At 40.8% G+C, this 60,948-nt stretch overlaps 3 protein-coding genes across 4 annotated transcripts in view; 2 read left to right on the forward strand and 1 right to left on the reverse strand.

Moving 5' to 3' along the window:
- pcgf6 (polycomb group ring finger 6) overlaps positions 1-6,308 on the forward strand; it is a 7,799-nt gene extending 1,491 nt beyond the window's left edge. The window contains exons 3-10 of the mRNA XM_042434449.1: positions 520-616; positions 741-796; positions 899-958; positions 1,472-1,589; positions 2,332-2,359; positions 2,667-2,765; positions 4,989-5,075; positions 5,183-6,308. Coding sequence (XP_042290383.1) covers positions 520-616; positions 741-796; positions 899-958; positions 1,472-1,589; positions 2,332-2,359; positions 2,667-2,765; positions 4,989-5,075; positions 5,183-5,233 — 596 coding nt within the window. The 3' untranslated portion in view covers positions 5,234-6,308. The remainder of the gene's footprint in view (positions 1-519; positions 617-740; positions 797-898; positions 959-1,471; positions 1,590-2,331; positions 2,360-2,666; positions 2,766-4,988; positions 5,076-5,182) is intronic.
- A 1,555-nt stretch (positions 6,309-7,863) lies between these two features.
- On the reverse strand, positions 7,864-13,562 carry inaa (internexin neuronal intermediate filament protein, alpha a). The gene is made up of 5 exons (XM_042432585.1): positions 13,084-13,562; positions 11,800-12,030; positions 10,340-10,867; positions 8,595-8,719; positions 7,864-8,479 (listed from the first exon to the last, which is right to left on the reverse strand). Exons 1-5 carry the CDS (start codon positions 13,372-13,374, stop codon positions 8,293-8,295), a joined length of 1,362 nt encoding a protein of 453 aa, XP_042288519.1. The 5' UTR covers positions 13,375-13,562; the 3' UTR covers positions 7,864-8,292.
- A 5,730-nt stretch (positions 13,563-19,292) lies between these two features.
- sertad2b (SERTA domain containing 2b) lies at positions 19,293-60,355 on the forward strand. Of its 2 annotated transcripts, none has more exons than XM_042434035.1 (2): positions 19,293-19,509; positions 55,945-60,355. In XM_042434035.1, exon 2 carries the CDS (start codon positions 55,949-55,951, stop codon positions 57,248-57,250), a length of 1,302 nt encoding a protein of 433 aa, XP_042289969.1. In that variant the 5' UTR covers positions 19,293-19,509; positions 55,945-55,948; the 3' UTR covers positions 57,251-60,355. The 2 variants fall into 2 exon arrangements, with proteins under 2 accessions (XP_042289969.1, XP_042289970.1); XM_042434036.1 differs by lacking the exon at positions 19,293-19,509 and adding an exon at positions 45,547-45,681.
- Positions 60,356-60,948: the final 593 nt, after the last annotated feature.

Raw genomic sequence — 60,948 nt, forward strand, 5'->3', positions numbered from 1 at the left:
AACTTTTTAGACAGCAGGGAAACATGGTGAATAACGTGCCACACAAGTGTGAACCGGTGATGTTGAGTTTACACGCTATTCCTCCTAGCTCACTAGACTGTCAATACACTAATATTGACATTTCACCCCTAGCATGATGTCCCCGTACCATGTTTCACAGTTAAACAAGACCACATACTTGAGCCTGGCTAGGCCAATTTATCAGCCCATACTACCCTATGGCAGGTACTGTATATAGGTATAAACATATAGAGAGATGCGTAACAAGAAACGTCAAAGATATGTTATGTGAAATGAAACTGGGATCATTGACAAGTTCATTTATCAACTTCAGAACCTGTTGCTTACTGTATGTCTTGGTCACAGTTTAACAATCAAATGTAAGGGGTCCTTATCAAAAATATGTTTGTAAAAAATAAATATTTGCTGCTTTATACAGTAGGTATAAGATCATTGAAACTCTCAAACATTAATATCCATATCCAATATGTCTTACATTGTGATTGTGTCTCTTCCCAGTTTGCAAAAGCTGCATCGTGAAACATTTTTTCTACAGCAACAGGTGTCCCACATGCAGCATCGTAGTCCACCAAACACAACCCCTTTACAACATCAGGTAGGCCTGTTCATTCCTGTAGTATCTGCTCACATGTTGACATGATGATGTCTAAAACTTTTGTGTGGAAATTCCAGGATTTTAGGATTAATTCATTCAGAAATGTCCCTCTGTCTTCCTGCAGGCCTGACAGACAACTGCAGGATATTGTTTATAAAATGGTTCCATTCCTGGAGGAGTGTAAGTATACTGTATATACAGTCAGATTGATTTAATTCATCTACTGTACACGATGTCATTTTCAGTTTAAATTCTAATGTGAACTCTTTTTCTGTGCTCTAGTTGAAAGAGAACAAATGTGTAGCTTCTACAAAGAGAGAGGGCTGGACCTGCCAAAACCAGGTAAAATAGCTTCACTTAACAGGTTTGGGGAGCCGTTAGCTGTGATTGTACATATGTGGATGTGTGTAACACAGTATTTTACTTTGTTTCTGTGTTAATGTGTTATTGAAGTTTAGTTAAATTAATTGCATCATTAATGCAAGTTGGACAAAACTCCAATTGACATTTATGTAAAAGTGGACAGGAAGGATATCCACTCACTGAAGATAAGATCATCACAACCTGCTGGTCAAAGACCTTCATCAGACCTGAATGATGGAGATGTTGCTGTTGTGTCCTCTTCGGCTAATGAGTGTATTTTGGAAAACGAAACAACTGAAGTTTTATCAAACTGTGGTGTCCTATTTGTTTGAAACTTTTTATTTTATTTTGGATTTAAATCTACAACTTCATGAACTGGAACTCCAAAGATGTTGAATTTCAGGACAATAGAAGCAAAAGCGTGAGAGTTCATCAGTAAAGCTCTTTCCTTCTCATCTGTATCTCCTGTTTTTCTTCTTTCCTGCCTTGCAGTGTCCGTCTCCCCACCAGGTCCTGCAGTGGGGAAAAGGCAGAAGAAGGATAACATAACCCAGTCTGTGTTCACCATCCCTCCTGAGCTGGATGTGTCACTGCTACTGGAGTTTGTAGGGTGAGGATCTCACTGGACAGGCCTCTATGCATTAATTACACCTGTATTGTCTATGAAAGGTATTCAGCCCCTGCACATTTAAAGTCCTCCCCATGACCTGTAAACACACTTTGGTGTGTGATATTGCCCTTTCTTCTCTTTAAGTTCCCCTATAATTACTTGAGCTTTAATGTTCTCACTGGCGAAACACTTCATGGTATTTTCTTTCTTCACTGTGTTAAACTAACCTGACGCGCTAGATGGTTTGTTACACAGAACCAACTGAGAAGTCCATTTTTGTTATCTGTTTCCTAGCAACAGTGTTCATACAAGTAGGAAAATCACAGGTGTAACTAATGACATTAATGAGACCCTTGAACTGGCACTCCTGAATGAAATGAAGCTCTAATTAATGTTTTTAATCACACCTCTATATTTGCTGCTATGACATGTTCAAATGTCTGTCATGTAAAAGACCGTCTGCTAAACATATTGTCTACTTAAAAAAAACCAAACAACAACTCACAAGTTCTATATGAATGCAGTTGTTTTTACTGTCAGTGTTAATTGGGTGTAAATCGCTCCATAATTAGCAAGGTCTTCTGGCTTACAACAACCATGTCTTCTGCTTTGAGGAAAAACGTTTTTAGCAATGAATGAAATCACCATGAAGTTACATAGAAATGCCACCAGATGGTCCCATAGTCTCACAATGACAAATTAGTTTAAAACGTACTTACGTTGACTCCTGCTGTGTTTTCAGGGCTGAAGAGGGGATTAGCAACTACAAGGTAATTACTTAAAATCTTAAATCTTTATAAAACAGCTGTTCTTATTAGAGTATATGGACTATAATAGAACAGGTTACATGATCAATGTTGTACTGTAAGCTGGATCCAGACCTGCTGATACATTAAGATAAAAATATTGTGTAAAGACCAATGATGATGTGTAGCTAATATGGGAGTTTTCTTTTTCAAAGTTTCACGGTTTGAAACGACACGGCTCCAGTTGTATTATTTGTACCGTACAGTTTTTGATGAACGACATTCTTCTGAAAGACTTTGATTTGGTCTCTTCCACTTTTTCCTTCATTAGCCACTAGAGAGGCGGTATGTCCGTGTTTCAGGCGAGGCCACCGTTCGCCACGTGGAGCTGTTCATCAGGAGGAAGATGGAGCTCAGCCCAACCTGCCAGGTGAGTCTGCCAGGCTTACAGCTAATCAGTCCACAAAGTGTCATGACCACTGTCTTGATCCTGATTGTTGCCTTAGACAGACTTGGAAGCGTGACAGCAAAGGAAGTCGGCATTACAGTGTAGCGTAGGCGTGCACACTGACCAGGGACACACCGGTGTGTGTAAGTGAGTGGGCACATTTATTAAGAAGACAGAGCACGGACAAAGTGGTTGTGACATTAGAAGATCCCTTCATTATGCACTTACAATGTAAGTTGGGGACAAAGTCCACAGTCCTCCTTCTGTGCAACAATGATTTAAAAGTTTATCTGAAGTTAATATGAAGCTTCAGCATCCAAATGAGTCAAATCAAGTAGATATCTTTCAACATTACAGTCTTTTTAGTGCCAAAGTCCCTCTTTTCGTTACTATACTTCCACCACAGCTCAACAGGGAAACACTGTCCAAAGAAACAAAGAGGGAATTTTATGCTAAATAGAAAATAACTTTGGAAGATATCCCCTTAATTTCACTAACTTGGACTCCTGACACATCATAGCTTCAGATAAACTTTTAAATACATTTTTGAACAAATCGAGGACTTCTCCCCAATTACTTACACCGCAAGCACATTTGAAAGGGATCTTTTAATGGTCAGTATGAACAGGAAAAATTACAGTTTCATTGTTCATATGAGAACCTGACTGTTGTTTTAAGACAGACTTGGAAAATTAGGAACCTCCTTTCCTTTAGATTGGGCCCAGATTGCTTGGCGTTACTTACGCCGAGCTGCAACAAGCCATGAACACTCACATTTCCAATGTGTCCTCACAGCAGGGGATAGCTGCACTTAGCCACACTGCTGCGGTCCTCCTTGGCTTTAGGGCCAATTGCAGCTGACCTGTAACAGTTATTAGGAAGCAGCTAAAGGAGATGCAGTGTATTAATCAATTAGCTAGTTAGCTGAGCTTCATTAGCTGTGTTATTCTTCAATGAATCAGGTCTACACACCAAGACATGGACATACTCTGCACTATTTTGTCAATCAGTTTTAAACACTGCAGAGAAGATTAATACATGCAGAAATAATATGTTTAGTTACATTTATTATTTACATTTTATAACAACACAGTTTGGATTTATTCAAAGAAACTCACAGTGTCGGCATTATTATATGTGGCGGCAGATTGAATTGAAGATTTGAAGACGTTTCCTCACTCATCCAAGAGGTTTCATCAGTTTTACTGATAGGAGCTTCCTAACATTTCACCTCTGTGGGAGATTTATAAGTAGCCACTTATCCAAGTTTAAAGTTGTCCACCAAAATCTAACCATAGCAACAGTATATACGCATTGCAGCACAGTGAGGAAAGCATATATGTGATGAAACTACTGCTGAATACATACAGAGTCCAGCATGGTGGGCTCACCTGCTCAGGTCAAAACTCAGCAGGCTACCAAAATCTAACGGACAACAGACTCTCTTAACAACGAAATTAATCAAACTATTGTCTGTCTCAGCTCAGTCTTCAGGTTCAAGATTACAAGTATTAGTCTAACACTCAGATCTGTGGTCCTTTCATTACAACACTGATGAACAGAAAGGTTCATGAGTTCAGTTTGAGGGAGACAGCGTTCAGGTGTTGGTGTATTTTGTGTTTAGTAATCCTCAGTAATGGATGAGGATTAGCAGCTTATGCTGATTACCTGGCCTCAGTGCTGCACTGCCCTGCTCTGTCTGGACAAACCTGGAGAGGATGGAGAAAGACTGACCTGGAGTCACTGTTCACTGCAGCAGAAGTCACAACACTTATATAACTTCAACTCAGTTCAAAAATACATTGTTACAACCCTTCTTGAAAATGTTGATCTGACTTCTTTTCCTTTTTAGTCTTCCTCATCTGGATCATCTCCATCCAGTTTATTAAATATCCAAGGCATATACAGCGTACAGTATTCAGTGTTCTGGTCAATAACTACATTTATAATGTGGCACTGGGTACAGTTGATGTTTGAATTTGGTCAAAATCAATCCATTGCTGTTGTTGTCGAGCCTTTATGTGTTGTTGCGCCAGAATTTGTTTGCAGAGGACCCAAGTTTTGTTTGTCACAATGGTAAATGATGGCAAAATCATCAGAAACACACATACGGTTCTGTGTAGACGTTACAAGACCTCCGGACAGATCAGCTCTGTGTGACTCAGTGTCTGATGCAGGGGTCTAAAGTGTCTGTGTGTCCTACAGGTGGATGTGGTTTGCGGAGATCATCTCCTAGATCACTATCAGTCACTCAAAGACATACAGAGCTCTGTGGGAACAGAGGCACTGCAGGTGAGCACCACAAACACACACTCAGTGGGAACAATATTCATGATATTGAAGGCCTGTAACTCCAGTCATGTTAAAAAAAAAAGTTTATTTTTTCTATTTTGCTCCAGGACGGTTTGTTGGTGCTGCACTTCGGTTTGGTCCTGCCCTCCCAGTCTTGAGTCGCAAAGATGGATGCAGAAATACCTGAGGGGACTTTTTTTTTTGCATCCTGTCATAGTGTGGAGTGAAGTTTTCACATTGGCATTATAACTAGTCCAAAGCTGTCTTGGCACTGTGTGCGAATATAAAGTTTAATTTAAATTTCTAACTTAAATATTACAACAAAGTAAATGTAGCAAGTGGCCGGCAAAACATTAAATGTGAAAGAGAGATTCTCAGAGCAATATAGTTGGATTTCTTTACTGAGAAGTATGAAAATGTGTAAACTCTTAATGTTCACACTATAGCATCTAATTTTCAACCCCCAAGATGATCACTTGTATTCAGGACGGCCGTGTGTCTGCTGCAGATTTGCTGGACACAGGAAGTATATATTTAATTTAGTGAAGTGACGTTGTGTTGCAATGAACTTTTCTGTCACGTTGTGGTATGTACCTGAAGTGACAATTTCCTACAGAACTGTGATATCTTTTTTTTTTTAGGTATTGTTTTGTGTGCTGACACTCAAGGATGTGACCGATACTGTAGCTAAAACTGGACCGAACCACTGTCAATGGATCTTAAACTCCTCACATCTCCAACAGATATAAAAGCAATAGTGTCTGTTCTGAAAAGCTGCATCAGTCCCATCTTTTGGGAAACCAGGGATCTCTCTTAATACTTTTCTATTTATGGGTTTGAGAATCGAGTTTACTGTCTGGGTTTCATTTCAAATCGAAGATTGTGATCTTAAGGGCTTGACACAAAAGGATTACCACTGCCAAAGGTTTGTGTGTGTATTTTATAGAGCTTAGATCTACACTGTATCTTTAGAGTGACTCGCTTCTTGTTGATTTAATCGTTTAATTTAACTTTTGTATTGATTACTTATTCATGCTCATGTTGTCTGACTTAAGCTGTTGATGTAAACTGATGTCATTGTTTTGATAAAAAATCTGCTTTCAGTACAAATCACTAAAAAAAGCTGTTATTTAAAGGGAGCCTGTATAAAGAAATCTTTGGTAGGGTTTGATATAAAATACCTTTACTACTTGGTTTATAAGTTTGAATAAATATTTGATGACACAACTGAAATGTTTCCCACTTCATCATTGCCTCCTGTGGTTTAAGGTTGATATCAGCATCCATCTGCTACACACATCAGGTAACAGAAAAAATGCTGGTTTAAAACTTAAACATAAAAAAGCATTTTACTGATTACATTTTCATTGTACTTTTTCACCACTGATGCACCCATTCATATTGTACAGATGACACTGTGGTTATAAAGTAGTGCAAGCCAACCAGACATTTGATTGAAGTTTGGGTTTCTCCCTAACCACAGCTAGAGAATACAAGACTGAAATGACATTCTACCCTCTTCATGATCTTAACTCTTCATTTGAAGAAGCCTGATATTTCTGTTATTTGCAGGGCAACAAAGTGAGGAATTATTAAAATATAACTGAACTGAGTTGTAATTGAGTTTGAGGCTCTGTTCCAATATGGGAGAGTCATTTTTAAGTGGATCTTAAAATGAACTACCCCATACGTTCTAGCAGAACATACTCTCACTGACTCGCATATGAAAGCAGAGAAAACAACTTGCCAGTCATTTAATTTGTTGCATCAGACAGTGCAAATGAAACAACAGTGAGTACAGGAACAACACTGATACCTCAGCCAAGTAAAATGTACACAAACATTTTGATTGCTTGGTATACATGTACAATTTAATACTTTTTACTGTTAAGCCGTTGAGTAGATGGTACTGATAAGTCATGATGGCCATTCTTTCTGCCACTACTAACAAAAGGATGCCTAACCCAAAGGACTTGTACTTGCGGAACTGATTGCAGTAGCGATGGGGACCATTTGTAATGCCAAAACCAAAATGGTCCACAATCTCCCTTAAAATGTTACATAAATATTACTTTTGAGGATGCAAGAACAATATAACTCACTGACCAGCAAATGCAAACAAAACAGTTTCCACAGACTGATTTAGCCTTGACTAACAGAGAAGAGGCACTACACTAGTATTTGTAGTCCATCTATAAGAATACACACACACAGAGGTTTCATTGCAATCTGACACTGCAGCAAAATGGAAATTCATCCAGGAAAACTTCAGTGTTTGGTCACAGATTTATTACAATGATAAAATATTTGCAACATGCAGTATATGTGGTCCAGGTTTTCAGGTCAGGGTTCTTTAACCTTTTAACATCCAACGGGTCACCGGCGACCCACTTAAGCCAGTTGTAAGCGGTAGCATCACGCGGTAATGAGTCAAAGCAATTGCCACAATTTGGCCAATTGGAGATGATTGGAGAGGTTCGGGGACACCAGTGACACCACAAACTAAAAACTCCCTTGCTACCACAAGGTTAGGCCTAGAGGTCTGGTGGTGTTCTGCATAGTTCTGGCATATTGCATGTCCTAATCATTGTTATTCAAATATGACTCATTATAGACAAGGACCAAAAACACTTTTTTGAGCCTTATTTGAACTGATGTAGTTTTGTGTTTTAGCCACATGCTAAACAAACACATTTCCAGAAACTAGAAGATGTCACTTGTCAAATGAAGCCTAATACATGCATCATGGCCTTACAGTTCTTCTGTTATGAGCTTTTCCATTTGGGCACGCCAAATAGGCGAAAATTATATAAAAAGGGTGGATGTAAAGGGGTTCATTTATGTTGATGGTTCATATTTTAGTAAAATTGTTCCTTTCTTTGCAAATACAGTAAATGAGTCTGAGCGTTTTAGAGTCCAAACATTGTTTTAATGCTGTTTCAGACTTTTGCAACAGGGAAAATACTAAATAACATTATTTTACATGTATTTTGAGACGAAAATAGTCAAATACAATAAATATATATATTATGACTATAAAATATTTCAGCATCATCCCCAAAACAATTTTATTAATGATGCCCTTCAAAAATACATAACAGTGAAAATCTACCATCATGTTGATGCTGTGGATCTTATTCTGTACAGATGCAGTATGTAACTATGAACTCCCTACACATATACAACACATCTCTTCTCCCTGTTTGTGTCTCTGTCTTCAGTTGTTGGAGTTGATGTCTGCTTCATCCTTCTCCTCTTCCTTGAAGCTTTCCTTCGTGGCTCCACCTTTCTCCCGCTGGCTGCTCCTGGAGGAGCCGCCTGAGGCTCGTGGCTGGTAGCTGTAGCTGGCCGCACTGAACGACATGTCTGAGTTAAAGTGAGTCTCCTCCCCCTCCAACAGTTTCCTTGTAGGACCAAAGGAAACACATGTCAGTGCTTATACAAGCCACAATGCTTAAAAACGTTTGGATAAGTCTTCTAGTCTTTTTTGTTCAGTCTGTCTTTTCATGCATTCAGCACCTGTAAGCAGCTATCTCTATGTCCAGGGCCATCTTGACATTGAGCAGGTCCTGGTACTCTCTCAGGTGCTGCGCCATCTCACTCTTCAGGTTCCTCAGCTCAGTATCCAGGTGGCCAATAGTGTCCTGTTACATTGGAAAGAAAAGAAGAGTTAGAGGTGCAGGCATAATTAGTGAGCATGGGATTTCCTTTTTTCTTTTCTTTAAATGAATACACTAACCTCTCAGGCTTACTTAGCCTTACCTTCCCTAAAAAGCCAGTGAGAGCAGATGGCTTTCCTGTATCCGATTTAGCTGCGGTCAGAGGTTAATCTAATAGTCATGCAGGGTGAATTCACTAAGAGCTGTTTCGGTCAGTCTCATGGTCACAGACTTCAGACCTTGAACCTGAATTACGGTAGACTTTTTGTGTTACAGATGCTAAACTGTCAAACAGTGAGAAGCAGGACTGTATTTGAGACAGGTTATTATATGAGACAGACCTTTATTTTTATTTTCCCCTGTTGTATAAGTATGTGTTACTGCAAACTGAACACCTTTCCACCTTTTTTTTTTTTTTGAAATGCTTTCAGTGTATCAGAAGTCAGAGTACCTTCCCTTTCATGGAAAGCTTTTATTGTTTCTGCAGGAAATGTTGAGTGGCAGAATTAATCGCAACTGAGTAATCAGTGAGTGACAGTAACAGTATTTCTGCTATTAAAAATAGAAACTCAGACCATCAAGGTGGTGAGTATGGCATAACTACAGTGTTGTATAGATGGAAATAATGGTGTAGATATGAACACTATGCTGAATTTACCATTTGTCATTACAGTTCAGGTACCAGTAATTTCATTTTTGTTCTTCTGGCTCATATTTGAGACCAAATGGTTATTTGAATACTGGCTTTTATTTGAGAATTTACTGCTAGGCGGCAAAATTGACGTCTGTAGAAAAATATTTTTTAAATATATATACTCCTTAGAAATGAGACTGCACATATGGATGATTGTTTTGATTATCAGATTGAAAGTATGCTGGATTCCTTGCTTCCTCTCTGGTCCTCGACATATCAGAGTTGAGGCCACCCTGCTGTGTGCAGTTAGCTAACAGCTCTACTGGAGCTGTGAAATAATTGATGAGGAGCTTGATCCTGAGATTTGCTCACTTCCAATCCTATTATTCTGTAGAGTTGTAGACAGTAGACTGTGCTGCATATACAGAGCAACTGGGCAATCAGAATAATTAATAGTGGTACTTCTAACTTTTACCATTTTCAGTTCTTTGCTGAGAAAATGTAGTATTGTTTTGGATATTGGCAATATCCTACATAATAACTCAATTTCCAAGGATTGTATCACACTTTTACAGTAGTTTTAAACTTTTGCTGTTTTTAGTGCCTGCTCAAAAAGCTACATGGCACTATGTATGTCCTATATCTCCATCATTAAATCAAGTTTTTGTGGACAGTTTTATTCTTTTCATATTATTGTGTGTTTACATGGCACAATAATGCCACAGCAACTTTGTATGCTGTGAAATGTTTGTGTAATTGTACATTATATCTGTATTTTTTACATATTAAAGGGTTGGTTCACCCAAATGAGAAAAAAGCACATGTCAGTACTGTGTCAGTACACAGTGACATCAGTGTTGTGGGTGTGGTTGTGATCACACTGACAAACTTTACATTTCAGCCACAGAGGGCAGTGAAACACAGCTCTTCAGCTGTTATAATGTTTTTATTTAATGACTGTCATTACTTGCCTGCATTGCTGTGGCCTCAGTGTTGTGTGCATCCTCCATCTCTGTGATCTGCCTCTCCAGAGACTCGTTGGCGCCCCTCAGGGTCTCTATCTCGATGGTCTTGGACTGCAGCTGCCTCCTGAACTCATTGATCTCCTCTCTGCTGGCCCGCATGGCCTCGTTGCTTCTGGTGGCCTGCTCGCTGAGGCTGGCAAACTTGTTCTTGTACCACTCCTCGGCCGACTGCAGATTCTTGGAAGCGATGGACTCGTATTGGTTGCGGATCTCCTTCAGGGCTGAGGTGAGGTCGGGTTTGGCGAGCTCAAGCTCCACACAGACCTGCTGCTCCTCCATCATGCCTCTCATCTCCTGGATTTCCTCGTCATGGACTTTCTTCAGGAAGGAGATTTCGTCCATCAGCGAATCAACACGGCGCTCCAGGTCCAGGCGGACAGCTGCGGCATCGTCCACGTCCTTCCTGAAGGACCTCAAGGTCTGCTCTGCTTCCTCACGCGCCCTCACCTCCTCATCATACTTTACACTGAGTTTCTGAAATTTATGAATGAGAGGGGAGTGTAGAGATGAGATTTTAGCAATGAGATCAGAAGATAGAAAGTAAAGATGATAAGATAAAGATAAAAGATATGAAAGATGGCAGGAACATCGGGATGATTGGGACATGAGATGTTAGATGGCACAAAGAGAAAGGTGAATGGGAAGATGAAATAATTAGAGATGGGAAAAACTGGGTATTGAGAGGGGTTAGGGTTTTTTTTAGATGCATAGACTGAAAATAATACAGAAAATAATAAGATTCTACAACCATGCTAGCAGCTCTGTGAAGCTATACTAAGGCAAAGCAGTGCTTTAAGCTTACTGCTAATGTCAGCATGCTAACATGTTTACAATGACAATGCTAACATGATGTTTTGCAGCAATTATGTTTACTATGTTCACCGTCTTAGTTTAGTGTATTAGCATGCTAGCATTTGCTAATTAGCACAAAACCAAATGTCATTGAATTGTATTGAACAAATTAAAAATTTGACCTGCTGGTAGCGCTAGATGAAACGTTAATGGATCACTGAAGTTACTTAAATTCATACTCTGATTACCATGAATGTCTGAACCTAATTTCATTGTAAATCCAACCAATCCTTGCTGAGGCATTTCACCAAAAAACACAAATGTCAACATCATGGAGTTGCTAGAGGAAGAAGTCAGGGGTTCACCAAAGTTCGTAGGATTCATCCTCTGAGGAACATGAATGTCTGAAACAAATTTCATGCCAATCCACCACATAATATTTGAGATTTTTCTGTCTGGACCAGAGTGATAGAACAACTTGCAAACCAACGTTGCCATCCATGTAGCCATGCTGCTAATAAAAAAATTCTATAGAACAAAAAAATTACTTACATTTTAAATATGCACATATTCGCTTAGTCCTACTCCTTTTCAAAATCATTCAGTGGTTTTACCTGCAGTTCATCCTCCATGTTGTTCCTCTCGATCAGGATGCGGTTCTTGTCCCTGCTCAGGTCCTCCAGCTGTGACCGCAGCTCCCTCATCTCCTGCTGGTAGATGTGAGCGAGGCGGGATGGCTCGTTCTGCTTCTGCCGCAGTGTCACCAGCTCCGTCTCCAGCACTTTATTCTGCTGCTCCAGGTGCCGGACTTTATCGATGAACATGGCAAAGCGATCATTCAGACCCTGAACAGGAGAAACACATTTATGATCACAATAAATGTCATACAGTGACTCAAAGTGATCAAGTCACTTATCCCTAAACTTGCTATGAAATCTCCTGCAGCTACAGCTACCCAGACTTCTTACTACAAGGTGTTAAATAAAGCTGTACCATAAGTTTAAAGCAACATTTATTGATTTTTTTGGCCACTTTGGGCCAGCATTGACATATTATGGCCTTGTAAGCAAACAGTTGCCTACTTACACATTTTTTTGGAATCTTGTTTCTGGTTACTTAATAAATGGAAGTCCAGTATTCATTCTCCTTTTAGCTCTGTTTTGGTCTCCACCAATTCCTGAGAGAAATATCTTGCTCTATAGCTACTAATTGCTCCTGTTCATCAGCTATTTGCTAACTTTGTCTCTCTGATGTTTGGTACTGGGCAGGTAGTGTACAGTGGGTTTATCAGAGTTTTTTCAGTGAAAACCGCTGTCTGTTGCAACTGGAAACGACACTCATGAGAGCGGGTTCATCACTATGAATGACTCTTTTCACAGTACACAGTCATTTGATCCATTATTAATATAAAAATAGTGATTAGTGCAGCTTTAATTCACAAAATGGAGCTGAACTTGAGAAAAGCATCCCTTCCTACCTAAATGAGACCCTGATGATGTATTTTATTTCCCTGCTGACACTGTTGTGATACATGGACTGTTAGTTGTTGGTTAGTTTAATCTAGGGATGAAACAGTTGATCAATTGAATTGATTGATTTTCATACGGGCTGATTTAGTCCTGGTCTGACAGGTAAAAGCCACCACTGTGGAGCTGAGACATGTGAAGCAGTTAAATTAAAATAGTGGTTTTAGGGGTAAAGTGTTCTTATAATCCCTGGAACAAGCCGAACCCGGGGTTTACTTCATTCACTAACTTCACTTTATGCTTTTATTGGACTTAAATTATGATTATGAAGAACAGTTTCAAATTATCTGCATTTCTTGTGGAGTAACCCAACATTCAAAAGTGAATCATTTTGTCTCATTCTGCCCTACATGTCATTGTAATCACACCTACCTGCAGTTGCTCTTTCTCGTTGGTTCTAATGACTTTTAATTCATTGTTGACCACAGACGTCTGGGTCAGATCGAGGGAATCAGTCGACATCGAAGAGAAGGTGGAGGTGCGACCGACCCGTCGGTACAGGCCCACGGACGTCGCGCTGTTGCGGGACATAGCCATGGACCTGTAGCCTGAGGAGCCACGAGACGAGGCGCTGCCCATGCGAGAGGAGGAGACGGGAAACCTGGGAGAATCCCCGAAAATCTTCCGGTAGGAGGACGAGGTGTAGCGGTCTCCGTAGCTCATCTTTACCGTGAGTCAGAGATAAAACTGAGGGACTTAAAGAGCTTTGCAGACGCTTATAGACCACAGGGCTGCGGCTGGAACGAACCATTTTACGCACGGATGTACACGGTTTAATAACATTTGTGCAGTGGACTGAATATGTTGAATAAAGTTTTGTTAATTGAAGTGATCAAAACCAACACTGATGTACATTTTTTTCCAGATTTCATCCATCCCTCGAGAGTCATTTTGCGTGCGTAAAATGATGGAACTGTCCTGAGGATCATGACCTCTCTCTCTACGTGCGTCACGTATTTCACTTTTCATGCAGGCAGTGGAGCCCTGTAGCTGCGTTTCATCAGCTGTACTATTAAACTGGTTCTGTCAAGTGTGTAGTTTGTGGCAATTCGTTTTCAAAAATGTTTTGTATTAAGCTGAAGTCTCAAACGTCCAAGGGAAGTGAGAACGTAACATTTGGTCTAGGGGTTATGGTTTGGAGGAGCACATTTGTTTTTCTCCATCCTCTCCTCTGCTGTGTTTGGAGATATATACAGTGTGTGGTAGTGTGGTTCCCAGCCTCGCGGTCAGGACTCATCGTTGTACGATGACTAATAACCCAGAGAGCTCATAACCCAAAAGCACGAACTCAGAGGCAGTAGCAGAGTCCAATATATTTTCATCAAGTCCAAAGAAACAAGCAGGGATCACAAACCAGGCAGGCAGACAGAAGTGAGGGAAGCAGGCAAAATCTTCAAACCGGTGATCAGACAGGGTAACAGGCAGGCCGAACAACAACAGGTAAGGGAATGCTGGATAGCGAGGCATGAACTCTAGACAATCTGGCAAGGTGTAAGTGAACCTAGGCCAGCATATGAGGTGTGACTAGGGGGATAATGGGATCCAGGTGAGGAGATGGACAGGGCACTCATGTGAGGGGAATGAGGTGATTGCAAATTTCTTTGCTTTTTTGGAGTTCTGATCAGTTTTACCTCTTCAGGGCTCTAAAATGATTTAAATGAAACAATCTGAGGAGGGACAATCACTCTTCAGTTGAACTTCTCACAGAGCATAGATGCACAGCCTGTGATAAGTAGACATGGCTGTATTAAGGGGTCAAAAGGTTGAGTACCAACAAGAAGAACACATTTTGACTCAGGGTTGTGCTTACCTTTCATTCTGTTCTGCAACTGTATGTGTAGTTTTCTCATATTATATCTGTCTGTCTTAACGTCCTCTTTCTTCTTTTGTGGTTTTCACCTTCTGGACCTAACTGTCAATGCTACCTTTAGTTTCTTTTTGGACATAATTTCAAGTTGCTACAGATTAGTGGTGTAAGAATTACTCAGATCCCTTACTTAAGAAAAGTAACAATACCACACTATTAATTCCTCTTGCATTCAAAATTTTACTTAAATAGAAGTATAGAAGTATTATCAGCTAAATGTACGTATCAGAAGTAAAAGTATTCATTATGTAAATGCCACCTTTCAGACTGGTATATTACCAGATAATGGTTATTGATGTTTTAACATGTAAGCAAATTTTTAATATAGTTGCTCAATGCAGAACCAATTTAACTATGTATAAACCATTAGGTTGGTATCAACTGTATGATGATGCATGTTATTTTATATGCTGAACAAGTAAGATCTTAAGCTGCAAAGTATCCAGTAACTTTAATTGTCCCTTTTGAAATGTCAGTTTTATATGCTGTCAATTTGTCTGTGTACTTACTACTGTACCCTAATAAAACAAACTTACTTGTGGTATAATTGTGGTATAAAATGTATAATTTATACTCTAATTTAAATAAATCGTCACTAATTGCACACATAGACATATAAAATATACAGAATATCATACACTACAATGGATTTTTTACATCATTGTTGGGAAATGAATATCTTCTGCTTTACATATTTATTGTGTTGATCTCATGACAATCAAATTGTAAATGCACCAACATATTATCTCCAATAATCAATAATAGCAGAAAGAAATACTTGTCCAGGCCTGAAGGTGAAGGAGTCTTCCAACTATTTCAGCTTTCACAATGAGAAAAAAAGAGAAAAATTTGCCTTTGTGATACTGGGTTCTGTGCCGCGGACCACAACTCCAGTATGGAGGTAGTGAACTGCATACACAAAAATATGGCTGAGTTTAGTTTATCTAGTGCACAGTATTCCTTCTTTCTTCACAAATTGTCATTGATCTTACAGATTTCTTCCAATGACGTATGAAAAGCTCAAATCTAATAAACTTTCTTTGGATATCACTCTGTAACATCTCAATTCACTTTACAATGAAATAACAAACGGGCAGTAATTTAAATACATTGAACATTTTCAATATATCTCTACCCTTCAGCAAGTATGAACATCGATGGGCTTTAAAACTGTTTATCCAGCTTGTAGTTTATTTTAGAGGGAAAACACCTCCACCCTCCGACAAAGACACTCAAACTGGCATCTGTTGGATCAATGCTCTCATTGATTTCTTGTGTAACCTAATGTGTTAATTATTCATATCTGTCAGAGTCAGTTATGTGTAAACAGGAACAGGAGCTGTTACAGAGAAATAGTGTAGGAGATAAGCTCCATCAGTGTTGTTGCAGTTCTCTCTGACTGCCAGTAGAGGTCAATACAAATCAAGGCTTTACCATCATTTTCTGTCTATAACTGCATGTCAGTCAACAGCAAATACTGACAAACCCATTGGGTGGTTGTGGAGCTGTGGGACGTGAGAAAAAGCAGGTGCGGGCTTGGATGAAAACCAGATGTAGCAGTTATGGCAGGAGGAGCTTCCCCTGCTGCTTCCCATGTCAGCCTGCTCAGTTAGATTTTAGAAGGCAGAGGGCAGCAGACCCTCAGTAAGCACCCTCCATGTGGAAGAACAAATGTACAGTATGTACACTTACTCTGTGTGTGTGTGTGTGTGTGTCCTGCAGCTGACTGGTTTGATGAGAAGCTGAGCAAAAATAATGTTGAACAGAGAGAATGTATGATTGTGAAAAAAGAAAATCACTACAATATTCCTGTAATCCTGCCAGTTTGTAATGAGTCTGTAATCTCTGCAGTACCATGGTGACATATGCTGTATTACAACATAGGTTTTATATAACCTGTCAGCCCAAATATAGTGCAAAAAATTGCAAATTGCAAACAAAATGCATTCTTCCTCATAAAACATTTGCAAAGCCATTTTTTAAAGAATATTTAAGAACATTACTTCAACCAGTTGTTGAACAGAAGAACGGTGAGAAACGTTGGCAGGATTGTGTGTGGCATTGTCTGTGTGCTAGTAAACAAGATGCAAACTCAGGCCTTTAACATCAAAGGCCTGAATATGCTTTATGCAAAGTACTTGTCGGATTGTCTAATGGTATCTAACACCACCTCCTCCAACACATTTCAGATATTATAATTGGGGGGGGGCCTGCATCTATAATTTTTTGTAACTTTGCAAAACAAATAATTGACACGCTTGCCCTCTTGGAAGGGGAGCTGTATTGTGATTGTGCCTGCTTTTGCTTGTTCTGACAGAGTTTCTTGGGCTGAGTTTGTAGAATATGAAGGGGGTGGTGATGAGAGTGAACTGGTTCAAGACTCTTCCATCTCTATCTGGTTCAGCTCATCTTGAACCCTGTCATACAGGCCCAGATGTCTGGCTGGTTGGCTTTCCTCTGGTTGTGGTGGTGACTGGTCTGGAGGCGGATCTGGCCTTTGGCATTGATGGACAGCTGGCATTGAGAGGAGGTCCAAGTCTTTCTGGAAAGAGAACTGGGGACATTGATTAGTACCCCCACCCCCCACCTCACGTTTCCCCTGATTTTTGTGTTTTAGGCTGTCTTTTATTGTTTTGTTCTTTTACCCGTTCACATTTTTCAAGTCCTTTCTTTAATTTCTCAGTTTGACTTGAACTGAAACTGCCGGTTTCAGGGAAACCACAATGTTTTCATCCACAACTGTAACTGCCTACAAGTGTCTGGTTCATGTTTGTCACTCATTATTTTCACACATCCTGTGAACTTTGGAACTTCTTTACTTTGACCTTTACTCATTTATTATGCACTACCCAGAGACCTCACCCTTCACAGACATTTACAGACATTATTCATTCATTCCTTTGTCAATAGGTCATCACCCCTAATGGAATGTCTTTACCTTTCAGACATCTTTCATGGTCTCTAATATTGTATCTTCATTTAATTTCAGATGTCATGTCATTCAAACCATTGTCTATAATCATCACAGGCAGTCCCTTCTCATGCCGGGAGTCATTTGCAAGCCTTCCTCAGGAAATGTTGACTTCCTGGGTCTTAGGCATTTTGTAGTCCCTTCACCAGCTGCACAGATTTGACCTGTATGGAGAACAGTCAAAGGAGATTGGCATCACAGACGAGCCCCCAAATTGTTGTGGCAATATACCTCTTGCACTTGACTTCAATGAGGAAAGAGACAACTCTCGATATAGTATTGTCACACTTTTCTTTAATGCTCGGAGCATGGCTCACCCACACTCGATACAGACATACAAGCTGCTGTAGAGGAGTGAGCCCTGAACAGTGGGGGCGAATACTTCTTAATCTGTTTCACACCAGCCTCTAGGAGTTGTTGTGACTACTCTATGCATGATTATACCCAAACAGACATGGCAGGATGTGTTCCAGAATAAGCAAATGTTTCAGTCAAAGTGTGACTGAAGGAAAGAAGTGGTTTTGCTGACGACACACTGTGTATTTTAAACAGTCAGTGGTCTCAACACACTCACACGTTCGTATTCAGAGATTCAAGAGCTTTTATTATCACACGCACAGCAACACAGTAGGTAGCAACACTGAAGGCATTGAAATCTGGCTTCCTCAAGCTCAAGTTCCAATTAGAGTATACAATCAATATCTAAAATTATTAAAAAAAAAAAAAAAAACAGAGATAAGAAGAGAGAGACAAAATATAAAAGAATATATACATACAAATATACATAAAAGCAGAATAACCGACACAAAGTATTAAAAAATACACAAAACCTTACATTTATGATTCTTATTAAAACCCTTGTATGATGTGGGGAGTGTTTCGGTGACTAAGAAACAGGTTGGTGTTGTTCCTTTCCTGCATTCATTCTGTATGTGATGCAATTCATCTTTCATATGTGTTTGTTCATATCTATGTCGCATATGAATATGTAACATCTAAACCCGCCCACATGCCTTTAATGGTCAATGGGAATGATTTCCGTACATGGCCGAGCGGCTGGCGGCCCTTTAAACTGCACACAGCGGGACTGTGGACTGTGCGTGACTGCTCGCCACTGTGCCCGCTCCCGCACGATCGCGATTGGCCGCCACCGCGGTGTGGGCGGGACACGACGCAGTGACTCAGCTGTGAGTCACCGCACGACATGTCTGTCACACACAGAACGCTGCTGCATTCACGTACTATGGGAAGTTTTAGTAACCGCGTGTTAAAGAAATAGGCTTTTCTCTACACGGAGGGAAATAGAGACACATTTCCTCAGCATGTCAAGATTTACAGGGAATTGTAGGGGACGTTATGCAGACCTCAATGAATAGCTTTTTGTGTTGAATGCACGTAACACATATGTAATTTTCATATACTTAATGGGCTTAGCGGGATGTTTCTGATGGCAACAGTCAGAATTTCAGTAAGTTAGATATATCTAAGTTAAATGACCCCTCCAGTGCCCATACTGTGCATTTTAAGTTAAAATTCATCATGTCAAAGCCATTATTACACTATTTAAATGGCAGCCGAACCACATGAAAGCTAAGGTGACCTGTAATTTATTATCGCATTTACCATCTAAAATCAAAAGCCAACCGGGATTACAGAAGATATTGACCACCAAACGGGCAGAGTAGTAGGATATTCGTATTTACTATCTGTCTCATGACACTTGAATGCAGCATCAGGCTGGCTGGCTGTTCTTACATGACTTCGCATTGGCCGAGATCTGTGACATTGGAGACGTTGGACTGAGTGTGAACGCAGTCCATCAGTTTTTAGCTAAATTAGAAATTAGACATCCTAACAGTAGCGGAGTGAGCTCTCTGACGTAAACTAAATCTCCAGAGCCATTTCTTTTCAAATCTATTTTTCTACTTTAGCACCGTGCTGGACGGATCTGCCATAGAGGGTGAGTGTCTTAAACTGCATCTGAACTCCTCCACGGTTGTGTCCGGTGTTGATTGTGATTGTGAGTTATGTATCCCTATATCTTTAACCGTGCGTGAAATTGTTTACGTCCTCGTGTTTTAAACATTGTCAGAAAGTAGTAGTAGATGGTAAACACAAGACAGGTTATGTGTCCAATGAATGGACAGCTACTATTGCCTGTCTACATCAGTGAACGCGTTCACAAGAGGAAAGGCGCAGCGTGGAGTTCCCGTTACGCACCATTGTGTCGCGCTTTAACAGTGTTCCACCAGACTGCACTAGAAAAGTAGCTGTTTTAACGTTTCTCGCTCATTTTCTAAAGTTGATACACAGTAGAACCAAATTTATTATACTTTTTATATATTAACAGACGCCTCTCTTTACATCGGCATACATCTGACACACCAAATACGACTTATTATCATAAAATCTTAGATTTCAGAAATGGTGACCCTTGTACCGACTTGCTTATTCTGCTGAAAGAGACAGTGGAGCCGCCGTGAGGAACAGTGTTAATCAATTCTAAAAGTTGTGATTTTATGAAAATATGTAATGTTTGGCACATTATTTGTATGCCGAATTCAGCACAAGACTGGAAAAATGAACAGGCTCTTACAATTTAATTTATAGGCTACTTTACCGTTAGGCAAGAACAATAACAGAGAGCGCAGTTGGACAAATGTTTCTGTTCAAGAGAGGACAGAACATTTGAACTGATCATGGTGTTCTCTCTTGTTGCTCCGAGGGAAGCAGCGCACATTTGCTGCTGCTGCTGCTGCTGCTGCCGGCATTATATAACCAAGTTGTCTTTAAGCTCACACACACCATCACTGACTGACAGACGCATCCTGATCTGCTGCTGCGCTGCTCCAGTGCAAACCAGCATACACTATCACTATATAGACCTGATCTATCACATACTGGTGTTATACACCAGTAGAAAGTGATGGCGTGTGTGTGTGTGTGTGTGTGTGTGTGTGTGTGTGTGTGTGTGTGTGTGTGTGTGTGTGTGTGTCATCAACTTCAAATTCCAGGGAAATTGTAGATTTGTCAAATTATTATTTAAATGATATATATATTTTTGATTTCCGTGGGTATCACTTAAGGAATACCATTCTATAATGTCCCTAAAGTCTGTGTGTTAGTTCATACTTTATAGTACTGTGAGCTCATGTTTTCCTCTCTGGTTTTATAAAATGATATTTCATTGTATTGTGAGCAGTTCATCAGTCAGTCATTCTGTCTGGCCCATGTTGGCATGTCCTGGCCTGAATGAATCGGCTCCCGTCAAATGGCCTTGGGGGCTGCAGGAAGTTTGTCAACGGGATTATACAAGCAACCAGGCTTCTAATTTAGCAGCTAATCCAGATTAAGGTGCCATGGTCGTCTGTGTTCCCGGCCCGGGGCTCAGACGCTGCGGCTCGTCTGGCAGGCAGAATCAGCAGCCATCCAGCCTTCGCTGTCTCTGTCTGAACACCAGGATGAGACACTCAAGACCTAGACTATGGTCAGGTCCCCTCAGTACATCTGAAATCCTTTGCTGAATTGGAGTTTCCTAACCCACACTGTGAACAGACTGCAACTGGTCAGTAGAAATCATAGCTCACCTACCGGTCATTTTACAGGCAATGTTGTTCCTTAATGATGCCCTAAAGGATTTGCTTTGATCTCCAGAGAAGAGTCTTTTAGTTTTTGCTCTCTTTTATGATAAACAAAGTCATAGATCCAATATGAAATCAGTTTGGCCTAAAAGTGGCAAGACTTTACCTTGTCATACTGAACTGATGCACATGGTTTGTTCAGAAATTTCACAAGAAGAAATTAAAGCAAAGGCAGGTTTGTTTTCACCTGACTGAATGAACTGAATTTAAAGACATAGTTCGACATTTTGGGAAGATATTTAGTTGGAGCTAGCAGCTGGTTAGCTTAGCTTAGCATAAAGACTGTAAAGAGGGGGAAACAAGCTAGCCTGACTCTTAAATTGTTAAAACGGCAATTCACTGTTTTATAGGGGTTATGTACTGGACTATTTCTTGGGAGCAGTTGCCAGGCAACCAGTGGAGACTCCGGGAAGTTATCCTGTCATGTAACCCCCCCATAAAATGGTGAATTGTTTATACATTCAGATTAAACAAATTAGATATAACATGTGAGCTTTACAGGTGCTGACAGTGGATTTTGTTACCTTTGGACAGAGCCAGGCTTGCTGTTTTCCTGTTTCCAGCTCTTAATGCTAGCTTAGCTTAGCATTAAGAGCTACACACAGTAAATACTATACAGACATGAGGGTGGTGTTGATCTTCTCATCTAACTCTCTGCAAAAAAGTGAATTAGCATATTTCCTAGAATGTCAAATTATTCCTTTAAGAGTTCCAATAAACAACTCCACACATGTGGTGTGAATCCAGGTCGAAATTTGCTGAAACTAAATGTTCTATCGAAACAATAAGCAACACAACTGTGCACAAAGGTCTACCTGTGGCTGCTGCTGGTCCTGCCCACAGGACACTGAACTCAGACTTGCTCACTCACTTTAAGTAGCTCTGAATGATCCACCAGTATCCACTGAATTATCAACCCATGAATATGTTACAACATGTTCTGACCCCTGTGGTGAAAATTTTACATGCTTCATGCGTGTCATATGGGGGGACACATAAAGTTAACCGACTTCAGTATTGAGCTCTATGAGAGATCAGGGACAGGTGTTGTATTTCTCTCTTGGGTTTGAAACCAGTAACTGCTGGTTAGCGGTTCTGTTTTTTTCTGACCTTCTCCTTTTAATACATTTGGCATTCAGTATGGAGAATCTGACAGAGAGACTGAAAGAGACACACACACACACACACAGAGAGAGAGGGAGCTCTGTGAACTATAAATAGACAGTGGGAGAGTGGTTGTGATGATAGCATCACCGCACAATAATCCCTCAGTAGGACTGGCGTTACTCCACTGCACTACACTGGCTCTAACGGGGAACAGGTATCCCCTCTAATTTCCCCTATAAGCAGGGTTATCTCATGAACCGGGACCTCTGACCCTCTGCTCTGTTTCTCTGGGGGTAAATGCTGTATTAAGCTTGTTAATATGGACTTCTGGGTAAAGGGGCATGTTTCAGTCTGTCCTGAACAGTCTAAGTTCAGAATAATCCTTTTAAATTTGTCGTGTGCGGGGGCTTACTGGTCAGTCCGTCAGCAGGCGGAGGTGTAGATCATGTTCCTGCAATGCTGTGGGCTCTAACTGCCATTTGTTGAATGTCATACTGGACCCTCACTGTGACTCCTATCAGCTATCACTCACCAGCAAAATACTGGTTATCATCATCTTCAAGACCTAAAAATATTGCTTTTAACCTTGAGTTGGTTGAGCCCTTGTTGCAAATACTACAAAACCCTGTTATTACAGCGTTATTGTGAAATTGCCTTTCAGAGCTTTAGTGTTTTTTTGTTTTTCTTTTGGTTGGAAAAATAAGGAACACATGAACTTTTTTCTTTCAGAAATAGAGTTACCAGAAAGGCTACAAGATGTCAAAGTGAAACTCAAAAATTTGAATTTCTCTCTTTTTGAGTAAGTAGATATAACAATACTCTAGCTATAGTGCATATTTTTTCCATGTTTTAAAAAGAGAATAAAAAAGCCTTTGGCAAGCTACAAGCATGACATCTAAGACGAGCTGTAAACATCTGTGGTACGCTAATAACCCGGAGCATGTAATAGACCATAAATACCCTCAGAACGTTGATACAAAGGTTTTTAATCCCTCTTTTCAGCAAGCCTACATAAAACATCTGTCTCTTTACAATATGCACACTTGTTAGCTTTATATTCCACTCGAAAAGTAGAAGAAGCTAGAAGCTAGTAAAGTGATTAGCTAAGTGCTAGCTTAGCTGTGATTCCCACTTTTCATCTGTATTTTTTAGGTGCGTTGTCATCGGCAACTGCTGCACATTCAGCTCTGCATTCATCGCATATTTTTAAAACAGAAGGGGTTCTAGCTAGCGTTAATTCTTTTTCTCATGGGTCAGTTTTGGTAACGGCACATGACTAGACTGTCAAATCTCATAGCAGTGAGTAGTTGTGTAACCTCAGCACTACCTATGTTACACTATGGTTCGACATTGAGTTATGTGTGGAGCTGGGGAGCAACATAAAGAGTGCTGAAATCAGAAGTTTTTATTATTATTCCAACTTGGGACTGTTCGTACATTATTCCAAGATGCTAGCCTTGTAGTCACAGATAAATAGCTTAAATTAGCTACGTTTGCTTTGTCACATATTTTGAGTATTTAGAGAGTTACCAAGTGAAACCAGATGCAAATTAATTATGTATAGCTCTTTTTAAATAAGCTGAATTGACATCATTAGTGTTAAAATTGGATTTTATTTAGCTGCCAGTGACGGTGGTTGTGCAGCCATTTTGCCACCTGTTTGTTGACACCTGTTTTTACCAAGTGTGACATAGAAATTCAGATTCTCTCCCTTAGATTTATAACTAGGAAGCTGAAATGAAAGCTGTCCGTACGTAAGGTCTGAATCATAGGACAAAGACGCAGCATTAGCAATAGCTAACAACATCCTAACCCAACTGTCTGCATATCCGCTGAAATTTCAGTGATACAGAACAAATTTTAGTGCCCGGCCACAGAGATCACGCACCAATCAAATTACCAGTACTGACACTGTAAGTCTGGAACAGAAATTCATGCCCCCTGGAGAACATAAATCTATCATGACAAAGAGATTAAGAGAGCAAAATACATTTCTTCCTTTTGGTTATTACAATTTTTGACCAATAAGTGCAAACACCAAGGATATATATACTGATTTATAGACTGACTATATAAACTGAGTGGTTTGACTTTACAGTAATTGATCGCGGTGAAAGTGACAGATCAACATGACTTGATCCAATCTACATGTACGCTGGCAACTTTTTCATCAAATGCAACGTCTTTTATGATTTTAAGTCGTAATATAGCAATGGATATGAGAGGGTTTTTTTTTTTTTTACAACATTTAAGTGTACTGTGAATATTTTGTAGAATTTATGGTAGCATTTGCAACTTATCAGTTGCTTTTAAACCAAATGCAAAGATGAGCCATGCAAATTTAGTACGTCCCGTCACTTGTCAATCCACCATCATAATAGGTGATCTAGTGTGTGTGAGGCTGTGTGTGTGTGTGTGTGGCAGCTTTACATTCTCAGTGCCTTTACTTTGAGCAGAGTGTTCACCATTGCCCCACCCCTTCAGGCACTGACCTCCTTTCCATTATTCACACGAGCACCACCTTTTCTCGCTTCTTTCCTCTCTCTCTCTCTCTCTCTAATAGTCTGTGTGTGTGTCGCCTCCTGTCTCTCAGAAGTATCAGAGAATCCTACTTTACTTTATATCAACAATCACACAGATGAAATATGAGGCAAAATGTATTGGAAGACAAGACATTTCCACACTCTAATGTTTAGACATGTTATACTTTGCCTTTGTCTTCAGTGTGTGTGGATGTACACTGTAAATATGTGGTGTGAATGTTTAAAACAATTGTCTGTGATAGAGTGCTTCCCTGCTGATTACATGAACACCAGTCTTTTTCTTATCTTCTGAGATCTTTTAACAGCCAGGAAGTGGTTAGGAAGGCAAACTGGAATTGTTTTTCAAAGGCAGTCATAATAATAATTCCATGCTAAACAAAACAGGCTTTAATATTTCACAATATGCAAAAACTTACAATCAATATGTAGAATTTTAAAATATACTATTAACATTTAGCATGAAATGTCATTCTTGATGTTAAATAGTGGTTTGACAAAACAATCCCACACATAGGTTCACTTCCTGTTGTTTTCTGGAGCTTTCAACAACATCACACAGGCTTAATCAGCAAATGGAGTTTGCTCAGTTGTTATGGAGACAGACATCTGTTGACTTGCAAGTTCAGTTGCTGTTATGATTTCATCCATAGCACCTTTAGGACCTTATGTTCATGTTGCCTTAGAAGTAAAGCTAAAAGTTATTTACAGTGATGTGGTTGAAAGCTCTAGAAAAAAGTTAGTAAGTGGATCTTGAGTTGGGATTCTTTGTCAAACTATTAAAATTGTTTGTTTTGTTTCAGTATTTAATTATAACATGCTTGTAACATTATATCAATTCAGGCCACAAATTTGTAGTTTTCATTCCTTTTTTATGTTTTTTCATTTCATCATTTATTGCGATTTCTTTGGTTGTAATTATAAGACTGTTATTCACATATGGTGTATTACTGCATATGCTGTGTTTCACCATTGTTATTCACCATTGCACCTATTTTAATTAAACATTAAGATATTATTGTTATTTGGGGCAGCTTTTTAGCTCGTAGGACAGACCTCATAATATCAGCATGCCTCATAACAACATTATACACACATGCTCTATTCTGCTGTACTTAATGTTTATGATGTGCATCACAATGCACTTAGTGCAGCATCAGAGCTAATGACTGTTGAAGCATTGCAGTGCATTCGGAGAGCCGAGAGCCAGGCGAGACTAAACAAATATAGATCTGAGGCACATATACTGTACATGTAAAATACACACACACACACACAGGAACACATAAGCACACATGAACAGGGGGATCGGATGTCAGAAGAGCAGCGCTTGCAGAGCAGGCCTCTTAACAAACAAAGTATTAATAATGTATAAGCCTGCATTCAAAGAGAGGAGAGGATAGATAAATAGAAACACTGGAAATGTGTAATTACACATTGGAAAAGTAGTTGACATGTATTTATTTTTTCTGTTGTGAACTCAGAGACTGAATGAGCTGTTATGGTGGGCACTTTTGCAGATGATAAAATGACATCCTCTGAACTCTTTGTTTGTAACAAAGCCTCACACGCACACACACAGATGTTGAGTCGCGTTGTGCCCAGGATGTTATCATGTTACCTCCCTCAGCACAGTGACTCACTGCTCCACTACCTGTATAGTAGTCCATGTTACATCATGTACTCTGTTGGAATACCCCCTCCCACACACTCTCTGTCTCCCACTCTGTAAGTACGTGTGTGACAGTGAGAATATGCCGCTGTAAGCTTCACATAATGGTGTAGATTCACTGACATCAAAGACAGTTTCCCTGTCTAAGAGCAGCATCATACATCTGAACCATCATGCAGCACAACCACTAGTGTGTTTCTTCCACCCAACATGTGTGTTCAGCAGCTAGTTTATCTTAATGTCAGCACAGTTTTCAGATGTGATGAACATCTGGACTGTTACATGTTAGATGGAAATTATGATGAACACAATGTTCTCACTTTCAAATGCTACTAGAGCCAGTTGTCAGGTGGTATCTAGGAATACTGTGTTTGCAAGTAAAATACATTTAGTCAAGTGTCCTTAATGATATATTCAAAATGAGTCACATGTCTTGAATGCATCAAAGTCAAAGAGAGGGTGTCAAAGTGTCAAAGAGTGTCAGTGGATCAAAAAGTAGTGATCATGAACAGCTGTTCAGTCCCACATTTTGAGATATTGCTGATGATGCAGGAGGAAGGAAAACTTCACTCACTTATCAAGACTGAGAGTTTGCTAATCAGCAACTTAAAGTACAGCTGAGGATGATGGAATGTCATTAGTTTTGTAGGTATTTGTGATATAAATCAAATCAAAGTAGTGGACAAACTGTAATAGAGCCACGCTGCTAGCATGGCTGATAATTATATGGATGAATTTCCACCTCAATAACCTGGAATACTGGTTGTAAAGATTTGTATTCATCAAAAAGTGTAATATTAGCACACAAAAGACAATCCAACTCAGTTATTTTAGTATTTTAAGTCAAGTTACGACTTACATTTAAAGGACTGTTTCACTATTTTTTTGTTGTCTTAAAACAACAGTCAGGTGCCTGAATGAACATTGAAACAGGTTCTTCTTGCTGTAATCATTCCTCCTTTTCATACTGACATTAGAAGATCCCTTCATTATGCACTTACAATGTAAGTGATGGGGGACAAAATCCACAATTCTTCTGTGCAAAAATGTATTTTAAAGTTTATCTGACGCTAATATGAAGCTTCCAGATTCCAAAAGAGTCAAATCAAGTAAATATCTTTCAACATTACAGTCTTTTTAAGACCACAGTTCCTCTTTTTGTCACTATACTTCCACCGCAGTTCAACAGGGAAACACAAAGAGGGAATTTAATGCTAAAAAGACTGTAAATGTGTCAGATATCCACTTGATATGTCTAACTCAGACTGCTGAAGCCTCATATAAGCTTCACATCAACTTTTAATTGACTGTGTGGACACACTGTGGATTTTAGCCCTCATCAGTTACATCAAAAGCACATTTGAAGGGGATCTTTTAATAGTCAGTATGAACAGGAGGAATGATTACAGTGAGGAAAACCTCTTTCACTGTTCATATGGACTCCTGACTGTTGTTTTAAGACAGATAAAGTCATTAGTGTAGCTGAGATACTTCATGCTTATATGTCCCTTTTTGAGTATTTCAGTCAGCAAACTGTTCATGCAGCAGATGCTGTGCAAAAAGCTTCTCTGTCTTTAGGACATTTTGTTATTCATTCAACCCCTATATGGAAAGGTGTGTGCTCAGATATGATCTGTATACTGAAAGTGTCTACTGGGATATTTAAAGTGTGTTGCATGCTCAAATAACAGATACTGAAAGTGTATATTAATACAGTGTACATACTTAAATGTTTGACATTCAGGACAGCCTGTACTCCCACTAGCCTGTACAGTATGACATACATTCCCTTGTACTTGTTACTAACACAATATTGCATTGGTGAGTATTCAGTGCCAACAGTGAAAAAAACAGCCGTGGCAGTGTTGAATGAGTGCGAGAGTGTTAACAGGTCAGCTCTGATATTGGGATATTTGGCTTGCAGCCGCTGTATGATTATGGCTTAATGATTATATACTTTTGTTATACAGTGCTGTGTCAGCTTGGCAGCCATTCAAGGGGCTGATATCTGTGTCAATGGTGCAGCGTAGCATTTGGGGAGATTACTGTTTGGGTCTGACTGAATGATGGTGATGTGTGTAACACCATAATTTTGGCTTTGTGTGGAAGCAAGTGGTGTGTGTTTGGGGTGGTGACCTCACACAGCTGGTCATGTACTGTATGCACATACAGTATACAGTTGAAATGCACTGGGCTACTGATAGATGGTGTATTTCAGTGGTTCCCAAAGTGAGGTCAGGACCCTCCAAGGGGTTTGCAGGATAGATCTGAGGGTTTGAGAGAAGATTAAAAACACAGTAAGAAAGGGAAAAGACATTTCAAAACTAAATTATGTTGATTTTTTTCTTGATTTTCACAAATTTAGCATGCTAGGGATGCCAGTTTGTTGGTCCTTCGAGATGGTGGGTAATGTGTTATGGCCCAACACTGGACATATGCAAAATGTGACGATGGGTTGCAAGTATATATTAATTATCTAGAAAGGGTCATGAGCCAAAACATTTGTGAACCATAAAGTACTGTAGTTTGACACTTTCATTTTATGTTTCTCGTTTTTCACATCCTTATTAGTCACTCCTGAAGAAGAAGTATTTATGTAAACATGCACATTTGGCTGTGTGTGCTATGTACGTGTGTGTGTGTGTCTGGATAGCTGAGGCCACTTTTCATGACTCTTGGCTGGCTTGTTCTATAGCGGATTTTTCTGTTCAATAATTAATGTGGAAGACATCGAACGCATCGCTCCAGTGTGTAAGGACAATGTGTGTGTGTGTGTGTGTTTGTGTGCTCAGGTGTTTGTGTTTGTGCCGGGTTGTATTGTGTTTCTTTGTATTTACTGGGACTGGTACTGGGACAGTAATCCAGGCCAGACTGGGCTGCCTCAGAGGGATTTGGTTGAGATTGTTGTAGACATGACTGGGACATACTTGTTTGGATCGGACAAACGAATAGTAGCTTAGGTGTACTGGACTGGGCTCGACCGGTCTATCCTGGACGTAGACCATGTTCGAGCAGTGTGTTTAGACTGGATCGGACCAGATGACTCTGGACTGGACTCAGTTCGGATCATTTTTTTCCCCAATTTTCCATCCAATTTGCTGTTATGTTCCTGAAGCCCGCAGAAGCTGCTCACATCCTCAGGTTTTCCACGTTGTGTTGTTTCCAGAACATCTCACTCCATTTCACTTTCCCTCTGTTTGTTTGTTTGGGCAGTTTGGGAAGCAAAGCATTTTTCTCACAGGTTTGGTTTGGCTCACAATCGCCGTACTGAAGGAGAAAGTTAAACTAAATATTTAGTAGTCCGGATTGTTTTTTTTCCCCACCAGTCATTGCCCTGCTCTGACTGCGCCTGCTCTCATTCGACAAAGATGAATTTTGTTTTGTTGCACAATAGCTGCTCTATTTTAGTCTGTCTGCTAGAGCTGGGCCTTAAAATCATGACCATATGATACAGAAACAACAAAATATACTATCAATAAGAATATAGAAAGTTGAGGTTAGTATAATTCAACATGAGAGAGTGTTTATTTTCTGGACTGCTGCTGTCCAGTTGTTTGGAATACAGATACTAGACTGAGAGAGATGAAGATGATGACGGTGATGGTGATGAAATGAAGATCACGCACGGAACAAAAACAGAACATTTCTGTTTGCATTCCCTTTTATATTTGAGCTGTGTTTGTCCTTTTCCATCAGTTTAAATCAGTTCAATTCACTGACTGTACAGTTTATCATCCAAAGCAGCTTATAACTTATTTGTTTTCATAAACAAACCAAAAACTAGTTGAACAAAAAGTTACTTGACTCAAGGTCCACTTACTATCTGTTTCTGGAGCTTTCAATTACATATCCTGGTCTTCCTCTAATGTTGGGTTTTGTTCAGTTGTTATATAGGACAACCTGTTATCACATCCCCTGAGGAAGACGGTGAAATGTGTCTGAAAGCTAATAAGTGGACCTTTGAGTTTTATTGACTGTCGTTTTCAAGGCCATGAATTAACTTTCACACCCAACAAAAAAAATAGCTTTCTGAGCTTTTATAGCACTGGTTAAGTGATATTGTAGATGCTTTGTGTTGAAGGGGTTTTCTAGAAATTAAGTATTTCACTTCCATGAGGTTGGCAGATGTACAAGAAAAAACTTTAAAAAGGAATGATCAAACTCGAAGTAGCAGAGGACTTTAAAACTCAAGTTCACCCACCAAAACACCGGATCCTACATTTCCCATAATGCAACACAATGACATCTTTCATCAGACCCTCCCTGCCTGGTCTTTAAAACTCCACACACGTTTTTAACACAAGCTTTCTGTTAAAAAAATTGTAGTGGAATACCTTCTCACACACAGCTATTATCTGTTTCCAACATTCTTTCAGTCTCTTGTCTACAGTCTTTGCTACTACGCCGATGTAGTGTTCACCAGAGCTGTCACGTCATGTCATGATGATGTCATACACCACTCCAGTCTTCTTCTCCAGAAGTCCTGTCCACGGCGTTGATGTATGAAAACTGGATACGGAGCCTACGCTCAGCCTTGCTTCCAATTTTTCCCATTGGCCACTTGCGGTAAAGCATTTTCCCCATAGACCACCATTATTAAAGAGACATCTGTAAAACTGTTGACAGGACACCTCCAACTACAAATAAGTCAATTATGACTCTTTTTATTATGAATTTTTAATCCATGAGCGGGAACTTGTGGGCGGGGCCAGCGGGAGAAACACTACTGTGCATATTCAGTGAGCCACACGACGTGGAAGTAAACCTGGAGGCTAGAAACGTTTTTGGCTCATGCGCCAGGCGAACAATTCTCATTCAATTGAACAGGCGCCATGTTTGAATCTGGTATCCAGATCTTGTAATACATCCATGGTCCTGTCTTTAAGGTATTTCAATAGGGGCCCACAGCACACTTTTGCCCTGGAGCCCCATAGTGAGCTAATCTGATCCTGGTCAGACTTCATTTATATGTTTTTAGTCATTTAGCTGGAAGGTGATATTGGTAGTATCATATCCACTTTCATCTAATGTGCATTCATTACAGTAACACTCAAACTGTTATTGAATTATCACTATTGCCCTCTCCACCTACACAGAAAACATCCAGCTGACTGCAACAGTTTAACACTTCTTCACTGGGATTTATCAAAAAGCCTCCTTCATACATTGGAAAACATTACAGAAGAAGCAGGTAAAGGGAAGGTAAATAGTTACAGCAGTCATGGGACACCACAAAATAACTCCTGGAAGGCACTGACCATCACACACTGATAATATACGACAGGATCTCTGGGGGAAGTTTGGCCTTAAGTACAGGTTTCCTGAACTGTGATTTGACTACTTCCAGAATTTAAAATAACAATCGAGCTCTGTTTTGCTGCTCGGTTGCAGTTTTTATGTATGTATCTGAATGTGTGTGTGTGTGTGTGTGTGTGTGTGAGCACCACAAACACAAACGGTGCATTTACCCTCCGCTTTGTGTCGACTTTTTCTTTAGACCAACACATGTTCATCTGTTTTTCCCCAAATATGTTTTTTTTGTGTGTGTGCAGAGCAGAGTGTGGACAAAGGACTGGGTGTCTGGAGAGGGTGCTGGGGAGGGGAGAAGGGGATGATGGGTGATGGGTGGGGGACTGGAGGAAGGGATGATGGGTGGGAGTCTGCAGGGGACGGCTGGCTGGCTGTTTATGGATGTGAGTTTGGGGGGCAAAGGTGGGGGGTATGGGTGTGTGTGTGTGTGTGTGTGTGTGTGTGCGTACATTCATCTGCATATCTGTCTGCATGTGTCTAAGAACATGCATATACTCATCTGCTGGTGAACCCGTCTGTGTGTGCGCATTGCCTGCTTGTTCATAGGCTTGTGTGTGTGTGTGTGTGTGTGTGTGTGTGTGTGTGTGTGTGTTCTTTTGTTTTGCTCTGGGTTGCTGGGTGATGGGACCAGCTGGGAGGGCTGAAGCCATTCACTTCCCTTCTGCTACCCTGAAGGCAGCCAGCAGGGAGGGAGGGAAAGAGGGAGAGAGCTACAGAGAGAGAGAGACAGAGAGAAAGAGAGAGAGAGAGGGGGTTGAAAGAATGAAACAGAGGAGAAAAGCGAGCGAGAGGTGGAAGGGGGGGATGTTTACATCTCATTGCAAAGAGATAGAGAAGGAGCGATTTCAATCAGACAAAAGAGAAAGAGAGTGACAGAGAAAGCAGAGAGGTGAGGAAGTTTGAACGCAGCTCAGAGTGAATGAAGAGATTCATGAAGGAAACAGAGGGGGGGCTGACGGAGGGAAAGTGTGTCAGGCTGAGTCGTGATAGAGCAGCAGAGCTGACTCAGCCAGTCTGGTCTGGCGTAGGAGGGCAGCAGCAGGAGAAGTAATAGATTACTCTGCATGTAACTGGATTACAGTAATCAGATTACCACAAAAAACAGTGACTGTTTTCCAGTATATCAACATAAAATGTTTGCATATAGGAGGATTGAGTTATAAATTGACAAACCTGACAACTGTGTTCTGTTACCTTAAAACATATAACAAGATGAGAGTAATCTGATTACAGAAATTAATAGTGACTGTAAAATGGTTATTCTACAGTAATCTGATTACAACTAAAGTAGAGAAACTGCTCTGTTTCTGGTTGTTGAAAAATGTTGAAAATCTCACATCAGCAACGGTATAACTTACGTCATTATCTGCTATCTAGTAGTTAATGACAAAGCTCAAGTGGTCAGATCACATGTGTTTGACGAGGAAAAGGTATTTCCCTATTGAGACAGCAGAAAACAAGAAGGAAACAAGTAGAAACTTGATGATGATGACACTGTAATGATTTAAATTGAGAGACATTACTCATCTGTGTGGAGGTGCTGGATCAAACTGGTTCAGAATGCACCTTGTAAGAGGAATTAAATGCTACACACAGTATATATTGAGATATAATCACACACTCCAAAACAGGTACAGATGTTATTTATTTGTGTAGCTTTTCATTCAGTAGTTTCTGAGAGATATATATACAAGGTACAAATTTTTACCAACTTCATTCTGAACTATATACAGCAACTATGTACAATTTGTAGTCCTTTAGTCTACAGAAAATAAATCAACAGCATTTTTTGTTTTAAGGAAACATCCCAAATGTGCTGTTTCCAGCTTCGAAATATGAGGATTTGCGTCTCGTCTCTGTTTTTATGTCACTATAAATTTAATCTCATTGCAAGTTGACAGTCAGTCAAAAGATATAAGCGTGAAAATAATCGTTAGCTGCAGCACAGTGTTCAGAGATGGGAAGCCAGTGAGGGATCATGTTCTTTTCACGGCACCGTTGACTCCTTCGGGTTGTTCTGTCTACATTGTCTCCCTCAAATCTTCTGGAAAAAAAGTTGAAAATAAACAAATACTTAGATGAATATGGCACTTTGGACACTTTGGATAGCTGATTGTACTTTCAGAGTTATAAATAGAAGGAGTGTAAAAATGGCCTCGCAAAAAAAGGAACTTTTATGGAAAGTTCTGGTAATTTTCACTCTGGGTCTTATTCTCACTAACTTTGCACTCACCACCTCCGTCGTAGAGATTCAGGCAAAACAGTGCTTACTGGGTCAAAGGGCTCAAGCTTCCCAAAGCTTTCTAAATTAGCTTCAATTTTACATAAATAATTTCAAATGCTTGAAAGTCCAAATAAACACAGAAATTAGTCATCTGCACTTGCTTTTGTAAATAACTGTATAAGGATCTACTTCCATGGAACTTACTGACTAATCAAACTCGCTGCCCTGAAACTTTTCATACCCCAAAAGGAACAAATCAGCTTCACGTTTACTCTACTTGCTTGTAGCAGAGAAAAGCTCTTTTCTGTCACTTCCAACTCTTTCTGTGACTTTCTGTTATTTTCTGTGTCATTACACTTGAGCACTAAATATGTGTAATTACCGGGCTGCAGACAACATTGTGTGAACTGCTATGTTTAAAGACAAAATAATCGATTGTATTAGCGTTTTTATAAATCTCTAGTGTGGATTGAAGGCCAAAACAAACAAAAAAAGGCATTTTCCAATGTATCCTCAGAGGGGACATCTAATAGAGTAACAGATAAGAGATGATGTTTGATAAGAAATCTTAAACGGGATCCGATGTTTTCTGGTCCAATATGGTTCTGTTTTGGCGTCCCCTGACACGAGAGGGTGGTGAAACCCCTGCTTTCCACTCCAGGCTGACCTCTAATGATTTTTTTTGCAATCTATCTGGCATTTTTCTTCCCTTTGGCCAATCATTTCCAGCTTTTTCTACATTGTTCTGACTGCATCTCCCAAAAAAAAGGAGCAAAAAGCAAACGCTAGAGGGGAAAAATAGCTCTCTGTGGATCTTGTGGTTAGAAGGTAGAGGAGGGTTAGTAAAATGAAGCTGCTAGAGGCTGGAAAATCTGAGAGAGAAAGAGGAATAACCAGCTAAACCGTAGTTGCTGGCTGCTAGTCTCTCTAAAGCTGAACTGCTGCGGCTGCTTCCTTGTGCCTGACTTGAGAGTCGGCTCGCTTTCTCCCGAAGATTAATGACCTTCCTGTTTTCAGCTACAGTATCTCCCTCCACAGAGTTTTCACTGCAGTTCAGTTTGACTTGAAGTGCACTTTAAAAAACGCTGCAGAATTTATTGTTAGAGGCAAGACGGCAAAGGTATGCGGAGGGGGAGAAGAATGCACACACACGTATGCAATGATACCAGAATGAGTCTACAGCAAGCAACAGCACTCAACTTTTTCACTATTACTGCAGATATGGCCATTCTTTCTACCGCTATGACTATCACCTTTACTGCTAATAACGCCACTTTACCATCACTTCCAGTATTACTACCACCACTACCACTTCCTCCACTCACAGCTTTTAAAGCCGCCACTCCAACTTCTTCTATGGAGCTAAACTGTGACCTAAATTGCAAAGAAGAAAAAGTCAATTCTATGTAACTGTAGCGATTGTGAGACCTGAATTTTCTTCCATCGGTGTGTTTTTGTTGAGTTTTCCCCAGCGGACAGAGGTGTCTGTGTCCCATCTACTGCTAGACTATTGGTGAGTTGTCCCACTGGAATGTGTCACACTCACCAGTTTGCTATGGATGAGTACACACACACACACACACGCACGCACACACACACACACACATATATACACACATTAAAGGGTTAGAGTAAACCTTTTCACATAGCCCCAAGCCAAAAGCTATTAACACATACAACAAAGTACTGTACTGTATGTCTAAGATGGTGATTATTGTCTCATAACGTCTTGACTGTCTCTGCTGATTTGCACAATATCATATACTCGACTTTAAAACTTTGATGTTTGCAAAGTAATCAAATAATTCATCATCCTAACATGACATTTTACACTGATAAAATAAATACGCCTGTAAAGTCAGCGAACAGGAAGAGAAAAACAATTCATCTTAGCAATTATGAAAGGAGGGAAAAACAGAAAGGACACCAATGAAGGGGAGACGGACAGAAAGAGAGAGAGAGAGAGAGAGACAGAAAGAGAACAACAACTTCTTTCCTGTAAGTCACCTGACACTGGAGGCGTCACACAGCCATGAGTAAACACACCTCCCTCCTCCTCTCTCTCTCTCTCTCTCTCTCTCTCTCTCTCTCTCTCTCTCTCTCTCTCTTTCTGTCTTGCTGTCTGGGTCTCTCGTCCATGTTCTTTAGTCAATGCACAGGCCTTCTTCTTGCAATATTAAAAGTTTGGTTTGGAGTGCCCTAACTATTTTCTATTTATAGGCTTATCTACCTAAATTCTCCACAGGAGAGCTGGGTTCTTTGGTTAAGGTGATTTTATGAAGGAAAACAAAAAAAAGCCTCTTTCTACATAAGGATAAATGAAAAGTTTCCTTAACGCATAAGCCATGTGTTATTCTATATTTCTATTATTGTCAACAAATCCCATGACAGGACCAAAACCAACAATGTGTTAGCCTGTCTCTCAATACTTTCCAACTTCTCTGCCCTGTATGTGTCACCCTATTGGCTCCTACTGAAGATGGAAATCTTTATAAATGATTTAAACAGCTGGGCACTGTAGTTTTTAGCAAATGTTACTCAAACAGGTTGTTGGGGACTCATTTCAGATGCGGATTAATACACATTTTGTGTTCTAGCAAGTATTTCCAACAGCAGGATGGCGTTCTTGAGATTAAGTCAAAATGAACTATTGTGTCTGTGTTCATGGTAATGAAGGAACCCAGTGCAACACTGTGACTCACTGATGTGTTTTTAATCGTTTTTCGGACAACAATGGAGCTCTATGAGCGCTATGGAATGAGATATATCAGGCTTTGGTTACACAGATAAAACATGTTAGTAGGATCAATTCATTGTTGGTTTTAGTCTTTTCATGTATTTGCTGAGAATAATGAAATAAACCTACTGGGAATCTCTTTTTGTCCTTTTTTAAAAATTTCCCTTTCCAGTCACCATGAAGAGCCTGAAGTATATGAAACTATTTGAGCGTAGAGCTGTCGACAACTTCTGTAAAATGAGTCCAAATTAGTTCTGCTGTGATACCCTGAAAAGATTTTCTGCTACAACACACAACAGAAGCCTACTTATTAAAATCTCTATGACTTTTAAGGGAACAGTGAGACAGAAAATAGCAACTCGTGCAAAATCAAACTGCTGTTGATCTGTTGAGTAAATGTCTGCATTTACAACAGCCCGATGTGTGTTGACTTAATGACACTGAATGCCAAATGGTGCAGCTGTGAAATCACATGGTTAACTATTGAGAAACAGCAAAAAACCACTTGTCGCCATGCTTGTATGGTCATATAAGTAAAAACACTCATTAGCCTTTTGACTGTGGACTCAAAGTGATTAATTAAACACATTTCAATCACTAATGACATTTAAAAATGGTGCACTACCTTTGCCCTCAACTCGACTCACAGCTGAGCTAGAACAACATTGCGCAACTTTCCTAAAATACACAACGCTGCATGTAACGGTATATTTGGAGCAGTGATTGAAACTGATTACAGATAATTTCGCCCGGTTTGGCTAAAAGTGCTGCTGTAATCAAAACCGACGAGACATCGCTTTGATCATAAACCATCCATTCTGTAGCGCATGCTGGAACAGCTGCGTTAGCTAATAATATTTTAACACCAGTTATCTCAAGATGATTAATTATCTCATAATCCTCATAAGAATTGTCAAATCGAATTCTGTTTAGATAACAAATTGTCCTTTAAACTGTTATTGCAGAGGTAATAAGAGGATTGACTAAACTGAAAACCGCTGTGGATAGAATACAAAGTGCTTCAAAAAAACCAAATAGCAGCATTTGTCATCTTTATACACCACTGATACACTTAAGTTATGACTATTATAACAGTTTAATGTCTTGAGATGACATCATTAAGCCGTGATCTTGAGATAATAAGCCTAAAAACTATTAGAAGACAATACTCATTGTGTGAGAGTAGAGGAGTTGTTCAGTGTTTGGCTTTCTGTCTGATGTGGATGGAGAGAACAGGAAGATGAAGAGAAAGAGGGATGACACGCTGCTAAAGTCCAAACACACTGAACTGTTTTTTTTCTGCAGCGCCACCACCTGTAGTACTGTTGACTGGTGTTGTACTGTTGAGTTCAATCAGCTCTTTTAAAGAAAAACCACAGCCAAATATAATGCTCCTCTGAAAACACAATCATTTTTTGCTCTCCTTGGTGGTTGTTTGCCTCATGAAGTTGTCCACATCTTCAAGTAGCTGTTTGTGTAAAATCTTACCACTAGTGAGAAGGTTACGAGCACATTTCGGGAGTATATTTGACTAAAATGGCAGTGCTGCAGGAGGTCGACTTGCTTTGCTTACTTGTACTTCCCCTTTTTGAAGTGCATGAGTCAAGGCACTTCACAAGTGTTTGAAGTCTCAATGAAATGAGAAGAAAGGATGATGGAGAGATGTGGAGGGGGGGCAGACAAACAGAGAGAGTCCACTTCACGCACTGACAGGCTCTGTCTAGCTTTGTGTGTGTGTTTGTGTGGGGGGGGGGGGGGGGGGGGGGTCTTTGTATCAATTAAAACAGTATAGTACAAAATGATGGCACTGATCATGGATATATTGTGCTATATCATGGATATACCATCCTGTGTGTGTGTGTCTGTGGGGGCGGGGGGTGTATGGGATGGAGAGTGGGAAGGATGGACACTAATAAAGGGACTGACAAAGAGACAAAGAGAGAGAATAGGAGGAGGTAGAGACAAAGAGAAGGAGTGAGAATGGGAAAGAAAGCAGATGGGTGTTTTTGGTGTGGTGCCCTTCCCCTCCCTCTCTCTCCCCCCCTCCCTCCTTGTCTACCCCTCTCTCTCTCTCTCTTTCTCTCCCTCTCTCTTTCCATGCTGGGCTGGTGTGCCACGCCCTCTGGTCCTCTTCACACACCCTCCCTAAAATCTGCCAGCACACATGGATGTTTTTACTCTAAAAGCTTTCATTTTCAGGACCAAATGTCTTTAAAATACAAATTCAACGTGAGAACATGTGATATTTGCATCAAAGGTGAAATCGGCCTGTCTGTGCAGGTTCACTTTTTCACATGGGATGCAAGGTTTTCATTGCAGTCATGAACTTTAACTTCCTCTTAGACTGTACCCTTCAAACAAATATATACAGGGTATTTTTTTGCATTAGATGTCCACTCATGAGGTCCAAAAGTAATAATAATGTGGGTGTGCTGTGTAGTGTAATGCTGACTACAACACCACGTACAGTACATGGCCTCAAAACTTACCACTGAGCTCAACAGCTACCTGGCACAGCCTCAACACAAACTGAACATTATTAGTTTCACTTTCATGTAAGTGCTATTGCATTGGATTGCCGTAGAGATGTTCATAATATTGTGTCCACCCCCTCTGCAGTACAATCAACTGCTTTTTCACAGTTGCCAATCTCATTATCCGGTGGTGTCTGTTGATTATGGATTTGGATTTCAAAGGGGTACTCCAGTGATTTAGTATTGCACTTCAGTTAAGTCGGGGCTCCTATGGGAGGCAGATTAAAAGAGGAAAAGCAGAGATCAAGATATCTTACTGTAGGTCAAGCTCCAGAAACGCTGGATCCAGCTTTCTGCTCAAAATTAAGTTCAACATTACTCAAGTGATGTGACTTGTGTCATTTTTTCACATTTGACAAAGCTCCTCCAGAGCCACATGAAGACACCGTCCAGCTGGTTTCACAGCCGAAGTAACAAGTAAACTGATCTGTCAATCGGTAGTTAAGCTAATATCGCTGTTTCTACTGATTACAGCTGATTAATTTTCTACATATGAAACTAATCTTGTACATCCAACTTCACGAGAACTCATTTGAGATGTTGGACGTTTATGTGACATTTTGACTCATAATATTGTATTTTACAAAATAAGGTTTAACTGAGTTTCAGGTTAGTCATATAGTTCTGATGGTAAATAGGGATAGGGGAGACATGACTTCAGTGAGGTCTGCTATGTGTGTGATAGAAGCAACCTCAAAAGACATGATGTGAGAAAAAAGTGGTGACTGTGTTCAGTACAATAATAATAGTAGTAGAAGCAGCAACAGTATTGATAGCAGTTGTAGAGGTGCAACAGTGATGGTAACAGCAGCAGCTGTTGTAGTAGTTGTAGTAGAAGTTAAAAGTAGTTATAGTAGTAGTCGGTATTGTACTCGCAAAAATGTAATGAATCACAATACTACTTACTGTATAATGCAAATAAAACACAGTTGCCAGTAGTGCCTCCTTTACTACTGGGACAAATACGCAGTAAAGGACGTAATCAATACATTATTCACAAAGACAGAACAGCAGAACAGATGAGTAACACACACACACACACACACACACCCACACATGAATCAATTATTCTAGTTGTGTGTGTGTGTGTGGGTGTCATCGTGGAATTTTTCAGCTCTTGTGCCCGTGTGAATTTATAGATCGTGATGATATAAAAAAATGCATTGTGTGTTGACACAGTGAGTATAAATGGAACATGATGCCCGGTAAACTAATTCTGGTGACAGTCGTAATGCCGTGCGTTGCCACCCAAAGGTGCAACACAGAGATGGATGGAAGTAACAAGTAGCCTCACGTACCGGGCTGAACACACCATGAGTCAGGTTCACAGTGATAGTGACACACACACACACACACACGTTAATACATGCACAGAGAAACGTAGACAACAAGAGCCTGAAAACAATAGTATGAAATATTTACTGGTTATTAAAGACCTGCACATGTTCTCTTTATGCTAATGTAGATTCTGCTGATTATGTTATATTTCAAACTTAAAATAAGAACGGGGGGGAAATGCTGGAAAAGGAAGACAACGGAAGATGCAGAGAAGTGGAAAACGAGGATGAGGCAAAAGCAAAAAGGCAAGAAACAGAAGGAACAGGCAGATTTTACACACAGAGGGAAATAAAAGAAGAGCGAGGGAGAAATAAGACAGATAGAGGGAGGGAGGGAGGGATGTTGTGGGTGCAGCTCTCCAGTTGGTGTTGCTATGGCCCTGCCCTCACTGCTCACTGAGCCATTTCCTGTTTTTGACCTGAAATCTTTATTTAGAGCCATTCCTCCTCGCTGCTCGGCATTCATGACTCAACTTGGAGTCCAGAGAGATGAACACAGGACTAAAATCAGATCTCCATTCACCACAGATGCTACGTATGCATGCGCGTACAGAGCTACCTCTGCGAACCTGCCTGTTACTCGAGTCCTTACTCGAGCTAAGGCTTCATTCAGGTTAAACTGTGTGAGTGAACATTTGATACCAAGAGATTGAGACTCCGTGTTGCCAAGAATGACAGAATACTCCTGTTTTTTATTGTTTGACCACCAGTTTCCATAAGCTCTGTTGCCTGTAGTGATCAGGCTCTTATAATGAGTCATTTTTAGCCTTTAAAAAAAAAAAAAAATCCCAATGAGATGGCAGTTTGTGTGTCTTGCAATGAAACCTTCAGTCAGACTTCAGGCCTGATTACACCGTTATGAAAATGGTAAAATTTCACTGCAAATTCATTTTCTTGCAAATGAATCGCAGAGAATTGCAGTTTCGCTTCGAGGGGTGAAATATATATGTGGGAACTTTTGGCTCTGAGTTCAACTTTAGTGTACGTTGACATGCAAATTAGCGCTGTTGAACAATAGCAGGCCGTCTTGACAGTGCTGAGTTCTGAGGGAGTCGGAGAGTCATAAATAGATTACTAAACTATCGTAGCTTCTTTGCTGTGTTGCACCATCCTTCTTCTGTCTGAGTATAAACTGCTCCACAAAACAGGAATAGATTGCAGACAGCAGTGTGGTACTAACATGCCTTTTGAATCAACTGTGTGAACCTATTATCCCATTAGCGATCAAGCTAACAAACTTTCAGAGCTTTTTTCTTCAATAAAACTCTTTATTGAATGAAATGATGTACGATCCTGAGAACAAAATGCCAGGCGGGGGAGTAAACGGCACAATATAGAGTAGTTAAATGGACCAATCAGCCCTGTGAGTTGTCACCACGTCACCAAGCTGCAAGAATTTCATGAAGACTTGTGGATAAATTTCACTGTGCCACTTTCTGGTGTTAGCAGGAGAGTTTTAGTGCATCATGACATCCAACAATTCGGTTCTGTAAATCCTGGACTCCAGTAGATGGAAATATGTGTGACTGCAAGTTGATCAAAGCCTGTCTGGAGAATAGGCAGCTTGTCTGAACAAGTAGGGAGACTCGTATTGTGTCTGTGAGTGTATCAGTGCACAACTGGGTGAGTGTGCAGCGGGGGGCATCAGGGGGCACAAACGGTCTGAGATGCCCATTTTCTGCCCCAGGATGCTCCACCGATCCGCATTGATCGACTCTTCTGTGTTTTGTTTGAGTTTACCGGACATCGCTCTGCCATCTGCTGCCGCCGGCTAGGACGGGCATCATGAAGCAGCCAAACAGCACCATCAGTCCAGTGGACATTTCTGTGACTGCTCACTATTCTTATGTCAGTGTGTCAGAGTGGAAAAGGCTAAACAACAGTAGATACTAAAAATATCTACTGAATTACCTAAACTGTAAATATTAATAAAAGGCATTTAAATGATAAGACTATTATAAAAGCACTGGTGGGGCGTTCATGTGAAGGCTCTAAAGCTCTAAACGTGAACACGGCTTGAACTTTACTGTTTCAAAATGCCTGTTTATGTTGTTAATGTTAAATTAGCCGGTCTTATATAGAGATAGAGAAAAAAGAGCTAAAATGTTACATTTTTTGCTGATTGCTTACACACTGAGAGTGAATGCTTAGACAGAAGCATCAAAACCTTAACTTTTGTATCCATGCCTTAAACAAAGGCACTCAAAGTACACATTTTCTGCTTTGCACTTTGTTTACAACTCTGCATCACACTTCTTGCAGAACACTACACACTGTTTCTGACATTAGACACTTTTCACTTCTATTCAGAATGCAAAACATATCTGAAACTGGCAACAATCCACACACGCATAAAACCACTTCCACACTAATTGAACACCAATCGGTCTGAGCCTTAGCGCTACAAATACACCTCAGGTAAGCTCGCCTCTTATATGAGAACTTTGCAAACATGGAGAAGGAGGAGGATGAAGACAAGAACAAAGAAGGGGACCAAGCAATAGACGGAGACATATTTCTGACGACGATGAGGGAGGTTGGGCAGAGAGTTCAGCCCAACCTGAGCCCGTACGCGATAACATCCATAATACGGACATTTAGACTGAAGAACAGGTATGTCTTCAATTTTCTAAAATAGACTGTACCTATGTAGTTGTTGCACATCATTCTGCATCATAGTATAGTCCTACAGTATTAGGTCTATACTCCTCATTGAACAAAAAAAAAAAAAAGGTTGTGTTGATGTTACTATGTATAGTATGACAGTATGTAAAAAAGCACCTAACCAATGACACCGTTTTCTACAGAACTGCCAGTTATGACTGTTATGACTACGTGCCATTAAGTGTCACTGCACTAAACTATAACACAGTAACAGCAGTAGATTGTGTCCTATTGGCACTGCATAGATACATTCACACAAAGCAGTATGTGACCTAGCCAGTAGCCCCCAATCTGGGGGTGCGGTGGGGGGGGGTTGTCTATGGGGGCACCTGCCTCGCCTGTAGCTTGTAGTTTTGACTGAATGTGACCCAACCCACCCCCATCCTTAAGTGAAAATAATGTAGACATTGTAGTCCTGTGTTTTGAGTTACACCATATTCACAGTACAATGTATGCATTTTGTGTTACAGAGAGTCCTGGACGTCGACGCAGCTGCACAACCTCATGAGTTCATTTACATCGATGAAGCTGGATTCAATCTAGCTAAAACCAAGCGTCAGGGCCAAAATGTTATAGGACAAAAAGCCGTTGTGAATGTCCCAGGGCACCTTGTTTGCCGCCATTAGTCTGCAAGGAGTTCTCCATCACCATGCCACCCTAGTTCCCTACAATACTGCACACATAATCACATTTCTGGTATTGTATTGTTATTCTTTTATTGATTACTGTACTGAAATTCTACTTTTCTTTGTGTTTTCTTGTTGTTGTAAAAACCTGCAATGGCAAAAAAGTAATTTGTATATATTTTTTGAAGCCTTTCTATTGTGTTCACTAAAATGTGAGTAGATGTACTGCATGTATGAGAAAATTAAAAAGGTATACAAAGTGCTAAAGACAGCAGTGTTTTGTGTAAAGTACATCAGTGTGTTGTTGCTGCTATGAAAGAGTTATTCAGACGGTGCGTGTGTGTGTGTCCTTTTGTTGCAAAAATGCCATTTTGAAAAGAGATTGTTAGGTTTTGATTGCAGTTTGAATTTTGACATAGAAATGAGATGTTTAGTCTCTCCAAGTATTGTGTATTATTTGGCTTGTGTGTAGAGTTTTGACACAATGAACCAAATTCCGCAACAAGTGTGTAAGCACTCGCAAAAAACTGTAACAGAACATGCCGTGTGTGTGTGCGTTTGCGCGCGCGCGTGTGTGCGTGTGGTTGTCTGTGTGTGTGTGTGTGTGTGTGTGTGTGTGTGTGTGTGTGTGTGTGTGTGTGTGTGTGTGGGTGGGTGGAGCAAAGCTGTCGACGTCACCTCTCCGGGCAGCTGCTCGGTTTCAGTTTCTCCTGCTGCCTTCACGTGCTCCTCGTAAATTTACTGGCCATTACAAAATGGATTCTGTCACGCTGCTGTCTCACTGATAAAGATAAAAAAACAGAAGGGAAATAGTGACGACCTCAGGCGTGCAGTCTGTGTTTTAAGCAAGTCAAAAGCTTTAGTGTTCCTCTGGAATATAAATAAATTCAAGGCTAAAATCTGTCTGCAGCTGTTGCCTTCAAGTCCCACAGGGCAACTTCAAAGGAATGCATCCGCACAAGAGTGTTTCACATAAAAGTCCAACACAGACTGAAGCTTAAAAGATGAAGGTTGATTGCTCAATTGATTAGCTGGTTGATTGATTGACTTTGAACACAAAAGGAGTACTTTAAATTCAGTTGGCAGATGCTTTTGACCAAAGCAACTTACTGTAAGTGCATTCAAACTCAAAAGGAACAAGAGCTAAATGTCATCAAAAACTGGAAATGCAGGTCTCCCAAATAAACTGCACATTCAGAGATGCCTTAAGTGCTGCTTATGGCCCTTTTTTTTATTAAATGACATTGAACTACGCATTCTTGACAAAAACGAGCCATGGCAAAAACGTATAGATAGTCACAGCCTTGTTTTTTGCTCTCCGTCATCTAAATGTTACATCTTGGTAAACTCCCAGATATTTATATACAGGATTTACTCTTTTTCAGTAATGGGCCAGGTGCCACACGTTAGCCCGTCCATTATAATCCAGTCAGGTCATGACAAGCAGAAATGGACATATTTACGTCTTATTTTCCTTGTGACCTCTTTCTGTGAAGTCACAACAACTGCGGGACTTTGACCTCGCAGCGCTCGTCTATCAGACTGCGTCCTACAGTTCCTGAACGCAGCAGCGCTCCAGTGAGCGGAGCGCAGGCAGTTTCTCCTCCTATCAGCGCCATTGTGTGACAGAGTCTCCGGGAGCGAGGACGGCTTGTTTTTTCGTAGCCGACAGGACTGTTTAAATACCCCCTTCCTCTCTCATCCATGTTCCTCTTTCAAACTCCGGCGGACCTGGATACGGTAAGACACCGTTTCTATCTTTCAAAAAGCTAAAGAAAAACAGTCCGGCGCGGCAATGTTACCTATAATGAGTAATAGACGCGGTGAAGGCTGCTGTTTTCAGTAGTGCGGTGGGGTAGTGAGCTCTGCTTGGAAAAGTTTTCGTATTAAATGGATAATATCTACCGGTAATTGACCTTTTTATCTCTGTCTGACCAAAACTCATTCCAGTTTCCACTTTCCAGTTCATCACTGCAGAGAAACGTCCGACTGATAAACTTTTTATTTCACCGAAACACATCGACTGCTTCCCTGAAATACTCTCACTCGTCGGCACACACTCCTATAATAAAAAACTCCACTTTGGCTTTTCTAAAATGTCAAAAAGAAATGTCTGAAATGACTTAAAATGGCCTAAATCTGTATAAATGTTAACACTATTAAGTGAAAATGTATTTATGGACAGATATAATGACAATTAAGCCTAAATATTGGAAGCCGTGTTGTCAACAGTATGGAAGATGCACAAAAGCCATTCACAAGCACACATACTGTATATGTGATTTAATTTTCATTGATCTTTCATGTGAAGCTTGTTTCTGTTCACCTGTAAACCAGCTGTGAGGTAGTGAAATGTGTCTTTTTTGCAGCGTACATGAAGTGATTTAGTGTCTAGTGTGGGACCGTCTCAGTCAGTGAGGCTGTTGTGGTGAGTGGAGGGGCCTCTTGTTTCGTAACGTGCACCACAACACAGCAGTCTGCTCTTTCTAATGACAGTGGCTCTTCTTCACTACTGTCGGCTCCTCGCGCTGTGACCCTCGAGCTGCACGTATGTCACATCTCAGGATGTTTTTCTGAAGGGAGGACCCACGACCACGTAGTCTCGCACCAGACCACAGAGTCTGATCAAAAGCTGAAATCCATCTGAGGAGGAGTTGGTAGACAGGTGTGATGCAGTCATACAGCTGTCTGTAGATGAGCAGATAACCACAGTGAGAAGAAGGGAAGCCTAGTTTTTTGTTGCATGGGGAACCCCTCGGGAGGTCCTCGGAGTCTAGATAAAAAAAACAACGTAGATTTTAAATTTCAATGGAACATTTCCAGCTAAAATATCTATTCTGATCAATTTACAGTCAACAATTTAATGCTGAGATTATCTCAACAAACTGTGCAAAAGTAATATGCCTTTAATTTGAAAATCCACTCCCTTATCTTCATTTAGCAGCCAGTATTCCCTCCAAATCCCTTAAATTTCCTCCCAGCTCACTACTGGTATCTTCCCACTCAACATATCAATACTGATCTGGGAAGAAATTTTTCAAATTTGGCGACACTTTAACAAAATAAGAGCGTATCTTTAACACATATCCTCACAGGCAGTTTTAAAGAAACGTATAGGAAGCCACAAGAGAGGTTGCAGGCTTTTATTGTCAATTTCTAAAGCAAGAACTCAATGATATGCGAGTTGTGTTGCTGAGGCTACCCTGTGAGGGACGGATGTAGCAGCCTGCGCTATATTGTATACCTTCAGTAGCTGAATTCCTGTAAGCAGTAATAGTAATAAGGCTCCCAGTGCAGCAGCAAGGCTCGCACTGGGTTGATAAGGATTATACTTAAGTAATAAGGGTGCTGCCGGCAGGGAAAAAATGATGACACTTGCAGCACTGAAGCATGTGCTGCTGTAACAAGGTGGGCAATGTGGTAATAAGGCCCATACTGCTGTGATACCACGGGCGCTGCAGTAATAAGGCAGATATACTGCAGTAATAAGGCGGATACTACTACACACCCAGTGACCAGACGTATCGACGCCGTAGATTTCTGTAGTTTTCTGAGGCTCCGTCGCTGGAAGTGTCAAGCTGTGTTTTCTCCCTGAAGAGGCTCGGTGGAAAGAGTGGAGCGCTCAACGGCATGTAGACACGTCTGCTGACCTAAATCTGCTCTCTTCTTCTGCCTTTTATTTATAGACTTAAGTGTGTGTGTGAGAGAGAGAGAGAGAGAGAGAGGGAACATTTGTGTGTGAATACACTGCTGACCAGAAATCTGAGATGGACAGTCACTTATTTTACATAATGTGTTTGTTATTGTGTTTTAATGTAGAGATTGTGTTAAAACTATACATGATGTAAACTTTTTGCAAAGCAGTGGATCATCCCTGTAAATAACCTTAAGAAGATGTTGAAGGCTTATTAGAAATCTGGATTTTGCTGTGAATGAAAATGATCGCAGAGAAGAAGTGAAAGGATTGATAAGAGCACCTGTCAGGAGTCTCTGTTGCTACTGGTAGATGTGCTTTCTGCCGTAGCTGTGATCAGAAACCTTCTGCAGTCTAACACAACAACCCACAACCCAAAAGTATTCAGCTTATTTTCATATATGACAAACAAAAGCATCAAATAGTGACATTTGACAGTGAAATTCTGACAAATTGGTTGCCCTTTAATTACTGACTCTAGTTTCGTTATGAGTTCATTATGAGAAAAGTATTTACAAGTCAGTGACTCTGTTGCTTCGCCCCCGACCTTTGCACTCCCTCCTCGCTCCTTACTCCTTCACACTGCTTGTTATGTTGATAATCTGAACCTGAGATCAATCTCCAAACTGCAGACACCTTATCTTGCAAGGCAAACACTTTCAATCAGCTGTAGAAAGAGCCCAGCTGTTCGTTCATACAAATACAAATCGGGATCGCCCTCTAAAATGAATGTTAATGCAGTTTACTGTCGACAAAAACAAGCATTCAGCTCACTTTTAATCAAAAGAGATATCTGAGGATCAAAGAGCGCCTTGGTCAGAATCCTCCAGACGTCACTCAAACACAAACTCCTGTCGTTTTGTTGAATCTATCCTGAGCTTCCCATGCCGGGCGCTCACACCAGTGTCTCTTTATTAATGGGATGCTGCATGTTGCGCAGTAGAAGCTGGGGTGTTTTGTAACCAGGTCCGTCATTATGTAAGAGATCGTAGTGAATTCCCTGTCTGATACCCAGCTGACCCGTGTCATGTGAGCGTTTATGATCACTATGAGGGAACACACGCACACACACACACACACACACACGTACGGACATTGTTACCAGCCGCATGATTGGCTTATTTATTTTGCTTCTGACTCTCCTCTACCATCTGTCTGTGGTTGTTGTGGTTCCACAGCAGCACTTCTGAACACGTTTCAGCATATTTCAGATTGAAAGTGCTCGATTTAGTGATAGTGTTTAATGTAACTAACACTAATACTGGTCTGACTCCAGGCTAGAATATAACTCACAGTCATGAAAATATTATAACTTTAAAAGTCGGCTTAAAAAAACTGCAAAATGAAGCCACTCGAGATCCAAAAAACCAGATTAAATGATCGTTTTTAATTGTTATTCACCATCTCCATCACATGTATGAACTCAACCTTGATTTTTTTTACCTTGATAAGTCTTGAAAAATGTAACGGTGTCACTTCAGTGTTTCAGGTTTTGGAGAACCATAGAAAGAGCAGCTGTTGGGGGGAAAAAGACACACATGTTTTCCTGGTGGAGGGAATTTGCCTGTTATTTTGCAGACCAATGCAAAAGAGCGGCTCAAAGATTTCAGAGGAAAAAATAGCTGGCGAGCTTTTCGATCGTGATGGGTTATTCATGAATACCAGGTGTAACGGCGCAGGAACTCAGAAAACTGTAATAAAGCAGTATAACGTGAGTAGATCTAGCTGCGGTGGCGTGTATGGTAGCAGTAGTAGCGGCGGGAGAAACAGTAGTAGTAGTAGCTATCGTCATGGTGTAACTGTATCTTAAGTTGTGTGTGGAAACATAGCTGCTATTGAGTGCAGTGGGTCTGGTCAGGCGAGCACTACAACGCACTATCTCTTCCTCTGGGTTTTGTCTGGAATGTGTTTACTAGTTCTACATTGTGTGTGTGTGTGTGTGTGTGAGTGTGTTTGTGTTAGGGAGAGAGACACACACACACACACACACTGAAGAGTGAGTTAGACAGTGTCGTCCTCATGTGCAGAGCTGGATGCGTAACGGCGAGGAGGAACACAGTCATGCCAACGTGCTACTGTAAGAATATGTCATAGTACGCATACAGCACAGTGCTACATCTACCTGCAGCAGTGTAGCACGTGTGTATGTGTGTGTGTGTGTGTGTGTGTGTGTGCGTCCATACTTTGTGCATCCAGAGAACCTGAAATAGCCCGATGTGGAGGTGAGGGGGAGGGGTGGATGTGCAGCTCAGGCATGGAAACCAGCGTATCCGGTTACAGGATCATAATATCACTGCAGAGTCCATCCACTAGCACTGCACTACTGCATGACACACACACACACACTCACACACACACACATACATACATACATACACTACAGCCAGCTCTTGCATGCTCTATGCATGGGTGTGTGTTTGCAGGCACAGTTGACAGGCGAACACTCTCATGCATGCACACATATTTGACATCACTAGTGTTTTTATCGTTTGCAGCCTCGTTACATGATCAGATTTATACTTTTCATTTATTCATATGTTGCTGCTCGGTTTATGTTGGGCCCACTTGCCTGAACTTTGCACGTAATATTATCGTAACACACACTTAAACACCGGTGTGTCTTTCTGAGATTAAATGAGAGATTTTGATGCTGTTCTATTCTATTGCAGTTAACTCTTACCAGTCCTCTTATGAAGGAGACAAGCGGTGTAAGCCTGGTTCTCTGTGGTTGGTTTTTTTGGGTTTGTATCAGGATATTTTGGTGATATTTTAGGCTGTAGGCAAAACCAGACAAGTGTTTATTTTGAGAAATCTTGCTACCTGGTGTTCTTTTCACAGATGGGATCACTGTGGAGCAGGCAAAGCTAAATGCTGGATATCAGCTCAGCTTTTTGCGGAGGACTCGTAAAATAAGATGAGAGAGGAGCTGCAACGTAATGATGATTATTTTCATCACTGATTATTTTTTCAATTAATTGTTTAGTCTATAAAATGTAAGAAAACTGTGAAAAAAAAAATGCACATCACAATTTCCAAAAGTGCAAGGATCATATAAGAAAAGCAGCAAATCCTCACAGTTGAGAAGCTGCTGTAATTTTCTGCATTTTTATTTAAGAAATGTCATAAATAATGATCAATTATCTACACAATTTCATTTTCTGTATTTCACAAGACGCCTGAGTGATTGTATGTATTGATATTGTTACAAGTAGTGTCATATCTTGACACTCATATGATATTGGACTGGATTGAACCTGATTGTAGTGTAATACAGCATTTTCATCAAGTTTCAAATCCATACAGCGTGAGTTTACTGCTGCTACTACTGTAAATACTCTTGTATTGTCACAAACACTTTGTGTCCAATTTAAAAGTAATGATTACTGAAAAAAAAGCTTATTGTGAGCTTCGGTTTAAAACTATCAGTAATGCCGCTGACTGACCTTCAGAAGTGCTGATTGGTTAACCTCTTGTCATTGCCGGTTACCTCTTTGCTCCAACGCTTCTGCTATATTAACCTCATGGAAAACCTTACTCGTGAGACAGTTTTCAGTGGTGCGTTAAGTCACAGTGACCTTGAACGAAGACCGCGGCTCCATTTTGGATTGCAGTACTCCTCCGCCGCTGTGCGTTATCTACGACTCATTTATGATCTGTTGTATTCATATCTAGAAATGGCTCATAGAGTGTAGGATGGTCCTGGGCCTGTGAACTTTGACAGTCAAGTGGAGAGGAGGGGGGGGGGGAGAGTGAGGAGGGGAGGTGAAGAGCAGAGGGAGGATGAAAAAGAAAGATGGAAAAGACATAAAGGAAAGAATGAGTGAAGAAGAGAAGAGGTGGAGGAGAAGGAGAGGGAAGAGGAGGATAATGAAGTGGAATGTAAGGGGTGGGGCACCTCTGGTATGTCAGCCCTGCACTCTGTATGTGTGTGTGTGTGTGTGTGTGTGAGTCTAAACACCCTGCCATGAGTCAGTGAGTCAGACATGCGCAGCTGCTTCGCCTCTCAATCACACACTCGCAAACTGCTTTGAAACTAACTCTGTCGCTCTCTGTTTCTGTCTCTCTCTGATTCGCCATTTTCCTCAAAGCTCCATGAGCTGCTGCAGTCAGTGCAGAAACTGAAGTAGTCAGTGGGAAAAAGTCATGGACACCTAATGTTAAAATGAGCGGAGGATATGCAGTTGATCATAAGAAAGCGTTATGATCGGGGCTCGACATTAACTTTTTAAGGCACTTGTCCTTCGCACAAGTAAATGTACCTTTCACAAAGTCACTTGTCTGGGTAAAAATGAGAAACTAAAGACGCTCTAACTTCCCTTTCATTGGGAATTTTATGCTGTTGTTCAACATCTGTGATGTGAAAACATCATTTCCACATTTCCACACAGTGCACTGCAGTGTTTCTCCTGCCGGCTGCAGACAGCACTGTCAGCCCAACAGTCCAACACACTGAGCACAAGTAGTTTATCCGACTTTGCTATTTTATACTTATATGATATTATTGTTAGCGATTCACATTGACATTGTTCAAGGTTAAACAAGGTTAAATATCATATTACAGTAGGATTTCTTATGTCCTAGGCCTGAAAAAATGTAAATGTAATTATTGGACTGTCTGGTTGCACTACTAGACTAACTTACAGTTACAATGACTGGAGGAATAAATGCAATGTAGGGATGCTGAGCAAAACTCGGGAGAGACTCAGCAGCCAGACATCGGCTGAGATTGTCACTAAAATGAGAATAGCTGGTCCACCTTAAAGGTCAGTCCACCTTAAGTGAGCCTGGTCAGGTTAGGCTAACCCGTTGTCACTAGCTTTGGGGATAACCCCTTCCCTTTATCAGCAGGTAAGCGGGACACGGGAACTTTACATAGCCAAGTAATGAGTGGTACATAACCTGAAGACAAACGTTTTTTTGTTTGTTTGTTTGTTTTCAGTGACTTTTAACTTGTCTGGTGGAGCGAGTAAATTTCTCTTCCACTTGCTCTACAGAAAATCCACTTTTACATTTGCTCTGATGTTTGTCCAGCTCTTGTAGCTCCAAACTTCAATAAAAAACCTGCAAAATCACCAATAATCCTGAATCTATACTAAATAAAGTAAGCTCATGTTAAATGTCAGGATGATAGGAGCTTATATGTGCGTTTGAAGATGTTTTCAATCAGTCTTCCTAGTGTGAATGTCACAGCTCACTGCTAGGCTCCAAATTGTTTCCCTGCTTTGAGGGACTTTTTACTTAACTTGAGCCACCTGGACTGAGATGCATCAAAGAAGAAGTAGGAAGCGACATGGCTAAAACATTATGAAGAGTGTCTTTGAAAAGTAGATGTACTTTTACTTGAATTAGATGTCTTACATTCTACGTGTCTAACTTTGACATCACCTGTATTATATTTGTTTTCTGGTTTCCCTCCAAGGAACTGAAACACGGAGACTAATGGCAGTTGAAGCATCCATTAGCGGCGCTAACTACTGCAGAGCTCATAAATTTGTCCCTTTGGGGGAAAATTTTGTTTATTGACCCAAATCAACTAATCAGTCAATGTGTTTGTGACAAGTTGTGCTTTGTTTGCAGCTGGTTTATTTTCAAATTATACGGCTAAGAAAAGCTCCAATTAAACCAGAAGTTGCAAAAAGGTACTTTACAGAAACATTGTTCAGTTGGAAGTAATTATTAAACATTTACTCCTCTGAAAACAGTTTCCGTTTTTATGTTTTTCCTTACAGATGTCTGTTAAAGCAAGAATGTTTTGAGTAATGCCGGGATCAGACTACACAATATTATTGTCTTTCACAATGGTCGCCATGTCATAGTCACTGCTCATGCTAACTACTGACCTCTGGTGTCTCATAAAAGCTTACAGTGTTGGCTGCGCTTGCTAGTTGCATGTTAAACAGCTTTTATTTTGCTAAATGCGCCAACTGTATTAAAGGAATAGTTCGACATTTTGGCTTGTTGGCTGTCTTGCTGAGAGTTAGATTAAAAGATAGACACCACTCTCATGTCTGTTTATCAGCTGTGGTGCTAAAGCCATGAAGCGATTAGCTTAGCTAGCTTAGCTTAGCTTAGCTTAGCTTAGCATAAGGACTGGAAGCAGGCTGAAACAGCTAGCCTGGCTCTGCTCAGAGTTAAAAAAATGCCTACCAACACCTCTTAAGCTAGTTAATTAACAGATTGTAACACTTTGTTCATTGTTTTAGAGCAAATATGCAGGCTAAAGACAAAAGGGTCTCAGGATAGAAGGTGTTGGACAGATTGATAAACCCTCTTAGGCACATTTGTGATTAGTTTGGATCTAAATTAAATTGATTTGACTTCACAGGGCAGTTCAGCTGAGAGGAGCTGGTCCAGTGGTTTTTACATAATGTTAATATGAAACCGCACATGTACAGACCTTCTTGAGTGTCTTGCTCAAAGGCACCTCAGCAGCAGTTGTAGTAGAGAGCCCAGAGAACATCGCTCATTACCCTTCCACCTTTTACAAGACTAATCTAAATCTCTCACCTCCTCCTCCTCTTCCTCCTCTTCCTTCCTGCCCCCCCCCCCCCCCCCCCCCCACCCCCCCACCCCCCCCACCCCAGCACCCCCCTCTTTCCCTCCTCCTCTTCTTCCCTCCCCCCTCCTCCTCCTCTCCCCCCCCCCATCCCATTCTTTGTCATCTCTTTGGGTGAATTCCCAGCTGACTCTGTTTGTCATGGCAACCAACCAGTCGTGGTGACTGGGCCTGCAGCTCACACTTCCTGTGTGTGTGGTTGTGTGTGTGTGTGTGTGAGGAGACGCATGCGCCGTGTGTCTGTGTGTGTGTATGTGTGTGTGTGTGTGTGCAGACAGCGACTGGCTGCATGAGCCTGTCAGCCTGGATCAGACTCAAACACACTGCAGCGATGCCTGTTTTTTCTTTCTTTCTTTCTTTCTTTCTTTCTTTCTTTCTTTCTTTCTTTCTTCTTTTTCTCTCTCTGTCTTTGCCTTAATGTTTGTCTTTGTTCTTTCTTCCTTTCTCTGTAGTAACAGTGACACTATCAGGTAGTTTGATTAGTAAACTGTTGGAATATGTTTTTTTAGGTACTGTGGCTTCATCATCGTGCATTTTTTTTCTCTTTCTCCTCTTCCACTGTATATCTCCCACCCCCCCATCCTCAACCCTGCCCCACCCCCCCACTAAGTAACTCAATGTGCTATTCTAATATGGCAGGAGGAGGGTGGAGGGGGTTTGGCTTTAAATCTGGCCTATGATCCTGTGGTACAGCAGGGAACGCTGCTATTACATAACTTTGAGTGTGTGTGCAGGGCTACAGTATGCAGCGGTGAGGCTCCCATTGCAGCTGCTCTTGGTTTCAATGTATGTTTTTTTTAAATCCCCTGTTGCAGTAAGCTTGTTGCTTTTAAGCAGCTTCTTGAATTACCACATTTAAGCTTCTGGGTTTCAGCCGGCAAACTTCACTGCTGAATATGTCGGTGCTTCAGTGAGCTGAGATGTGGTTTGACGGCGATAATCAAATTCTGAGATTTTGTAGTACCACTGGACTTAAATGAAAGGCCAGGCGTGAAATTTTCTGGGAATGTCAAAATTATTTGAGGTGTATTCCAGACAGGAAGGAAGAACAGTTTGTCAAGGAAGTGCTCTGAATTAGTTACAGGAAGCCATTAAAAAGACCAATGGCGGGGAAACCCTGTATTTAAAACAGGTTAAGTTATTAAGAAAGATTTGTTTTTAATATGTTATTCAAAATGTGCTGATTTGAATTTTCACAAAGTTCCCTCTACTGTTTTCTAGCATCCTTAATGTTTTCCCCTGGACTAAGAGGGACTGGCCCAAAAGGGTGTACTACCATGACAACTCAGTGTAAAATAGCCAAAACCAGGACTATATTATTCATTTCTGATGATATTAAAGCTGAAACGATAGTCCATTAATTAATCATTTGAACAGAAAATTGATCATCTTCACAATTGATTAATCGTTTTGAGTCATTTTTTAATCTTTTTAGTCTTTCACTGATTGTAGCGTCTTTTCTTTGTCTTATATGATAGTTAATTGAAAATATTTGTTTTTTGACCAAAATGGACCAAACAAGCAATTTGAATATGTCACTTTTGGCTCTGGTAAATTGTGAGGGGCATTTTTCAAAATTCTGACATTTATAGTCAAAAGGATTCATCCAATAATTGAAAAAAATAGTCATCAGGTTATTCAATAATGAAAATATTTGTTAGTTGATGTCCTAGATTACAAGCTTATAAAGGTCACTGATTTCTTAGTCGAGCATCAAATGAACTCCTGTCCTGTCTCTGGTTTTGTTTTCCAGATATATGTTTGGTAAAGGTGCGAAGCGGAAGCTGGACGAGGATGAAGAGGGGCTGGAAGGCAAAACGCTGGAGGCGTCGGTGGCGGGAGGGGGACTAGGCCTCGGTCCTGAAGGCCTGTCCAAGGTATCGTACACCCTTCAGCGGCAGACCATCTTCAACATCTCCCTGATGAAGCTGTACAGCCAGCGGCCGCTTGGCGAACCCAGCCTGGAGCGCCGCGTCCTCATCAACAACATGCTGCGACGCATCCAGGATGAACTCAAGCAAGAAGGCTCCCTGCGGCCGTTGCTCCTGCCGCCCTCACCGCCGCCTGACGACCCTATGGATGAGGGATTTCGCGAGGCACCACCCTCCTTCGGTGTTTTGTCAGCAGCAGCGTCAGCACAGGTGCCCCAGCCTTCTGCGCTGTTGATGCCGGTGATCGTCCCACCGCCTTCACCCCACCCGTTGGTGCCTCCCACCTGCCAGACATCCCACACCTGCCCCGATCGTGTGGAGGCCTGCCCCGCCCCTCTGGAAGCCTGCCTCACTCCAGCCTCCTTACTGGAGGAGGATGGTGGAGATTCAGCCTTTTGTGCTCCATCTCCACCCACTCCTCCTCTGTCGCCTCCCCCTGCGCAGCCTCCACCGTTGCCGTCGGCACTTCTGGGCCAGGTGTCCCCCAGGGTCCCTGTGCCTGCCTCGTCCAATGACGGTTTCGCCTCCGCTCTGAGTGACATGGAGTTGGGTCCTCCCACAGCCATAACAAGGACAGCAGCAGCTAATACTACGACCGTGACTACCTCCCCAACTCCCACGCCACTCACCCAACCCTCCCACTTAGCAGCCCTGTCCCCAACATCCATGGGCCCACCCAGAGACTGCAGAGCCATGGGTGCTAAACCAGAGGCAGCTGGCGTCTTGCTAGCAGAAGGCCGCTGTGCCGAGCTTCGGCCACTGGACACTTTGCCCACACTGCCCACACTGCCCCCTGGCAGCCTAGCAGACATTTCCTCCTCTCCTTCCTCCTCTCCCTCCTCTTCCTCGCCCTCGGGGTTTCTCTCAGACTTGGCGCTGGATGATGTCCTGTTCGCCGACATCGACACGTCCATGTATGACTTTGACCCCTGTACGACAGCAGGGGCCGTGGGCATGACAGCGGGTGGCGGCCTCGCCAAACTGTCGCCAATGGTGACGGCGGACGACCTCCTCAAATCACTGGCCTCGCCGTACAGCGGCCCCACCCCCCAGGTTTCAGCCAATCAGCCTTTCAAAATTGATCTGACAGAACTGGACCACATCATGGAGGTGTTGGTGGGTTCGTGACTAGCAGACACCACCACCTTTGAAACACAAAGACAGTTTAATCCGGAGAACAGACTGGAATGAAAATTTGGGATGGATTTAGGGTTTTTTCCTGGTTGTTCTTTTTATGTTTGTTTTTAAAAAACTCTCTTTAAAGGTCGGTAATTGTAAACATCGATGGTGATGTCAATTAGTACTACTATGACAACTACTACTACTACACAACACTGTGCATGCACTGTGCTCGCCTTTCCAAATATGGAAATGAAGTAACCGGGAAACAAAGACACACATGAATTTGTATTTCTATACTTGTGAGGACCTCCATTGACTACGTTCATTCCCTAATTTAAACCTAATCCTAGTTCTAATCTGTAACACGGACCTAAGCCTTAACCCTGAAAAGTTACTGTAAATAGAAAAAATGAGGACCGGCAAATTGTCCTCATTCTGGAGGATCTTTGCAATCATTCTATCCTTGAGAGGACATTTACTCCTCACAGGTATAGAAATACAAGTGAACACACATAGACACGACACACACACAAACACACACACACACACACACACTGAATTCATGGCTTTTAGCAGATGAGTGCCTTTCAAAATGACCACTTATTCAATTCCTGTTTTTACAGTATTTGTTTTTTTTTTCCTAGTTCTTTTCACTTTAACAGCCTAGAGAGGTCACTCCCTCGATGTTTTTAATTTATTCTATTGTATTAAAACTGTTATTAAGTGAGGTAATTTCTCATGATCAAATAATAATTATTTAATCTTTATCTTATTACAGATGCTGTTTTATTTGAAAAGCAAGCATAATAAGTTTTTACAGAATACATTGTTTTACCAGTGTGCTACATATTAGCTTGGCTATATAATTACGCTTCAGCAATAGCTCTAAAACATAGTGGTTTGTTGAAGCCCTTTGATAGAAGGAGGTGTCTGTTCTTGTACACATCATGTCTATGAATTCAGTTCAGGTCTTGTTTTTTTCTTTACCTTCCTAATTGGCAGGCACATAACTGTGCTGCATGCTATTTTACATAAACACGGTCGTATGGGCTAGTTATCACGCTTCAGTTACAGCAGAATTCAAATGAGCTACACCCACAGGAAAGTGTTTACATTGGAAGCAGCAGCAGCACCAACACAGCCTCTCGCATCCCAGTCGGATGGACAAGATCTAAGTCCAACTTGAGCAGAGACTTCAGGCTCCAAAATCCACTCCACCACTTGCTTTTTTCTTTGAGTATTTAATTTGGCTTTATAGGACACAGAACAAATCAGCTATCACAGATTGCAGGGACAGTCATTGCAGCACCAATGTGACTCCATAGATTTCTCAGAATTGCATAAAGAAAAGGAAAGGGTATATTTTAGGGGAAATGCCTTATTTTGGGGGTTTTGATCCAACAGATTTAGCAACGAGTGACAGACAAATTGCAGTGCAAAATTACATATTTGCAGAGTATGTTTACTTGTGTTTAGGAAAGAAGCCCTTATATGCCAAATCTCAGGGTTCTGCTCACCTCTGTACATTGTGCAGGACAGTTTTGAGGTTGACCCCGAACCGCTTGGATGTTTTAAACACATACGATCGCTGAAGGGCTAAATCTGTCTCGTAAATAATTTGAATGTGGATTTCCACCGAAGTAGGAAACCCAAACCATGGTGTTAACCTGATACTGCAACCATGCAAAAGGCTCTGTTGTTTCAAAACACTACTCCCCTGCACAGTCCACTACGCATGAGTTTAGGCACAAAAAGACAAAATGTGATGGCTGAGTGCAGCATCTAAGATCTACATGCTGTTTTCCCAGCAGACCACACATGCACACAGTTTTTCATAGAATGGGAGTACTCAGTTTACCAGTCTAATGCTGTGTCCACATTTGAGCCTTTATATGCTGATCTACTGAAGTTAAATATAGTCAATTTTACATAAAATTCCCATTTATATTTTTAAAATAATGGAGTTGATGTCACGTTTAATAATTCAACAACTGAAATACAATTCACAACTGTCCCTAGTACACAGATTTATTTATTAACTGTCATGGATAAAAAAGTATAGAGGAGGGGTTTGCTATTAAAAGGATTTTTAAAAAAAGATTATCTATTAAGTGTTTTAGGCTAAAAACAGCATTACACAGTGATCTATACATTATCAGACTACTGACCTTCATTTAGAGTTTTTTTGTATCATGCATTCTGAATTAGACCAACATGTTGGCACCAGGATAGTTAGTTGCCTTTTGATAGTTACAAGGCCTGCAGAGGACACAGACATTAGTCGAAGTAGTTACAGGATAACAAAATAGTACAGGTTTAGGAGACTTCAAGGTGCAAATAAACGGTTAGTTTTTAGGAGCAGAACAAAAAGTTGTGAAATGCCATTACTTGCTGCAATATTCAGAAATATATTCATTATCAATGAATCAGTAAAGGTCAGAGTCATCACTTTGCCTCCAGACAGTAAAAGCAATGTGATTTCATAGGCTGAAATGTTGAAGGGAAAATCCACCCTGGGATACTTCTACAATGTTATTTATCACCAGTCAGTTATGTTCAGTGTATTACAGGAAGTATGTGGTGTTTCCTTCACTCAAAACATTTCTGTTTGCTACATTGTATTATGGCTTATTGGGGCTACTTTGTGAAATTGGAATCTCTGAATCTTTGATGAGTTTCTAACATTGTTGAATATCAGTGCAAAATGCTTTTTAAGCCCCCACTGTGAGGGGTCACACCAAAACCTGATGTTTAAAGCTACATTCATTCTTTTATTGGCCATTTGGGGCAGCAGAACAAGCTGAAACCAAAATATCTGATATATTGTACATCCATAGCATTCATTTGGAGTTGTCATCTGGCCACTTGGTGAACATAAGTCCAATATTCGCTCTCCTTATAGCTCTGTTTTGGTCTCCACCAACTCCTGAAGCAGGTGTTTGGCTCTTTAGCTGTGAAAATGCTCCACTATGTACGCTAGCTAGTAGCTTTGTTTGTAGCTTGTTGCAAGGCATGTAGCATAAAGCGTCACAGCCTTTTCACTAAAAACTACTGCCTGCTGTGGATACGAGCAAAGTTGTTGGACAGGAAACTAAAACAATAAGATAAAAATGTAACTTCAGAGTTTGGTGTTATTGTCTGTGGGTGCATCACAAAAATATTTATTAGTGCAGCTTTAAATGACATTTTACATCATTTTAGCCTTTTCTGGTACCAGACTCCATTGTAATGCTGTGCAGTGAATCTCATCATTATACATATCATTTATAGTTATCACACAGAGAGACACTTCAGTGGATTGGAAATATTTAAGGGTGGATTTTTCCTTCAAAAGTAGTTAAGTACTTATTTACCCAACAAACCCTAAACACAGACATGCTGTGTCTGCCAACACAGCCTTGCTATGGTGTAAAATGGTATGTTAATGGTATTTCTAGCAGAATTCCCAGCTGGTGGGACTCAGTAGTTGTTAATGGGACAGAATGCGTTATCTGGAATCCAGTGTGACTCATTTTACTGTGTTAGCCAACAGCAGTGAGGCTGGGGTGATGTTAAAACTTGTTCCAAGGGAGATCATTAGCTCCCCAGCGTGCTTTTGACCTCATCTATTGTGTAAATGAAAAGCATTTTAACTGAATTCAAAGCAGAGTGTGAGCCGAGCAGACGGCAGCACCACCTAATACTGTTTGTAGACGACTGCGTCA

This window comes from Thunnus maccoyii, chromosome 14 (assembly GCF_910596095.1).
Source record: "Thunnus maccoyii chromosome 14, fThuMac1.1, whole genome shotgun sequence".
Classification (NCBI taxonomy): domain Eukaryota; kingdom Metazoa; phylum Chordata; class Actinopteri; order Scombriformes; family Scombridae; genus Thunnus; species Thunnus maccoyii.

Bases quoted from the DNA above. Each gene is read 5' to 3' on its own strand.
- inaa (XM_042432585.1), bottom strand. From the start codon at position 13,374: ATGAGCTACGGAGACCGCTACACCTCGTCCTCCTACCGGAAGATTTTC. The intron at 10,868-11,799 runs GTAAAACCACTG...CATAAATTTCAG, and splicing joins ACATGGAGGATGAACTGCAG to AAACTCAGTGTAAAGTATGA. The intron at 8,720-10,339 runs GCAAGTAATGAC...CCAATGTAACAG, and splicing joins CTGAGGCCACAGCAATGCAG to GACACTATTGGCCACCTGGA.
- sertad2b (XM_042434035.1), top strand. From the start codon at position 55,949: ATGTTTGGTAAAGGTGCGAAGCGGAAGCTGGACGAGGATGAAGAGGGG.